We start from the raw sequence: 72,089 nt of genomic DNA on the forward strand, positions 1-72,089 counted from the left end.
GCTTCCATCCCCTTGTTTACTGAGTCAGTCATTTAATCGCCTTCGTTTCCTTTATGTGTCCAGAAATTATGTTCAGGAAGATTTGCTACGTTTTCTTCTCAGGGACTGAAATGCGACTGACCAGCCTGTAGCTTCCCATGTCTTTCTTTACCAAATGGGAGTGATGTTTGCCAAAACAGCCTCCTGCTGCGCCTGCTTGACTTACTGCACATCAGCAAGGACTGTTGTCTGTGTTTTGAGTTTGCCCTGAGAGGTCAGCTGTTCTGTTTTGTCTTGGTAGGAGACACCAGAGATACTAATTTTACTGTAGTCCTATTAAAATCAACAAGACTGTTCACATACTTAAAGTTGGACAGGGTATTACATATGTGTTCAGTTGAGGTGCTGAAGGACTCTCATTTCTAACTGGCAACGAATCAGGCATTAGCTAAAAGATATCATATTAAAATGTCTAATTTTGTACCTCATTTTTAGGAGTCAGAAAGTAAATCAGAAAACCAAACAAATGTTTGCCAGGTTTTGAGGAAAATTGATCTTTGGAGCCAGGCTTAGTTCCTGAGGCCTGTCCCTAGTTAAAAGACCAATTGGTAGTACTTAATTTCTGAAATATATAGCAGTGGGAAAATTAGTTTTAAGCTCTTTCAGACAATCCACTAGGCTTTCCCTAAGTGGATTATTTGTATCAGTGGGAACCAGGCCTTCTTGAAATCATACAGCCAATATTTCACCTCGAGAAATTTCAGAGGGAATAGTGCAAGGTTTTATCCCATCTAATTCCAAATTTAATGCATTCTTCTGCTAATTGCTGATGATGCTTCCTGAAGTTCCGAAATGCTTCAAGAGCAAATATTTATAGCTATGTGAAGCTCCTGAATGTTCATAAAAGGATTGGCAATACTCCTTATCAAATAAGAGTAAACGTATTTAATTTTATAAAATCTCATTCTTTTAAGACTTCAGAGGATGAAAGGAAAATGCAAATGAGGAACCCCCTAACTGATAAGAGAAATGTGTATACTATCAAGGATGAACACTTTGTATATTTTACATACAGTTTATTTAAAGTGTATACAGTCACTGGTCTTCTCTCTGAGTGCTGTGGAATTAAAGTGCCATCAGAAATTTTTGTTTGCGGCTGGTTTGCTTTTTCATTCTGCTTCCTATATTGATCACAGATTTCACACTTGAGTACCTTTTATCTTCAAAGGAAACATTCCCTGAACCTTATGTAAGGCATCACTGTTTTGGAGCCTTGCCATTTGCAAAATTGTTTCCATCTTTCCTGGTTTCGATCAAACTTGTTTGGCAATGAGCATTTGGTTTATGTATTTATCCCAGTCATTTTGGCTCAGTAGGTCTTTCTCCTCTTCTTCTTGCCTTCTCTCTTCTCAACTGAAGAAGTTTCTGTTGCAAAGCCTTGTGTTGTGATAGTGATTGTGTGCTCGACAAGAGCTCTTTCACAATCTTATTTCCTCCTAATCCTGTTGTGTGAGAAGTGACCTTTTGAGACTTAACTGCAAAATGAGATAGCTTAAAAGTGTATTTTTGAACACACGAGCTGAAGATGCAGAGTTATATACATTCTATATCAGGTCAAATCTGCCAGACATGTTGGCTTTCATCCAAACCTGAAACTATTTGAAGTTTACCTGATTATCTGGCATGCTGTCATGGGGAACCATAGATTATTTAAGCCATATTGAAATCATTGTGCCATTTTGTGATTGTCTCCAAGTTTAAAGCAGGAAAACAATTTTATACTTAGGCACAGTGTGTGTCTTTAAGTACAGTTCTTAATAAGTCTTGCAAAAAGTCACTTCTGCTTGAAAACTTTTACTTACTTCTCTCAGAAACATTGCTTGACTAGTTAGGCTACAAAAACCTTGCTCCCAAATCTGTACTCTCAGATTTTATTGCCGTATTTTATTTAATTTCACTTTAGATATCTGTGACACAATGGGAATAGTCTTGGCAGGTAGCTGATTCCTTGTAAAGAAAAATACTTTTCCTGGAATAAAATTTTAACTAAACAAAATTATACTTTAAATTTCTGGCTGACTTTGTCTTATGTATAATTCATGCTCCTGATGGAATATTTTGTGGGTCTCTAATATCTGATTACCAGTGCAGCTTTTGTCTGCATACCTACTCCTTTCAAAGAAATCTGGATGATTGGGAATCATTTTCCTGCATCACATTCCAGAGGATGCAGGTGGCTTTTGTCATCACCTCCCCTGGATTTTTGGTAAAAATGAATCAGATATTTTCCAGAAATGCAGATTTCCTCCCCCCCGAAAATTACAATTCAACAATTACAACTCAGACATTTGATTTGGTAGAGGCTGTGTTCATCAACCATGTTTTTGATATTCCCAAGACAGTGTTTATCAGACAGATGTTCAGAGCTCATGGTCTCTGAAGCCCCTGCCCCCAAAGCTCAGCACTGTCTTTCTTGGAGGGAGCTGAGCCGGGAATGTTCCTGCTGGGACGCTGCCACACTGAAGACCTGGCCAAGCTTGGAGTCCTCCAGCTGAGGTAATGAGCCACAGAACAGCATGAAGTCTCTGCCAGTCTTCTTGAGAACTAGATCCTTGTTATTATACCAAGCTGTGAATAAATGACATATTCTCATTTGAAGGAAACATCTCTTTGTTCTACCTTCTCGCTTTTTATTCCCCTGACCCCCGCCCCAAACTCCTCCCATTTTCTTAAGAAAAAAAAAAAGGTTTTAATATTAATACAAACATGGTAGATATCAATATTTTCTACATTTTTGCCAAATGAGAGGCTCGTAATTCTTATTCACGAATGCTTATAAACAATTTTCCAAAGTGTGAAGTTGACTTTCATTTCTTTGCTGGTCTTCAGAGGTCTACAGAGCAGCTGCAAGAAAATCCATTCCAATTTAGAAAGAGTGCTTTAGTGTGTTTGAAAAAGATATTTCCTGAATACTTCTGGTTTGCTAGTGAAGGGATTTGCAAGAAGCTTTCAACGGAGCATCTGTAAAGCATGACCAGGGCAGCTTTGGGGGCTGATATTTGCTGGTAGTCTAAGGTCAGTGCTGAGGGCCAGCCCTATAACAGCACCGGAGCAAAGGTGATGGACTCATCTGGAAGCCTGCATGAACGGCAGACTACATAAAAATCCCAAAGGCCATTCAGTGGTACAAACTTCGTGTCTTACCTTTTTTTCAGGAAATTGCATGGTGGTAAGCCAAGCAGGAGGCAGCTCCAGCAGCAGGTGGAGCTCAACCTCATTCTTTATGTACCCATCCCAAAACAGGTGGATGTCAACATCAGCAAGTCATTGCAGGCAAACGCCGAAGTGATTAGAAGCTTGGTTTTTGACCCACAAACATGCATGTAAATACAGATGACGCCTTTGCAAATCAGGAAGATGTTTGTGAGGCCCTGCTGAAGAAATCATCTGTAGAAGAATGTTTAAAGGAAATGATGTTAGAAATACGGTCAAAAGAAGAAATAGAAGTAATGAAATTGGTGAGAGGTAATGAACAGAAGTGAGGGAAATACTCACCAAACATTTGATTTAGAGATATATACACCTCAGTACAGTTGCCAGTGCAGTAGCCTGGTAAATGAGAAGCTGCAAAGAACTTTCCCTACAACACTCATGAGAGAGATTGAGGAATACATACCTCTATGGCAGTGAGGGAAGCTTGTCCTACTTCTCCCTCTGCAATTGTTTGTTTACATTTCTCTTCTTCAGAGGATTTGTACATTTTCCTTCCCATAAAGTAGTGCCACTTAGAGTGCAGATGGTTCTCTGCCATCCAAACCCACCAGCAGATCAACTAGTTGTCTATTATTCCTTTATTACTCCTCAAAGTAGCTGCTGTCAAGCACACACAAGCCATCCCAGCCATCTGTCTGCTGTTCAGAAATAGCTTCCAGAGGTACTTCCCAATCCTCCTAATTTCTTTTCTGGAAACTTCATTATCAGTAGTTAAAATACCTTTCAATGCAAAAGTGTTGGTTGGTTGGTTGGGTTTTTTGATGCTTGTTTGTTGTGGGGTTTTTTGTTGTTGTTGTTTTATTGTTGTTGGTTTTGTTGGTTTTTTTTTTGTTTGTTTTTAATTTCAATCCTCATTCTCCCTTCAAACTTGTTTTTTGTCTTTATTTTCTTTCCACTCACACTACTAAGTATTTTTTACAACAAATAAGAACCCGTTATAACACAGACTCTTTACAGATCATACTCCATGACAATATTATTTTATTCATGCCTGCGTATAAAGAAAACAGGCAACTGAACACATAAAGAAGACATTTTTAGTTTTAACAAGGCAGATCCCATATTGAGAGGAGTGAATCAGTGCAGCTGTACAGAAGTTAGTGGAGATGCACTGCCCATGCACTTGCGAATGAAGTCTGTTCCCTCAGACAGTGGGCCTTACAGATTGATCTGTTTGATTGCCTTTCTTAAAGAGCTAATTGATATTACCGTACAGAAGCCACAATTTAATCAGGAATACAGTAATTGCTGCAAGAAATATTCCAGTTCATGTATTTAAAACATAAACTTAAGAACTATTGTACTTACAGGTTATACATTTCAAGGTTATATATTTTTTATTCAACTTGAAGTGTGTTTTTTTTTTAAATACACTCCTTCTTTTTATTCTACTGAATTCATGGCTTTATGTTTCTTTCTTCTTGTTCTCCTTCCCTTTTCCTTGAAGTATTTTTGGTTTTATATTGAGGCATATTCAGCTAGACAATGCAATGAAGGCTGATATTGTTGCCCTTCCATTCCTCGGTGTCTTTAAAGGATAAAATGGTTTTGACATAAAAGCAAGTCAGGAACACTACTTTTGATTTAAAGGCCTGATTGCGAAAATGTGTTCACTAGCATAACTTAAAAGTTTAGTATAGATGGAGAACTCCTGCTTACCATGTATTTAAGTGCCCAAAGTGAGCTGTCAGGATCCATCTTTCACCCATGTTTTCTGAGTCCTCCAGATTAAGACCTTTGTCTCTGCTTCCTAATTGGGAATTCCCTTGCTAACATATAAGGTATTCCCTGATCTAACTTCAGAGCAGATAGCTCTTAAAATAGCTTACATTATTATGCAGAGGGAGTAATTTACTACAGTCACTTACTGTAGTGTGTAAGTGTCAAGGGAGAGGGGAAACAGCTTTTGTTTAATTTTGCATTGATATCCATGGTGGCTGCACAAAGGAAACACAGCCCACTGTAGACTCCCCAGCCAGACTGAACTGCGGCCCTGTTGGGCATAACAATTCTCTATAAAGGAACTTCCCAGCAGGCTCAGCCATCTGATTAAAAGGTTACTGCTGCTCTCTGTGTTATAACATAAATTGGGGAATTCCCCCTTGGTCAGAGTGCCAGGAGCCTTTGCAAATTGTGTGTGACAACTGGCCCACAGGAATCGTTCAACTCCAATAATCGGAAATAACAACTTCTGTACAACTTTGGAGTGCTTCCTAGCTGAACTTTTGGGGCTGGAAAAGTACAGAATGGGTAGCTGTGCTTTGCATATGCTGCAATATAGTTTGTTTGTGCCAAAGAGATACAGAACCTTTTCTCTTTTTTTGCAAATCGAGAGGGACAGGAGGAGCTTTGGTTTTCACTTGTAATGAGCAATGCTAACTAGACACACAGGCAGAATTTCAATGTGCTGAAACAATGCAACATAGACCCAAATCTATTCATGGCTTCAGCAGTTGTGATGAGACCTGGGGACTGAAACCAACTGCCTTAATATCACCACATGTAAGATGAACTTGCTTGAAATTGTTCTTTCAATAACATAGTAGAATTAAAGTAATTAAATATTCATTTCCTTGTTGCTGGAATGCTTCATGGATTAGTGCATATGGGAGTTTGGGGAGAAGGTCTTCTTTTTCAAAGAAAAATGTAAGAAAAAGAGAAGAATAAAAGAGGATTGGATATCAGCTGGTCTGTGACTAATTCCTAGTGTAGCGTTGTCCAACCAATGTTATCCAATGTCACAAATGTCATCCTTACTGGTAGTTTCAAGGCAAAAAAAAGGGTTGGCATGGGGAATGAACTGTGTTGTTGTCATTATAAAAAGGAAAGTGAAGGAAATTTCTCAAAGAAGGGAAAGAAGAGATAAGAAGTTGAATTATAGAGACTTAAAAGGACCTGCTGATAGGTAGTTCTACAAGGTGTTGAAGGAGGAAGAGAGAGGATGAAGAGCAAAATAAGCAATAATAAAGATATCAGTTAAATCTTATGTTTTAGAAAATGCTACATGTTTCTTATTGGTAAACCCTTTACAGATTGCCAGAGAAAACAGCCATTTTTTCCTGATCATGGATCACAGATTATTATGGGTACAGCCTGTCATAAAATCCGTGATTTTTCTGTTGTGCTAACATAAGGGATACGGTGACCAACAAATATTAAAAGGAAAACAAGTCATACTGTCAACATCAAAATCAGATGAGGGTTTGGTATGGGCAAAAGTCCATCTTCCTGGTCCTTCCTCAGGCTATCAGTAGAGTAGTCCCGTAAGAAGCCATCATTACAGGAGGAGTGGTAACCCCTGCAAAATGTAGCACTGCCACTCTGTGTTTGCTCTGGAGTGCAAACGTGTTGCAGTGAGAGGTGTGATTGCCTTTAACCAGGGGGTGTCATCACGATACCCATTAGTACCCCTGTATCTTTGGGGTGCACTCTAGAATCATGATGCTGTCTGAACACTAAAGGTGAGTATTCATACATGGCTGACTTGCCCAAACTTCTCTGCTGTTCATAGGTAAAGTACACTGAAATTAGCATTGGTGGGCTCCTGCAGAGCAGAAGTGCCACCTGACTGTCCCAAAGACGTATTTTGAGATTATACTTACTCTCTGGGATTTTCGGTTCAGCATTTCTCTCAGGCACTATTTTTTTTAAAAAAAAAAAAAACAAAAACAACATAGCAATCAATAGTTTATGAAGATCTCTTCTCAGCAATCAACACCACACTCGAATTTTTTGTACTTGCTGTCTCAGTTGAAATGACATTGCCCAGAACCTGGCCTCGATACTTCCCTGTGTTGATGCCCAAATTATTTATGTTCACTCTCCTCCTGAAGTGATAACCCTTGAAGTTGCTGCTGTTATTCCCACTCAGTGTCTTGGCATGATCTGTTTTGTTCTTGTTTTAAGGCAGGTAGATTTCACTGTGCCCAACTAGCAGCAGTTACTATACATGTGTGTGGTTATTTAAGGTACTGTCTCTGGCGAGACACTTTGCATCTGAGTCCTGTCATTATTTTTCGCCTACCAGCTCATCGCAATATTTTGGCAGGTTTGTGAGCTCAAAAGGGTTAACAGAGAAGTCAGCGGTGATGCTGTAATCCTCCAGGACTGCCAGCACGCTGCACTGTTGTTGTGTCAGATCAGGGGGGTTTGGAGGAAGCTGTGCAGCTCCAGCAGCTGCCTCAGTCCCGTCTGTCATTTTAGGTCTCTGCTCCTAACAACATGGCTGACGTAGCAGGTAAAACGAATGACTCCCATACCGGGTACAAAACGATATTCTGTCACTCCCTACTGCACCCAGAAAACGTACGGCCTCTGAGAAAGAGCTGTCACCTCCTCAGAAAACTAACGCAGCGTGTCAGGAACGTGTGTCCTTGTTGCGGAGGAAGGCAAAAATGTGTGTTTGACAAACAGCCGTTGTTCTGACTTTAATGGTGAAAACAATGCAGGTAAACCCAACTGTCCTCTGCCCTACTTCTCCTCTGCTGTAAGCAATTAATTCTCCAGCAAAATAACCAGAGGGAGCACTTTTTCCACAACATTGCTGTTTTCTAAAATCTGCATTGGCTTCGTCCTTACATTGACATTGCAACCATCTGGTATGAACGGTTTGAGATGAAGTGGGGCAAATCCACCCTCTAGCTTCTAAAGAAGTACTCTTAGTGAACCATGCAAGTTTTCCCTTTTATTTTTAAGAAGACTATATGTTTTAAGTAGGGGAGAGCAGAAGCAATTTGGAAATGTCAGTGCTGGACTTAACTACAGCTCCATTTGCAGTCATGTAGTGTAAATTCAGGTATTTTTACAGTTTCTCTCTCACATTTCTCTAATGTCTGACATATGTAGCCACATAAAACTCTTGCAAGGACCAAAACCCAAAGAAAACACAGCACAATGCACACACAAAAAACACCATTAAATCACCTGATTGCTGTTATCTTCTAGGTCAGAGGTGTCAAACTTATTTTCACTGGGGGCTACATGTAGGAGTAGTTACATTTATACAGTCCTAAAATTACATTTGGCCCTTTGAAGGCAACCACGATGCTGAAGTGGACCCCAGTGAAAATGAGTTTGACACCCCTGTTCTAGGTAGAGAACCAAGGCACAGAAAGAGTGAATACAAAGTCACCAAAACATCTGTGGCTAGAGTGCTAGATTATCACCCTAAACTCTTAATTACTCTTTCCTGCCTGTCTCTCCCAAGGTGATGCAGCCATTGTAGGAAAAGCTGTATTTTCCTGGTAACACAGGTGGATTTTTTCCTTTGTAAATCTGTGTTGCACAGAATATACTAAGCTTCAGGATAATTACCAAGCAAAGCACGCAGCAGGCCAAGGGCAAAGCTGAGACAGTGACCTGTGCGTGCTGGGATTCATCATATGCACGTCATGAGTCAGGGCATTTTTGCTAGTGCCTCAGAGCAAGAGCTCTGGTGCAAAGTGTCACCCTGGCATTCCTTCCCAGGAAGGCTTGGTAAAGCCACATCTTCCGCTCTTACTGGTAGAAAGAAACAAAAATGAGAAAGATGGCACTACTAGACAAGACTGGAAAGCCAGCTTTCAGCCTATTAGAGGGACTGATAATGGATGTTCAGGGAAACATAATAAACAAGGTATGTTCTTCCTGTAGTATACCTTTCCGTATTCTAACAATAGGTGGTGAGGGATGTTTAGATTTGTGGCTTACATCCAGACCATCACATTTAACGGGACTCAGTAGACCTTTCTATGAATTGGTCTCATCTTTTTAATCAGATTTTCCTTTTGACCTCCACAACATCCTGTGTCAATGAGTCCCACTGCTTCATTCTGCAGTCCATGGAAAAACACTTCCCTTCATGATTTTTTTAGTCCCAAGGTTTGATAGTTTCCACTGGGGCCCTCTTGCTTCCGTCTTTTTTAAGAAACAATGAATAGTTGTTCTGCTTGCCGCTCTAGATATTTTAGTTATCTGATAATCTCCCTGGCTTGTGTTTTCTGCAGACTGAAGGGCCTTAGTCTCTTGCTGAGCCAAACCTTTCATTGCTTTGATCATCCTTTCTGCCCTCCTCTTCTCCTCTTCTAGTTCTGCTATAATATTTATGGGTTAGAATGACCAGAAGTACATTCACTATTCAGGCTATGAGAGCAGCATGGATTCATATAGTGGTATGAAACTGCTTTCTGTTATATTCTTTACTCCCTTCCTGGTAATTCTCAGCTTTCTGTTTTTTCTTGTGATTAATGCTAGGGATTCACATTACATTTTCTGAGAAATATTCACAGAGGAAAGAAGGCGGCGGCTTCCCATGATCTGTACCACCTGAAGACAAATCAAACTGATTTTAACATGGGAAGAAAACATCACTATGTTTTTCATGGCTTTAGCCCTTTCACTGGTGGCTGAAGAAAGCTTACCCTTCCCTCACCCCAAGGTTTGGAGTGACATCTTGGAGAGAGGGATATTGAAGATCAAGAAAGTCTACACTACACTACACTTGATCTTAGCCAAAAGGCCGAGAAGCGACTACCACTCTCTGGTAAGACTGCCTCTATTAAGAAAGAAAGAAGGGTGATAGTAATAGGAAATTCCCTTCTGAAAGGAACAGAGGGCCCAATATGCAGAGTTGACCCTCATCTTAGAGAAGTTTGTAGTCTACCTGGAGCCCGGATCAAGGATATTGCTAGAGAGCTCCCAAGACTGGTGCACCCGACAGACTACTACCCGCTGCTGGTCTTCCAGACAGATGGGGAGGAAGCTGCTTCCCGTAGTCTGAGGGCAATGAAGAACGATTTCAAGGTCTTGGGAAGGATGGTGAAAGACTCAGGGGCTCAAGTGATCTCTTCTTCACTCCTTCCATCTTCAAGTGACGGTGTGGGATGGAATAGGAAAATTCATTCTCTAAATGGTTGGCTCCAAGAGTGGTGCTACAGGCAGGGCTTTGGATTTTTTGATAATGGTTGGTTCTATAAGACACCAGTCCGGACAGTGTCACGTGGGAAAGGTTTATCTCAGAGGGGCAAAAGAATGCTGGGGCAGGAATTAGCTGGGCTCATTTGGAGAGCTTTAAACTAGGCTCGAAGGGGGATGGGGTTGTAGCTGGGCTTGTCCCAGTGGGGCAGCATTCTAGAACTGATGAGGACCAGGTGGCCTCCTGTGCTCCTAGGGAGAAATGGGAGTGCTCTGCTCGCTCCTTGAAATGCCTGTACACCAATGCGCGCAGCATGGGGAATAAGCAGGAGGAGTTAGAATCCTATGTTCGGCTGGGAGATTATGACCTGGTGGCAATTACAGAAACATGGTGGGACAGTTCACATGACTGGAATGTGGTCATGGATGGCTATGCCCTTTTCAGAAAAGACAGGCCAGCCAGGCGTGGTGGTGGAGTTGCTCTCTATGTGAGAGAGCAACTACAATGTACTAAATTCTGCCCAGGAGTGGATGATGAGCGAGTTGAGAGTGTATGGGTCAGGATCAAGGGGCAGGCTGGCAGGGGTGACACTGTTGTGGGTGTCTGTTACAGGCCACCAGATCAGGCTGAGGAAGTTGATGAGGCCTTCTATGGGCAGCTGAGAGTGGCCTCACAGTCACAGGCCCTGGTTGTTGTGGGTGATTTTAACTTCCCTGATGTTTGCTGGAAGGACCATTCAGCCAGCCAGCCACAGTCCAGGAGGTTCCTCCAGTGCATTGATGATAACTTCCTCATGCAGATGGTGGAGGAGCCGACTAGGAGAGGTGCACTGCTGGATCTCATCCTCACTAACAAGGAGGGTCTGGTCGAAGCAGTAAAGGTTGAGGGCTGCCTGGGTTGCAGTGACCACGAGATGGTGGAGTTCAGCATCTTGTGTGGCAGGAACAGAATAGCAAGTAGAATTGCAACCCTGGACTTTAGCAGGGCTAACTTTGGCCTTTTCAAGCAATTGCTGGGGGAAATTCCATGGGCAAGACTGCTTGAAGGAAAAGGAGCCCAAGAGAGCTGGATTGCATTCAGAGATTGCTTCTTCCGCGCTCAGGATCAGAGCATCCCCACACGTAGGAAGTCAAGGAAGGGAGCTAGGAGGCCTTTGTGGTTGAATAGGAATCTATTGGGTATGCTCAAGCAGAAGAGGAGAGTTTACAGGTCATGGAAGCAGGGGCTGGCCACTTGGGAAGAATATAAGGCTGCTGTTAGAGGATGTAGGAAGAAAGCTAGGATAGCCAAGGCCTCCTTAGAATTACAGCTGGCGAGAGGGGTCAAGGACAGCAAAAAGAACTTTTTCAAATACATAGCGGATAAAACTAATACCAGAGGCAATGTAGGCCCACTGAGGAATGGGGTGGGTGCCCTGGTGGCGGAAGATACAGAGAAGGCAGAATTACTGAATGCCTTCTTTGTCTCTGTCTACTCTGCCGGAGGCTGTCCTGGGGAGCCCTGTACCCCTGAGACCCCAGATGAAGCCAGGTCAATGGAGGAGCTTGCTTTAGTTGATGAGGACTGGGTTAAGGAGCAATTAAATAGACTGGACATCCATAAATCCATGGGTCCAGATGGGATGCATCCGCGGGTGCTGAGGGAGCTGGCTGAGGTCATTGCTGGACCGCTCTCCATCATCTTTGCCAAGTCTTGGGAAACGGGAGAGGTGCCCGAGGATTGGAGGAAAGCAAATGTCACTCCAATCTTCAAAAAGGGCAAGAAGGAGGACCCGGGTAACTATAGACCGGTCAGCCTCACCTCTGTCCCTGGGAAAGTAATGGAACAACTTATCCTTGGTGCTATCTCAAGGCATATCAAGGATAAGAAGGTTATTAGGGGCAGTCAGCATGGCTTTACCAAGGGTAGGTCATGCTTGACCAACCTCATAGCCTTTTATGAGAATGTTACAAGGTGGATGGATGATGGCAGAGCCGTGGATGTGGTCTACCTTGACTTCAGTAAAGCCTTTGACACAGTCTCCCACAGCATCCTAGTTGCTAAGTTGCAGAGGTGTGGTCTAGACAATAGAGTAGTGAGGTGGGTTACAAACTGGCTTAAGGAGAGAAGCCAGAGAGTGGTAGTCAATGGTGCGGAGTCTAGTTGGAGACCAGTATCTAGTGGAGTACCTCAGGGGTCAGTACTGGGGCCAGTATTATTCAATATATTCATTAATGACTTAGACGAGGGAATAGAGTGTACTATCAGCAAGTTTGCTGATGACACTAAGCTGGGAGGAGTGGCTAACACGCCAGAAGGCTGTGCTGCCATCCAGCGAGACCTAGACAGGCTGGAGAGTTGGGCGGGGAATAACCTAATGAAATTTAACAAGGAAAAGTGTAGAGTCCTGCATCTGGGCAGGAACAACCCCAGGTTCCAGTATCGGTTGGGAAATTACATATTAGAGAGCAGTGTAGGGGAAAGGGACCTGGGGATCCTGGTGGACAACAGGATGACCATGAGCCAGCACTGTGCCCTTGTGGCCAGGAAGGCCAATGGCATCCTGGGATGTATTAGAAGGGGGGTGGTTAGTAGATCAAGAGAGGTCCTCCTTCCCCTCTACTCTGCCCTGGTGAGACCCCATCTGGAATATTGTGTCCAGTTCTGGGCCCCTCAGTTCAAGAAGGACAAGGAACTGCTGGAGAGGGTCCAGCGTAGGGCAACAAAGATGATTAAGGGAGTGGAGCACCTCCCTTATGAGGAAAGGCTGAGGGAGCTGGGTCTCTTTAGTTTGGAGAAGAGGAGACTGAGGGGTGACCTTATTAATGTTTATAAATATATAAAGGGTGAGTGCCATGAGGATGGAGCCAGGCTCTTCTCGTTGGCAAACAATGATAGGACAAGGGGCAATGGGATCAAGCTGGAACACAAGAGGTTCCACTTAAATTTGAGAAAAAACTTCTTCTCAGTAAGGGTGACAGAGCACTGGAACAGGCTGCCCAGGGGGGTTGTGGAGTCTCCTTCTCTGGAGACATTCAAGACCCACCTGGACATGTTCCTGTGCAACCTCACTTAGGCGTTCCTGCTCCAGCAGGGGGATTGGACTAGATGATCTTTTGAGGTCCCTTCCAATCCAGAACATACTGTGATACTGTGATACTGTGAAACCGGCATCTACCTCAACCGCTGCTGCACCTCCACCAGCCTCAAGAGCGCTGACAGTGAGAAACCCAAAACCCACAGATTTTATATATATATATATATATATGTATGTATACACATGTATCTATGTATTTTTTTTTACAACAATTAACTTGTCATTGAGAGGCTCTTCCTGATGAGTAACTGCTGCTTCTTCACGATTTCCTTTCATCAACAAGAGGTAAATGGTTACCTAGTTCCAGCAGCCCGACCCTGTCCTCTGCAGTCCCCTGACTCTCTACCCAAAGATGTCTGCAAACAGTGGAGAAATTTTCTGTTGAAAAATAATTTATTTGTTAATTTAACTCCAAAAATGGCTACTGTAAAATATCATACTATCTCCAATGGATTTTTTTTCCACAGAAAAAGGGCAATATGTTTAAGAATAGAACCATAAAACTCAGAACAAACATCTTTGCACATGTTTTTGAAAAGAAAAAAAAAAGGGAGATTTCTCCGATTAGAAAAGTCTCTCTCATTTTCTCCTAAGTCAGGCCAGATCTTTGATGCCATAGTTGCAATTATTCTCATGCAATAAATTCCTATGATGTACAAGGCAATGCTAATTCAAGTTGGTCAAGTGAATACTTTTTCAAGACTATTTCATTAACACACCTCCAGGAACTACATTCCCTCCCACTGAGGATGTTTAAGAGAAGGAGTAAGAATCAGCACAATAGTAATTAAATACTTTTATTTATTTTTTTTTTATTACACAGTATTTCCTTCCCCACAGATTAATAAAAAAAATCATAAGACATTAAATGTAGAGCTATCAAAATACAGTGCTATTGAATCTGTTGCTCCTTTTGGAAGACAATCTGCTTTATTATTATTCAGAAACATCACTGCTGCCTACAGAGTCATGAACCATTTTTCCCCAACCTAAATATCCATAAGGGATCCAAGGCACACAACATTTTTAACCCAGTACTCAGTACATAAGTATGCCACATCAAAAGGTACAGGAATTATTAGTTGAAGAGAAAATTTATTAACAATAAAGGCAGATTAAGCTGTTGCCAGAAGGTGTATTATTCTACTGGTGAAGATCAGAGTTTTGATTTCTTCTGAAAGAAGTTGACAATAGCATTTATGCATTCATCAGACAACCACCTCTCCTTCAGGACTTCACACTCTTTACTGCTGACTGCATGGAGCTTCTCCTTTTCTATACTTCGGATGAGCTGCTTTGACAGTGTCAAAGACTGGAGGAGAAAAGCAAGGAACATTAGGAAGTTATGCTTTCTGGATTTTCACATGTCAGAAAGTATCACAATAAACACATGGGAATTCAAACAGTTGTATTAAGATTGTACTTTTTAGCTTTTAGTCAATCTTTTAGCTGGATGTAATTATTGCTAATAAATTGGAGGAGGTTCATGGGAAGCAAAACAGCAGCCTACACCAAGTGCTCATAATCAGAGTAGATGGGCATAAGAAGCAAAACCTGTTCAACTGCCTGGAGTGCCAAATAGAACTTACATTATCAGCAGCTGACACAGGTGTCTCCTCTTGCCCAACGTAACATAATCCCATTGTGACTCAAGTAGTTTTGCAAAACCTAAACTATTGAGCAGGATGACCCAATTCAGCAAAGAGTGAAGCCGTGCAGCGTCATCTTGAGCATCCAGAGTGCACACAGTACAATTAATATTGCAGATCCAGTCATAAGGCTCTTAAACCTGAACTATTGCCAAAATAAAAACCTAAGGGAAAGCATCCAAAGCATGCACACAGAGACTCCAAGTGGATTAATTAGTTTTTAAGGCTTTTCAGACACAGAATCTCAGTGCACAGTGCACTGTCTTAGATTCAGCCAGGGTTGAAGAGAGGTAACTGTCTCACAGTAGCAGAGGGACAAGGACAGATCTGTACTTGAAGGAAAGTATATGGAACCATGTTATTTCGATTAAGGAATAAGTGAAACCAAGAAACAAGATAGGTTGGACAGGAGGATTGGGAATGCTACAGGCTTACAAGGAGGAGAAAAATTTTGAATACTGACATTTTTCGGGAGTCTTGCGTAAGCTTCTAATCTCGCCCAAACTTCCTTCTGAAAAGTCCTGTCGGGGAAGACTTCGGTGACAAGTCCCTGGACACAGGCGTCTGCTGCAGTCAGCTTTTTATTGAAAAGCAAAACCTCATTTGCCTATATAAAGAAAAGTAGAAGGTGTGATTCAACAAGATGCAAGACTTGAGTAACCTGATAGGAAAAGTACAAGCTTCCAACTCACATTTATTTTACTCTTTTGCTCATTAATGTCTGCCCTCAGAAAGAAGCACAGAATCCCAGAACAGATGAGGCTGTAAGGGACCTCCAGACAATGCCTAGTTCAAAACCCCTGCTCAACAGGGTCAGCTGGACCAGGCTGCCCAGGACTGTGTCCTGTTGCGTTTTGAGTCTCTCCAGGGCGAAGACGCTTGTCCAAGGATGAAGACTTCACGGCATCACTGCACAACTTTTTCCTGTGCTTCACCACCTTCACTATAATTTTTTATTTTTACATTCCAAAGGAATTTCTGGTGTTTCAATTTGTACTCCTTTCCTCTTGTCCTGTCACCCAGCACCACTGACAAGAATCTGTCTCCATCTTCTTTACACCCTCCAGTCATGTTTTATAAACATTGGTAATACTCCCCAAGCCTCCTCTGCTCCAGTAAAAGCAGCACCATGCTGTCTCAGACTCTTCTTCTATGTAATATGCTCAAGTGCCTTAATCATCTTTGTGGCTCCTTGCTCCTTCTCTAGCATGTCCATGTGTCTCTTGTAGCTGGAGCACAGACTCAAACACAGAACCCACTGGTCTCATCAGTGTCAAGCAGGGGGGAAAGAATCACCTCCCTCAACCTGCAAGCCATGCTTCATCTAATACCACCCAAGGACGCTGTGGGTGGTCTTTCCTGTAAGGGTGCATTGCTGGCTCACAGGCAGTTTGCTGTGCACCAGGACACCCAGGTCTTTCTCTGCAAAGCTGCTTTCCAGCCAGTAAGCCCCCAGCATATACCGGTCTGTGGGATTACTTTTTCTCAAGTGCAGGACTTTGCCTTTTCCTTTGCTGAAGTCTACAAGATTCTCCAATTCTCCAGCCTGCCCAGGTCCCTTTGAATGGCAACCCATCTGGTATATCAACCATTCCTCTCAGTTTTGTATCATCTGCTGAGGGTACTCAGTCCCATCATCCGGGCCATGATGAAGAGGTTAAACAAGTATTAGACCGAGCATCAATCCCCGGGCTACAACACTAGTGACTGACCTCCAGCCCCTCTTGTTCTCCATGAGTCTACATGTCCTTTTGAGCAGAGCTCCAAGGTTGTCACCTGGAATTACCTCATCATAAATGTGTTTGTTAACTTCCTCCGGTGACTTCCAGATTTCTAGAATGTGCACTGGTAGGCTATATCTCACTGAACAGACTACCCCCTCATACTGCGATGTTTATGAAGCATTTGCTCTACTCCTTACAGTTTTAAAACCTGCTCACAAAAATACAATATAATAATGCAGACAATATTATAACAAGCATATGAAACTCTCTAGATTTTTTTCTGTGGGATAATCAAAAGAAGCAGAAGGGAAGTTATGCCATCCTGAGAAAAGAAAATTTAGGTTCTGCTGTGTCTTTTTCTTTTTTTAATTACTATTATTTAGGCTCCTTACTTCTGGAGTAGACAGAGAAAAGAAGAGTATGGGCAGAAGACCAATATATATTAGAACAAAACAGATAATACAAGAAGTCTGGCTGTAAATACATAAATGAATTGCCTCATGTTCACAACTGGAGGAATGGTTGACTACAGGTTTCCCACAGGGTTGGCAGAAGTCCTGCAACACTTGCTCCCTTGCCTGATAAAGGCAGCCTACCAACCCATCTCTTACAAGTGCTCTTTTGCTTTTTTTTAAAAACTCTTCTTTACATCATTCCCTCTCATCTCTGGAAGAAAGATACAACCTTTCACCACATAGAAATTGTCTTAAGAATGTGGAGGAAGCCATGAGAAAGAAAAACCTTCACCAGCATCACAGTATGGCTTTAGAAGTGGTCACTACTCTCTTAAAGTGCCTGTGCTAACACTGCCATTACATTTCTTGATCTTTGGTTCTAAAGACGCAAACAGGAGCTTGCTTTGAGGACTCTTGATGGGACTCCACTTGCTCTTACCAACACACACAGGTCAAATGATCTCACATACAGTACAGACATTCTTACCTTGGATAAGCCCATGATTTTTGGAAACAGATAAGAGGAACATCCTTCTGGGGTCTGTCCAAGTTGAGTAAATGGACAGTGAAATGTAGCCTAGGGAAAAAAAAAAAGAACACGAACAAAACAAATCAAACTTCACAACAGCGCACAGGATTAAAGTACTAGGATTTAGTTTTCATTTTAAAGCTTCTACTGTGACAGAGTTCACCAGAAATACAACTGAACTGTTAACATAATAGGCTTTAAACATCATCCAGTGACACCACTTCATTCTCTCAATGCACCCAAGAGCCAACTTTGTCTGTATAATTCAATTCCCTTATCATAACAACCCCATTGATGAAGTTCCCTTATTTTAATACAGCGCTCAGAGAAACTATTTTGTATGTGCATTCAGAGAGGACGTTCATACATATCTGCCCTAATAGTTATGAAACACATAGCCCAGATAACTTAAGAGGCAAAGAGCATTTTGCTTTCTCAAGGCACACTAAGTTTATTCTGCTCCTGAAAAATTCAAGCAGCTGAATCTCCTTCCCACAAATTTTATGCAAATTTAAAAAGAACTTGTGGCAGAAATGCACCATGAGATCACACAAAACAATACCCTAATTGTAAGGATAGAATTGAACTACAGAATTTTATGTTTTAATATCTCACATCAACTTTAAGCAAGGAAGACAAAATGCTTGCCTTTATTTCCGTTTAAAAATATGAACTAATACACAAAATTGCTAATGCAGCTTTCCCTTTAATAGAAGGTGATCCTCTCTCACTGTACTACAGATGGCCATAGAGTAAGAAACATCAATGAACTTCCTAGCAGGAAAGTGACATTTATATCATTTAAGAAAAGATTAGACAACATCTGCCAGGGTACAGGTTAATATTGGCAATGATTAAGTAAGGGGAGATTAACTATACCGAGGTACAAACTAGTGCCCCATGAACTGGCGCAAAACCCAATGCAGAAGGCAATGTCAAGTGACTGCCCAAAATGCTGACCTGTTGTCAGACTGGCCTGTGCAGCGTCCTGCCAACACGGCTGATAATGATCTGCTCTGGGAATACCTGGCTGAGAATAAAACCAGATCCCGGACACAGCAAAGCTGGCCACTCCTGCAGTAGGAACTCAAGGCTTAAGGCACTCCAACCAAACTACTGGAAAATGTGAAATTAAGTAGTCATTTGGATGAGAATGAGTTTACTGCATGGGAATTCACAAAGGGAATAACAGAGAACAATCACTTCTGACAAGGCTTCAATAAATGTGAAGTTAACAAGAAAGTTCTCATGAAGACTAATCCAAGTGAAAAGACAAGTTAGACCCTACAGAAATCCTCAAAGAACTGCTACCAAGGGCACAAGTTAAAGCTGTCCTAGTACAGGTAGGAAGGTACTAACAGATTGTCTCAGCTAAATAATGAGCTTGTCACTGACTTTAAATACAAGTACACAGTGAAAACTACATCAGACAACTAAGTATAAAACTAATGTAAGCACACAGAGATTAGAAAAAATAGAAATAGAAGGCAAAAATAAGATGCATTTACCAATGATCATGTTTACAACTAGTAAAAGGAAGTTGAAGTATGAATCTCAAACCATTCCAGAAAGCAGGATAATATTAACAGACCAAAACGTAATGTTTGTTTGGATTAAACTTCAACTAAATCTATATTAACTTATGGCTGTAAGGAGATACTATGCTGAGGCAGAAGAGATTAGAATTCCAAATAATCTTAATAAAATAGAGAGGTATGAGTAAGAAGACTATTTAATATGGACAAGTTAAAGTTTGGCAGGAATAACCTTGTATACAGTATACAACACATGACAGAAACAACTGTTTAACTGCCAACTCCACAGTAAGGGATCCAGGTGCTATAGCAGATCACAATATGTAAATCAAAAAACACTGTGTGACGTCAAAACCGAAATACAGCCTGCTTAATGTGGAGAAGTTCTGCTCTACTTTGCTTCAGTAAGACATGAGCTGGAGTCATGTGTCTAGTTTGTACCACCATGCTCAAAGAGACACCGAACAACTGGAAGGAGTCCAAAGGAACACGACTGCAGTCCACACCAGGCAAAACTGAATGAATCCCAGCTCTTTAGCTCAAAAAACCAAAGGATTGAGAGACTGGATGTAAACCTAAGATATATTTAACAGTTTAAGTACACTGATGGCTGCTGTAAGGGAGGATGAAAACAGTTGGTTCTTTCAATTCAGGAACAAGAAACAAGAGGTTCACCCTATAGCAGAAATGATCAGATGGCAGGGGAGGAAGAGGGAGAATCCAACATTTTTTCTGATAAAAGATCTTGGAACTGAAAAAGGCTGAATAAATCATGCACATTATGCAAGCGTATGTCAGGAGTAACATGGTCCTAGCTAATCCTGTAACGAGGCAAGCAGAAGGATTTGGTCCCTTGCAGCTAAATTTTCCTAAGTCTCCCTGTTGGATTGGATTTGTCACTGTGACTCTGAGGAAAGTCTGACACGGTGCTGCAGCAGGAATCAAAGTACCACCCGTCGCAGACACTTCTGCAAGCAAAAGTTTGCCTAATATTAAGACCTTGAGTTAAATTCTGTATCTGTTTAACAACCTTTTACAAATGAACAGCACAAAACACAAAAAATAAGCCATATAATGGAATTCGGCGCTATGCCTTAATATTGCTTCTGGTCATGTGTTTGGCAAGTTGCCTTAAAAGGAATCTTAAGTTGAATAAACCAAAGCCTTCCCAAAGTTATCTTGGAATACAGATTAGATAAAAATGCTAGTCACTACACTTTCACTCCATAATAAAGTTTTGCTCCCCCTTTTACACCTGAAAGGGGCCTTAGAACCATCATTTCACATCAGCTAGTCTTTACCCACTGATACAGTAAAGAGTTTCTCAACTGGAGTCAGTAACTTGATAACCATAATTACAGCAGGAAATTCCATGCACATTAACCACTGGCTGATGCACCCCCGTGCTGGTAATTGAGATAAGTGTTCCTTGACGTGATATAAAAAGGTTTTCCACTTGTGCGTTCTTTCCTGTCAGATTACCCCAAGCCAAATAATATTTGCCACAGAAAGGCTTGAAGACCACCTTGGGATCAGCTATGTAACATACTTACCCTGTCAGAAGCATAGACAATGTCACACAATCCAAGGAGCGTTACGCAGATTCCAACAGCTGGGCCATTCACCACTGCAATCAGTGGTTTAGGAAAGTCAATAAAATGACTCACAAACTCTCTAGAGAAAAGGAAACCAGAATATAAGCGACACATCCTAGTCATCTTCAGCAAATACAAACAACTTTCAAAACACATGATTAGATATTGCATAAGAAAACCCATAAGCTAGATTCTATGTAGCATATATTTTAGTCCCTTTCCCAAACAAATTCTGTTAAAGAAAATAAGAATTATCTGGAATACCTGTATTTCCTTAGCAATGACAGCACAGCTTCCCTGGTTCCTCCAACCAGGTTAGGAAAGTGCTGTCCTCTTCAGCTACAGTTACTGTATATGGCTCATTAGCAAGAACAGTCACTCTGTCTGCCTGTGTACCCATCCCAACTCCACCCATGGGATGATATCCATTCCCTTCACAGATTCTGTTCTGCGGCAAAGCCCCAGCAGGGACCAACATCATTATGCGACCACAACACAAAATTCCCTTGTGCCATTCTGCCTGGATTTGAGAAACAGTGTTTTGTTTCACGTGCCAGATACCTCTCCATCCAAGAAGTGCAAAATACATTCTCACAATATAATATTTTCCAGATGTGAACAGTGTTGTAAAAACTCCACTTTGTGGCACGTCTGTGCATCAGCTGCAATGAAGCACTGTCCCTGTGTAATAGCAACAGCACAGCAAATAGTCTCCTCACATGAGTAAGATGAAACAAGTTCCTTACATCTCGTCTCTATTCAAAGAAGTCTGCTAGTGAAGGTATTCTGGCATGTCCTGCAAGTGCAGACACTGTTGGATATCAAAAAACCCACACATTTTTCACTGCAGCTTACCAGCTATACAGTCAGAAACTTTTTTTTTTTTCCATTATATCTGCATGTACTTTGAGGACTAACAAATAAACCCAAGTCTTTAGCATCACTGTACATAAAAAGATTTATAATATTCACCTCACTTCCTCATTTATTTCACACAATCAAGACTACTTCTCCCACATGATCTTTGAGTTTATGCACATGGTGAACCCTTGGACACAGTCACCTCCATGGACATATTGTAGCATAACTGGGTCCGTGCTGTCATGTTTTCTAACAATGCCTGCAAATTTTATTTTACCCATTACAGGAACTTATGCATATATGAAAGCAAGATGCTCTACTTGAATAATACTGCTCCATCTTCTGCCATCTTCTCCATTTCAGTAGGTTTGACACCAGCAAAATTACCCAGATCATTTCCACTACTATAGTAGTCTCCGTTTCCTGCAGAGAACACATATGAATAAATGCACCAATGGTTCCTGAGTAGGGAAGAGGAGCTTCCATTTATTACATTTACAAAATAATTTCATTTTAAGTGTCCAACAGCATTAAGTAATTAGAGGGACTGTCTCAAAGTATACACATTACCTTAAAGGACACATATGGTTTAAAAATAAGTTTTGACTGACAATTCACTGAAAAACAACGGGTAAAAGGCCAAAGATTATTCAACTTGAAAGATCTGAGGGAAAAAAGATTATTCTTTCTGTAATAGTGCCAGATAGGAAAATATTTATTATATTTCTTTCCCTGCATACTTGCTCAGGTTTTTTTTTTTTTCTGTCAATTCACAATCATCCACAAAGCAAGATGTAAGAATTTATTTTTTTTTAGCAGGAACATGCAAATTTACATTTATGCATCTCCCTTCATCCCTCTTCAAGCTGATGAAGGCATCAAAAGTACACAGAATATCCCATTTAACATGTGGTAGAAGTTTTGTGGTTTTTATGACCAATTAAGGAAAAGGCTTTGCATTCTAAGGATAAGGCCGACAGCACTGCATTGGAATCACTGTACTGAAAGGTGTATCCTTTAACAAGAAGCAGATAACCTGTTAGTAAATGTGTAAGTCAGTTTGAGGCACTATCAAAAAAGCGAAGAGAAGCCAGAGTGCATGATCTCACAGAATCACAGAATGTCAGGGATTGGAAGGGACCTCAAAAGATCATCTAGTCCAATCCCCCTGCCGGAGCAGGAACACCCAGGTGAGGTTACACAGGAAGGTGTCCAAGCAGGTTCTGAATGTCTCCACGGAAGGACACTCCACAACTTCCCTGGGCAGCCTGTTCCAGTGCTCTGTCACCCTCCCTGTGAAGAAGTTCCTTTTCAAATTTAAGTGGAACCCCTTGTGTTCCAGCTTGCACCCACTGTCCCTTGTTCTATCATTGGTTCTCACTGAGAAGAGCCTGGCTCCATCCTTGTGACACTCACTCTTTATATATTTGTAAACATTAATGAGGTCACCCCTCAGTCTCCTCCAAGCTAAAGAGACCCAGCTTCCTAAGCCTTTCCTCAGTTTAACTGTCTAAGTCATCCTGTGTTCCATGAGGACACTGACAGAATGCCACCTTTCACTGGTGAGCACATCTGTTACTTTACCCTGCAGTGCTCCTCCTAACTACATAAAATGGAACAGAATGGTTTGTGCAGGGGTATTCGCTATTTGCTTTTAGCTTTACATGTGTTAGACATTTCAGTTGTGTGAACTACCCTTCTCATTTTGTAAGGGTTGTTGTGGCCAGTCATTGCTACTGAGAGGAAATTCAGCACCCTAGGAATACAAGGTGTTGGTAAAGGAGACAGTAGAGAAGAATATATGTGCAATTACCTCAGAAGTAATAAGTAAATGGGCTTAAGCCCAAATTCACTTTGTGTCCACACAACTTAGCTGCTAGCCAAAGCTTAAGCTTTATCTAATTTCCTAAAAGCACGTCCATCTGCAACAAGGCCCGGCCAGGCAGGCAGCACCTGCTGTCAGAAGCTCTGTCCCTCCTGCCCGCCCTTGCCGCTCTATCCTTCAGTCAGCAGAGATGGACCAAGGAGTCCTCTCGAGAATCCCAATTACATGTCCCCAGAGCTGCCAGGCTTCACAGGCAGTATGAGTTTGGGCTGCCCTTTCACACTGTTGCTACAGGCATCCAGCTGTGCACATCTGGTGAGTGGGATGTACACAGCTGGGCCAGGTTGCAGCTTGTTTGGCCAATCCTTTCCTACAATGGCCACAGGAAAAAAAAAAAGTCAATAGAAAGCATTGGGTTTTTTTCTGCTGATCATAAATAAATATGCAGTGTAAACTTCCTATAGGCCATACCAATGTAAGATTTGAGGGGCTTGTTTTTAGCATGTTCCAATGTATCACAGATGTAGAGAAAATTGACTGAACCCACACCAACTCCACCAACAGTAGTGCAGATGCTGTGGAGCAGATATCAGCTACTCAAAAGTAACAAAGCCCTTAGGAGTATTCCATGTCTATCTTCTCATCTCAGAAAGATGTTCTGATTTAACAGCAAGCTTGGTAGAGAATTTGAAGCACCATCTTGAAAGAATTTTGCCAAAACACTTCAGAAAATTTTTAGTCTGTATTGTCTGTACTAGAGGAAATAATTTCCTCACTTACACAATTCTATCTTAGTCTAGATACAGGTAGATACTTCATGTCAGTACTGTACTTTGGCATAATACAAAACAAATCTAAGAGAAGCAATATGAAGTGTGTTACCAGTAATAACTGCAATGGTAGAATCATCTTTTCCAGCTTCTTCAAGGGCTTTAATAATTTCTCTGTACATCTGTGTAATAGGAAAATCAACAAAGTACAAATGAGATGCTGCAAAATATCAGAAAAAGAGGATGCACACTGACAACAAGGAACGTGAAAGACAGATTAACTATGGTCCTTTTAGGTGTGAAAAAAAATTGCATCCACAGAAAGTTAAGTATTACATGTGACATATTTCTGATCATAAAGACACATGCTTGCACTACTCAAGACTTCCAATGGAAACCTAAGGGACAAAATAATGTCCTTTGGAAAACATACATTAACTGGAAAACTCTAGTTTTAAAACCTGAGAAGCAGTTTAAGTGGACAATATAATATATTAAAGAATCAGCAGCAGTGGGGTGAAGTCCCTGTTCTGGTATCTTTGCATTTGTGAAACAGCGTGATCACATTTCCAACTGGATGGACTTCCTTATGAAGACAGCTGTGGGATCTGGGAGCCTATCTAGACATCTACACAACAGTGCTGAGTCAAAGTAGGCAGCACACGTGCTCTGTTATACATAAGGCTACAGTCAAATCTTGTATCCACAAAGCGGGCTGCTCTTCCTGTAGCTTGTCACTTTAATGCAGACCATAGTCCTACAAGAAGTTTGGAAAAAAAAAATACATGGAAAAGATGAAACTGTAAAACTTTATCTGAATGGTTTCACTTTGTACTGGATATTTATTCCTTAGGTTGTCATTGGAGTCAAGATACTAACCCCTCATAAAATTCAGACCACTACACTTCAGTCAGTTCTGCTAAACCTGTAATAATGATTCTTTAAAAACTTCAGTAGCTTACCCAGGAAGGAAAAAAATCATTAAACCTCTCAAGTTTATTTCTTTACCTTATGGTTGATGGCATTTTTCTTCTCAGGTCGGTTAAACATGATTTTTGTGATATTGTTTTTCGTGGTGACTATTATTGTTTCATAGCCACCAAGTCTGTTCTCATCTGGAGAAGCATCCTTGTGCTGGCCAGCAGATTCTGCAGAGACCAGACTTGAGACAAGTTCAGTATATTTCTCTCTGGCATCATCCTGTAATGAAAGAATAAAAAAAAGTACACAAGATTATGAAAGGCTGAAATGGAAATCAGTTAGTTATGCTACTCATAAAACTGGTACCTGAGGGGGGAAGAAAAAGGGCAGACTGTGCTTCAAGACAAAAGTCTTAATTAGAAAGCATTCTAACTATGAAGAGAAGAGGAACATGCTGTATTTAAACACTGCACATCATGCTTAAAGTCATCTGGAAAGCAGCAGCAATGGATCTGCACAGTGCATAGATGCTGAGATGACATTTGCTTTGTTGGAGAAGTGTCCCCATCCACATCTAAGACTACCAGAAAGACCTTTGTCATATACCCAGCATTTACACATTTCTACAGATTGTTTGTTTCTGCTTTCCAGCTGGACATTTCTCCAAAGAAATAAAACCTTTTATTTTAGAACACGTGTTGCTGAAAATAAGGGTGCTGAAATGGGTCTATGGCATTTTAAAATTGCTTGAAGGCACAAACGTGACACACGAAAGCCTAAAGAATCCTGCTGCCCTATTTCTACAGTGAGTAGTGATTTAAAAAAATTTTAAATCTTGGGTTGCTACAACCTATTTTCTTGAAAGAATAATATAATTCCAACAATTTTATAATTCATAATCTGTGGCACATGAAATTGCCTATTCCCTCTACATTATAACTTCAGGAGCAGATTCTTTTCTTTAAGTGTTTCTTGGCTATTCCTAAAAGCTGCAAAGCCATCTCAAAAACAAAAACACAACACCAACAAAACCAAAACAACCCACCAAAACCCTACAAAAAACCTCAAGCAAAATAACCCAACACAAACACCAAAACATGCTCCAAAACTCCAAAGCAGCACATGAATAGGTTATGTTCATTACCTTATGCAAGCATGTTTTCTTTTAAAAGAGAAAAAAAATGCAAAAACCTCTGTATTACATAATATCTTTGACTGACCTCAGAAACTACTCCTGAACAGCAGGCCTAATCCAGCAGTGACACAGACAGTTTGTAAAGCTTATGTTTTCTTTATTTAATAGTAGCTGAAGAAACTGTGTCAGCCTTATGCCATGTCAGACTTACTACAGTCTGTGTGAAAAAAGAATGCTTATGTATCTTTGCATCTATAGTCTTCCTGCTCATTTCACTTAAGTAAAGACTTCTCTAAAGGTTATGAAAGGTATTAAAGATGTCAAGACATACTAAGAAAAGAATGAAGAGAGGCTCTCAATACACCACGTTTTTCTAGTCCTTTAGTCAGTGGCATGAGACCAACTTCTTAAACTGAGAAAGTTATCAATGTGCTGGATTCACAAATTTGCTCTCTGTTGTAAGAACTGAGAAGCTCAACTCATCTTTCTTAAAGGGAAGAACACAATAGAACATTGTGTGAAAAACACTGTTTTTATTGAAAGTCAACACATATGTTAGATATACTGGTACAAGGCTGGTAGTAACAATGTAGAAATAGGCTTACACAGTAAAAAAGAACAACCCTCCAAACACTGAAGCAATGAAATGAGTGTAGAATACAGTGCAAAACATTTTGGTGTCTGAAGCAGAGTTGCTCAACTAGCATATATTAGGTTTAGACATCATTCACTTACAGATCAGGCATTTCAAGGTACAGTAATCTACAAAGTATTTAAGTGTAATTATAGGTATTGTCACCTGAGACAAATTGCCAAGAGAATTCCATGCATCCCACTTGGCTTTCTTGACAAAGTCCAGCATACCCGGTTTTGGAGAATTGCAGGGACCTTCAGTAGCCTAAAAAGAGAGTGAAATAAACTTACTTAAACCTTTGTTTAAAGTTCAGATGCCTTGCTAGAAACAAGGATGACTGTTAGGAATATTTATCTGATCAGGATACAGAATTCAAGTCTTGAGAAAGAAGGACTAGCTAGTGGTTGGGCAATATTCAGACAGTTCACATACAACGCCTTCTTTTCCAAACATCTGGTGCTGGGCTTTCAGAAGCACCTAACCAATGGGAGACACTAGTTTCCAAAACATCTGTGCATGTTAAGTTCCGCTATCTCAAAAATTGTGGAAGTTTTATACTTCAAAACGACCTGCAAGCTGTCTGAGCAAATAAACATAGTGCAGGATCTATTAAGCTGGATTTTACTTCCAAGCTGGTCCTGCTATGAGCAAGGGCGTTGGACCAGTTGAACCGCAAGAGTCTGAGCTATCCTGAAGATTTCTATGATCAGTTTTCCTGAAGTACACTACTGGAGAGAAATAGTTCAAGTGGGAGAATAAATAATAAATTTAGGAGCTCATTATTATCAATTAGTAAAACCACCTGGAACAGGTAGCTGTATAAGTTTTTATTTAAAGGAGCAATTGATTGCCTTCTTCAATATAACAAGCCACAGCCTGTACTGACTCAGCAGCCAATCCTTATCCACAAATACTTCCCCAAATACCAGTACAAACCCCCACGACAGACTTGCAGCTTTTTCTACAAAGGTGTCCTTCCATGCTGTAGTAGAGAATAATCACTCAAAGTGTGGAGGGGGAGTTCCTTGAATTAAAAAGACTACAGTGACCATGCAAAAAAAACCAAACAACAAACTAAATCAAAACCAAACCAAATCAACAAACAAAAAACCACACAAAACACACACAACAAACAACACTATCCCCCCGCAAAACCCCAAAATACACACACACACACACAAAAAAGAAACAAAAAAAACAACAGAAAAAATCATACAGAAATCAACCTTCAAATGTCAACACCACTATATAATTGGCTCGGCTGACTGGCTACAGGTACAGATACAACAAATTTAAGAGGAAGCATGTGGCATACTCGTTTTCTCCTAGGCATAAGCCATTTTCCAGACTTTCATCAATATATGCTATACTATATGTAAATTGGCTCTGTTTCTTAGAATAAAGTTTTCTATTCAAAATATGATTTAAGATGAAACAGGTTTGGCTTCCTTCAGAATTCAGGTAGGGTTTGAAGGGATGGCAATTCAAGAATGGAATTTGAGCATTTGAAATCAAGAGCTTGTTAAGGCATGATGCATTTTAAGTAAATATTTTACAGGTCATTCCCCTCAGATCATAAATGCCCCTTATGAAACAAAATAAGTCAAGCCTACCTGTTTAAACAAAGCGTAGAGCTTCAACTTAGTTTCATTCCCAGGATCCTTTTTCAAAAGCTTCAGTTGCTCTTGAGCCTTTTCAAAGTCTTTCTGGCTGACTTGCATGGTGGCTGCAGTCATGTGCAGGTGAATTGCTGGAATGCAAACAGCTTGTGCTCGCCTGTTAAGAAGTGGAGAAAGAAAGTCCCATTGCTTGGTTTTTGTGTAAGACTAGAGGAGAAACAAATATGCTGCTTTCTAAAGACATTGAATATTTGTACCTGCGCTGATCAAAGTAACAATAACAAACAACAGGATGCCAAAAATTACAAGAAAGTTGCTTTAGAAGTTTACTTTAGCTGCAATGTAATTAACCTTTGGAGAATAAGACATAAAGTCCTAGACTTAATGCTGCCAGAGGACAAAGAAACTATGCAGTAATATACCAGATCATCATATATAGACCACTAAATGGCAGCAATGGTAAAATAATGTTTTGCTCTTTCTGGAATAAATCAGAGCTCTACAGGTCCTGTCCATGACAAACAAGTGAGAAACACACAATATTTTTATTAATGGTTTAAATCTCTGTATGTGACTGTAGCAGCTTTGTATGTCTACGAATTAAAATGAGTATGCAGCCTGTTTTTTGTGATCTTTCTGTGGGACTATGGTGGGTCCTTGGATTCCCTGATGGAGGGCATGGGAACAGAAATTAGCCTTGAAGATATCGAGGTTCACCCATGAGAAAGATGGGAGCAAAGGAGTATCCCGAGATGTTAAGGATGTATCCGTGAGAGAGAAGGGAGTAAAGGAGTAACATTGATGAAAGCAAAAATAGCCAATAAGATGTTACTGCTGTAACTTGTAACCAATGAAAAGACACATGAAGAGACACATGAATTGGTAAAACTCTATAAAAATGCACTTGTGGCACTAAATGGCATCTGCTACTTTCATCCTGGAAGAACTTAGTCGTTTGTCCGTCTCAACCACGATATCTTTCCAAGTTTATTGTGCTTCTATCTAGAAACACTTCAATCTGAAAGCCGTGTTCTCCAAGCAGGGCAACATAAGTGAAGGCCAATTTCAAAATGTACTTTGGAAATGGACTGGCTGTAAAACAGCCTGCAGATACTTGAAAAAAAAAGGTGACCAAAATATTCTGGAAGGAGAAGTCCCCAGAAAAATAGGTAATTCCATTAAAAAAACAAACAAACAAACCAACCAAACACAAACTCCACTCCAAAGAACCAAATCCAACCCTATCATGCTTTGTAAAAGCAGATTTACTTCAACAGTTTGGAAGCAAAAGCCAAGAAGCGTAATAGTTGTTTCAATAGGGCAAAAGCATGTTGTCTCAGCTTTCTTTGGTTAAATTGCAATATACATTAAATATTTACTACTTTTAAAATGTTAGCAGTTTATGTATCAGTGTTTCTTCTCTATTTTAGTAAAAGAACAACAAAAGCCCCCAACTTTCCCCATTCTAACTTAGACACAGCTGTCATGTTAGAACATCATATATGATAGATTTCATAATCAGTCACACTTGAAAAATTAATGTTTGTCTTAAATGCTGTCTGATAGAATGTCTAACCGTTAATTTAACTTGTTAACATTTCAGTTACAGAACCATCATTTAAAAAGCATGCCTAACATGAAAATTCTGCCTTTCTATAAACACCTAATGAGAATTTTAGGGAAACTCTACTGCCTACTTTGGAAACATCCTCATTGCTCTTATTTCTTAAATAAGATCTATTTTCTGTTGCAAGCCTAAAAGTTGCAGGCAAGAAGTGTGAAGAATGTCAACTGTATCAAATTAATTTTATTACTCTTTCATTTCATGCAGATAAAAGGTGTTAGCTGTTTTGTAAAAATGTTTGTAAGTTCTGCTGGGTTTATGTCCTATTACAGCCCTTCTATATTAATAAAATCTAAGCTCCTGGTATTTTGGGGCTACTGAGTTTGAATGACAGAAAGCAAAATAACATTTTCTGTTACATAAGAATTTTTTTCCAAAAGAAAGAATTCCAGAATCTGCTTCAAAATCTTACACTAGTAGATAGAAATCTATCCAAACAATACAAAATAGAATAGGCTACCAAAAAAGGCTGCGGGAATAGAAAATTTTCTTTCTAAAACTGATCAGCTGTCAGCCTTTGCTACCATAGCAGTACATCCAGACACACGTGGGTTAATCATCTGCCAGTTTAACTAACATACTGTGTCAGAGTTTAACAAGTTTATCCCTTAAACCAACTGAGAGGCTATTCACCCAATTTATAAACTTCACCTCCAGCAACAGTAAAAGTCCTTTGACAGGAAAAAGTGTACCTAAATAGATATGGATACAACTTCTTTAGTACTACATTCTTTTAATTAGTCTGTCCTTGAGGCACAGAACATGATGCACCCTTTCATATCCTACTCCCAAACAGGTTTTTAAAGTCACATTTACAGGAAGAAGAAAATGAGAGTTCAGGAAGACTAGTGGTTTCTTTTGGTTTGGAGGTTTTTTTCCCTCCAATTTTGCTAACCAGCTTTGGGGCTACTTGAATGCTGCTGTTCCCAAGATGATCTGTGTATCTGGTACATTTTCTTTTTTTTTTTTGCCAGTCTAAGCAGTGACTATACTGAAGTGGACTCAATGTTTAAAAACGGAAATTTGGGGTTACAACATGTTTGACAATCTGTACTTCACTCCAGCTTGCTATGGTCAATATTTTGAAAGAGATTCTTAAAGCCTCTTTATATATAATTTGATATGGATCATAAATTAACAGGAAGTGAAGATGGGCAGTGGAGGAGAGAGGAATGGCATAGCAGCCAGTCTGACGGGATGTCTGCACCTATATTCAGGGTTAAGGGGTTTTGGCATTTAGCAGGTCATAAGTTGTCTTCCTCATTAAGGATGCAAAGTTGACAAGTTAGAAGAGGATGAGAAAACAATTATGTGAATTTAAAAAAAAACAAAACAAGACACAAAAAAAACAAACCACACAACTCTCTGGGGAAAAGCAGAATGATCTTTCAGTATGACCAGAGTCAGAGCTACTTTCCTTGCTGTTTGATTGTATCCAGTTTTACTTCTTAGATCCAAAAAATGTTTGGGTAAAATACATTATTGATCCACTTCAAATACTCCATCTTTCATTCTTTTCCTCCCTCCCTACTGCTTTGTAATAGGAGATTGTACAACTTCGTCGTTTATTGACATCTAGGGTTTATAAGAAAAGGCCTCATTTCTTTAGTTCTTCCTTACTGCTTGTAGCTCAGCTCTCTGCGGGATATCTATGATTCACTCCTTTCTCTCTGCCTTCTGATCTCAGAGGACATTTACTATACATTACTGATGATTACTAGTTCCGAACTAGCTGACTGCTACTATTTCTCTATTAAAATAACAAAGGATGAAAACTCAAAGGAAAAATGAAGGTATTTCACAATTTATTCACCTTCAGCAGGACCTCATTCTTCAGAGATACAAGACTAGAAGGAGCAGAGCTCCTTGACCCCAAGTAGATCACATAAAGAGTGAGGAGATGTCTCACCACCTGTCAGCACAGCAATAGCACTGCCACCCCTGGGACCACAAAGTGACACGACCCCAAAGACCGAGGAGCAGGAGAGGCTGCTGCAGCCCACTATGGGGAGGACTTACTCCCTCCATCTGCTGCTCCCTTGTTGTGACACTGAATCCTTCTTAACTCCTTCACTGAGAAAATCCATGCCTCATCTTAGCGGCCTCACTGAAACCACACAGGGCAGGCTGAGAGCCTGGAACCTGACCTACAAACTACTGGTGTTAACCCTGCACTTTTTTCAGTCCAAGCAGAAAAATAAGCCTAAGAAAAGCAATCAAACCCCCTCTGCGTTCCCCCTTCTCATCTACTCACTGTAACAAAGCTAAATTATTTCCTTCACAAAGCTTATTCCCTTTATTGCCCTGCACCTGGCAGGCAATTAGCTGCCACTCTCCCACTGCTACAAATTACCTTTGTTGTACTGGCACCCCTGGAAGACTCTCATGCGCCCAGCAACCTCTCCCAGCTGGGTAAAAAATACAGTTCCCATCAGAGAGAGAAGCAAGAGGAGTCATAGCTTGACAGACCAGCCACAAAGTCCACAACAAATGCCTGTGCACTCCTGCAAAATCATTCACTGGGTACTTCACAAGCTGTATGCACTCTGAAAAAAAAGAAATAAAACCTGGTCATCACCACCTGAAACATCCAGGCTGATGATTCCCTTGCCTTGGACATCTCTCTGTTCCTATTCAGTCATTCTAGGTATAATATCTTGCAAGCCCATCCTATGCATTCTACCTGTTCACATAAATGCCTCTTTCCTTGATAAACACTCAAACATAAGGCCTTTATTAATAATTATTAATAATTACAATTACAACAAAACAAGTTTCTCACTGTTTAGCAAAGATTGCAAAGCCTGTTAAAGATGGGGCCCCTTATTACAGCATCATTGTCACTTGCATCAGGACTTTTATAGAGTTAAAAATGCCAACTTTTTGTAAAAGGCTGGCTGCTCACTTTCTAACTTTTAAAGCAACTTAGCAGTTTCCTCAGTAAGACAAACAGAAGCCCTCTTTGCACATGAAACATCAGACATGCTCAGCAAAAGAAAGGGATGGATATACCTGAACTCCATCTTCCATTTACTTAACAAAGGTTTTCTTTTAAACACTAGTAGGTCCTGGGGAAATAAAGCACAGACAAAAGCAGTCAAAAATCCTATTAGGATTAAAAGCAGCGGGTGGTGCTAGAAACACATGCGTTTAAAACTCCTGATAGAACTGAAAATGTTCATTTCATATTATTGTAACTAGCCTTAGAGAGACAAGGAAGAAAAAAATAATATGAAATTTTATCAGACAGAAATCAGCAGTACATTAAACTGCCACCTAGATGAATCCTGGAATGTACACTTAATAGAAGATGTGGATATCTTTTGTGCATTATGTGTAATACTTCATATAACGCATATGACATCTCTTCTTTGCCATGATTGCTATCTCAAGGTGCTGTGATCTTTTATGCTGCTCTTTCCACACATTCCTCATGCAGAACAGTGAGCAGCACAGTAACCAGCCCTTGCCACTTCACATAGACCTGGGTATTACAGCATCATAAAGTGGCAATATTTCTGCTCATGTTTTTTCCACCTGAAGAGAAAATGAAATAAACCCCTGTTTTGCTGCTGCTACTGTAGAAAGGGTTGTATAGTTGTGTTGTTTTTTTTTAGTTAGGACACAAAGCAATCAGTTCCCACAAACTTCTAGCCACCAAGTGTTTGGTTATAATCTGAAACAAGCTTCTGATTATGTGCATCTCCAGAGTCCTTGCAAAGAGGAGACAGCACACGATGCCCAGCCCATCACAGTGTCTGAGGCACCAGCCAGTCTCAACTGTTCTACAAGGTTCAGGAGGTCAAAACTTATCCCAAGTGCTTCGCCTGGTCTGCTCCAGCACAGGCAACTACTGCTTTGGGAGGCTGCTCCAAAATCAAGTAGGGAAGCCACCAAATGAGACCTCCTCACTACCCTGTCCTCCTACTGTTGGGACTCACACAGCAAGAGTGGAGGAACCACGAGCCCTCCCCGGTGGGGTGCCCGGGGTAGTCCTTGCTGCTGGCACCCAGCCATGGAGTATTCCTGCTCTGAGCACAGTCTCAGGCTTCGGTCCCCTCTTTCAGTAGCGCTTCTCCTATTTTGATCCTCCCTCAAAATTAGCCTGATTTTCCTCCATGCAGGAGAAAGAAAGGGATCTAGAGGAGCAATAGCAACCTTTGGTCATTAGTTGAGCTACATCAAGGGACACAGGAGCAGAGCAGGTGGAAAAAGGTTGCCACTCTTGGCAACTGCAGCAACTGTTAGGAAATAAGGCATGTGAGGAGAACAGAAACCAGTATTTAAACTGTAACTGATGAGAAAATAAGTGGGCCATCTGGAAAAAGAAATTCAACCAGAGACACTGACTTCTCTTATATCAGATACATTATACATTATATCAGATTCTCTAAAAAGGTGACCAAAAAAAGGAAAAAGAAAGGTTGATAACCAAATAATGACAATGAGCAAAGCATTAGCAGTACCCCTATTTCATAACTTTCTTGGTAACTAGGAAAATAATGCTAGTGTGTTCCATATTCACCTGAAGTATTTATTGCATGCAATGAATTAAAAGTTTTACTTCACTTTATTTAGCTGACTGCTACTGTCTATGCTGTTAATATAAACATTATTAGAAATTTTAATCTGCAGGTTGCCCAAATCACCATTCATCACGCCACTGGTTACACACTATGGAACCCACACAGATATTTACCCACACAACAATGAAACATTTAGGATTCATACTTTTTCACATAGTCCAAGCACTTACACAACAATATAAGAGCTTTCCCTGTACAGCTGAAGGTGGAGAGGGCTTATGTCAAATTTCTGCCATACATTCAGTCCTGCAGTTTTTCTCTCCATACAAGCTATCTTGGCCTGAGCTGGGAAGAGGTACCTGACAGCACTAAAACAAACTGAGCAGCCTGTGGCATGTCTGGAGTGATTGCTCCTTTTCTGTTTGGAGAAAATCAGAGCAGTATGTGCGGGGTGGATGGTTAATTAATACAGAAATTCTGGGCAGAGGTTCTTTTGCCTGTAGAAGCAAAGCAATCCTCTCTTTCTTTATGCCATCTTGTTACAGGCTTCTCCCAAAGAACTTCAGATCATTTGACTATACTCACTATTTTTTGTCATATACTCTTTTCAGGTTGTTTTTTTCACCCCCTGCAGAATTACTTTGTTTTTTATGAGTGTCTATCAAATGAATATGATGTCTGTTACAATATCTTGTCAGACTTACAGGTGGGAAGCCATTTCAGACATATTTTCTTACAAACAGAAGTTGTGAAGTAGGCAGTGACAGTGTCATACTAAAGAAACCTCAGCTTGACAGTTCTTACACTACTAAAGTCAAATTACTTCAGCTGCTAATTTCTAGTCCTGTCGTTTCATGTTTCTTCTCATGTAGTGGGAAATGTGGAGTAACCATATTTGCCACATGAACACCTTTCCTTTGCAACTTCGGTAATCTTGAAAAAGCCTGTATCTGCTTCCACAACCATCCCATATGAAAACTTCCACTCCCCTCATTTGTATGCACCTCTTGCAAGATCCTCTGCCATTAATTAAAACAACTCAGACCATGGGCAGATGAAATTCAGCCTTCATTCACATGACGGAGAAGCAGAGACTGCCTCTAACAATTTTTGTCTGTTCATATTTCACTGACTGATACATTTTCTAATATCTAGTGACTACAAAAGAAGGAAACATGGTTAAATAATTGAGTTGCGCCTTTGAGTTAACCCAAACCCACACACTTTTCATGACAGCAACTCTTGCACCTTACAATCAACAAGTCAACTACTTTGGGGTAACTATTGCAGGCAAAGCAGTATGTACTTTAAGTTTACAGGCTCCTGTGTTGCTATCACCTGTGAACATGCACCACAGCAGTAGGTCAGTAGTAATCCAAGTCAGTAGGTCAGGTTAGCAGTAAGTTAATACGAGCTTAGCAGCTACAGTAGTCTTATTTCTTCGTGCAGCAAGGACTAATGCACGGGTCTGTTTGGGAAAACAACGCGACTGTTCACTGGGTACCTGCTAAGACTTACTGTAACAAGTGCATCACCTCTCAGACCAAAGTCCAGTAGCCTAAGAAAGTCTTAGCAGCTACCAAGGTTATTCTCTAGTAATCAGTGCACTCAGTTCCCTTGGGGAAACACTAAGTTTTATTGATCATAGTGATAACATAGAAGTGTTGATAACTTGGTAGACAGAACTCCAGTTTTCCTAAAAAACATAAGAAAATAACTATCCCTCCGTGTTGCACCGGCAAAATCCCTGGCAGTACCCCATTATACTGTAGCTACTGTGGAATAACTAAAATATTTTGCTTTCAGGTCATAGGAACGTTCTGGTATTTTCAATATATCTAGCTAGCAGAAAATCTCAGTGCAAATACTCTATAACCAATTCACTTACTGCTGCTTTAATAAACAGAAAAAAATGAAAGTCAAATTATTTCCTCCTTTACATTAGAACATTTCAATAGTTGTTCTAAACACAAGTTTGGTGTACAAATCCTTATCAGCTTTTACTATTTTACACTCCTACACTGTTTTGACATATGAAAACTAGAATATAATGATGTGTCTGTTGGCAAATTGAAGCACTGAATCACTGTTGTTTAGTGTAAGTGGCTCAGCTGTGCTGATTTTTTTTTTTTTTTTTCAATATTAAAGAATATCTAAGAATCAAAGATCTAGATTACCATTCACTGAGATCTGAAATGAGCTGCTCTTTGTGCTCTGTACAGGCACAGCTAATATTCTCTCCTTGCAGCTGCTGGGAGGGAAAACAGGATCATCCTGAAATCTCTTCAAGAGCTCTCTCTTTCCAGCAGGCTTAAGTTAACTGGACGTGGTAAATGACTAAAGAATGAGAGAATTTCCTGTACATGCTCAGTCCATGTAAGACATCCCTGCAAGCAGGAAGATTTACTGACAGATATCCTCTGAAACACATTCAAACATAAATGTTAGCAGAAAAATACAGAGCTGTGATACTCATACATATGACATTTGCTGAGAAACACTCAAAGTTAGGTTCTTTATACATCCTTATCCAAGGTGACTTTTATGAAATAGTTACGAACAAATACTCAAAATAATTTTGCTGCTAATGGAGAACGGAAAAAGCTGTTTTTTGTCTGGCTCCTGGGGACAAATCCTGCTGACTGTATGGAGAGTAAGAAAGTGGACACTTCGATGTTAAAGGCTTTTGGCCAATGTAGGTAGGTTTCTGACAAGGATACAACCAGCTGCTGGAGTCCCCATTCACATTAGAAAACACACAGACACTCCTGCTAGTTCAGCTGAAGCAGTGAACGAAGATGTGTGAGGTTCACTTTCTTTTCTGACTCCATGATACTTCAATATAATGACAATGGACACAAAGAATACTGAACAAGCTACACAACTATAATAGAGCAGAACTTGTCAATAGCTTATCCTGTCCAAATCCAGGATTATTTCACACAGGTTAGAATTAAACAAATTAGGACTAAACACGAAGCAGCACGCTGCTCCTGGTTTTGGCACTATTTCCAGCACCCACAACCAGACAAACATGTCCTGTAAAGACCTTGGCCAATTTACTTGTTAAAAATCTGAGGCAGACTTGAGCTTAGAGCTAAAGTTCTTGCATACATGCAAGACTTGCAAGTATATTTCTGTCACAGCAGAATTTATACCTGCTCTATGAATAACAGTGTTATTGAGAAGTTTTCTCAATTTCCAACTAATAACTTTCTCTTTAGATGTCCTCAGTAATGTACCTTGCTCTTAGTTTTATCAGAGAATGATTGATCTTGCAGATGTAACACTAAGTCTTGCATACAAAATAAAGCACCGAGAATGTTTGTCTCTTTTAGAAAAACTATACACTTCCAACAAACTTCAAGTCATGTCTTACTAAAACACTGTAAGAAGCTTAAATCATGACATTTAGAAGGCTGCACCTAAAGCGGCAGCTCACAAGACAGAGGTCAAAGGCCCGTGGTGGATTGTGACAGTTACTAGTGGGGCTGCAACACGTACAGAGTCATATTGGCTTCTGATGTCATTGTAGACATTGCAAAGAACTATTGGTCTGGTAAAGTGGCTGACAACCCAAATAACTTGGAAGTTCTTCCCTAGAATAAAAGTGTGTTTCATCTGGCATCTCACTGGCAATTAAGAAAAACAACACAAAACCAACGAGAAGGATTATTTTGTTTCAGGAACAGGCTTGCTATACTGAAGTGTTTGAAGCAGTAAGCATTTTACAAGCACATTTATCATGGTATAAAATGACAGCATATTTGAAATAATTATTTTACTCTGTTTAACGGTTGGCTTCTAAGGACCAAATTTTTCAAGAATCATTGTGCATTCTACAAATGATATACCTCTTATATGATATTTTCAGAATAAATATTAGCAGAGCACCTCACTACAAAAACAGTAGCCATTTTTTTGAGGGACAAAGAGTCAACAAAGAATCTATACAACTCAATCAACCTAATTCTTAAGAAATAATTTTTATTCCCTCTACTGAGCAATGGTGAGACCACACCTGGACTACTGTGTCCCATTCTGAGCTCCCCAGTACAACAGAGACAGGAGTATATTGGAAAGAGTCCAGTGAAGGACCAATAATACAATTAAAGAACTGGATCATCTCGCATATGAAGAGAGGCTGAGAGAGCTGGGACTGTTCAGCCCCCAGAAGAACAGGCTCGTGGGGATCTTATTGATGTATATAAATACCAAAAGGGAGGGTGTGAAGACAATGGAGCCAGGCTCTTCTCAGCAGTGCCCAGTGACAGGCCCAAAGGCCAATGTGCACAAACTGTAACACAGAGGTTTCCTCTGAACTCAAGGAAACACCTTCTTTCTGTGAGGGTGACTGAGCACTGGCACAGGTTGTGCAGGGAGGTGGTAGAGTCTCTGACCTTGGAGATACTCAAAAGCTGTCCAGACATGGTCCTGGGCAACCACCAAAGGTGGCTCTGCTTGAGCAAGGGGGGTGGACCAGATGACCTCCAGAGGCCCCTTCCCACCTCAACCAGTCTGTGATCGCGTGAAAAACAAACACATTTAACCTGCTAGCTATATTGAAGGAGTACACAAGCAGCCCACTAACTTTAACAGCTCATCTCTAGACTAGACTTCGAAGCTACAGTTCTCCTCACCTTCATGTGAAAACCTTCAGAGTCTGTTTCAGCAGAGGAATTGCAATGATTTGTTCTAGGACACTCTGAAAATAGGAAGACTACATTTGAACTGTTACAGTTTAAATTCTCACCTGGTAGTATTACCCTGTTAGTCAATCTACATTCAAGGATGGAAGCAGTACTTAGATCCATATACACACCCAGTCTTTGTAGCCAAGAAGTCCAATCATAAAGATCAACCTGCAAGATCATGACAGAAAAAACAAACAAACAAACAAACCCAAACTACTGACTATGTAAATGAGTGAAGATATTTCACAGAGCAAAGTACACTCTGAACTCCTTCAAATCGCAACACTTACTAAAAGCAAAGTTCCCACTCTGACCTTGCTCAGACAAACCAGGCTGGGATGAAGGGCAGCTGTGCATGCCCTGTCACAGGGAAAGAGGTTCATCTGCAAACTGCCTACCCTAGCTACAGACAAAAGATGTGAAATACCAAGAATTACATCAGCACCTAAAAAGGACAACTCTTGTGTGGCTTCCTTTTCCAACCTGACCTTATTTCTGGCAGAGCAATAAGACAACTTGGGAGTGGGAAGGACAGGCAGGCAAAGAAAAGGAGAAAAAAAAAAGGGGGGGGGGGCATGGGTAATGAAAGAAGAAAGAAGAAAGAAGAAAAAGAAAACCTTTGCCTCTGGGGAGTCAGATGCCAATAGGAGATGATACTTTTGTGAGCAGGTTAAAAGGACTCTATGATATTGAAATAGAAAGAATTATTTGGTTTTGGGAGTGGAGCTTTTAAATTTGTTTGGTTTTAAACACGGCTTTGCATTTCCACTGTCAAAAAGCTACTCTGAACTATGTAGCCAGATACCACTTGAGGGCAAAGTTCTGTTTACTTGTTTCTAAACCAACACAATGAGAATTTCCATTTAATCTTTGATTAAAATAGACTTCATTCACTGACTGGAGCACAGAAGTTTCCACATGAAATACTCCATGTTATAAGAAAAAGGTAGCTTTCATACACACAGCAAACATCACACAAGTTCTCTCTGGATTTCAAAACAAATGAAATCTGTCTACCTAATGAATTCACTGCTATGTAGTGCTGTTATCATTTCTGTAGGTATTTAGGTCAACATTACAAATCAGTAGCTTATGAACAAAACAATGAAGTTATTAGCTCACCAATAATGCTTATGGTCTTCTTTCCGTGGCTGGCTGACCTGCGTTACTCATATGAAAAGCAGTAGCTGATAAAATACTATGCTGACACTGTAACAGTGATTTTTTTTTTTTTTCTTTAATATCATTGCTTTCAGTGAGAAAAGAATATCATCAGGGAAATTTTAAATCTAGGATGTTGGCAAATTATCAAGTTGCTACACATTAATCACTGCCAGACCTCCCCAAAGCCAAACAAATAGTACCACCTATTCAGTGACATAAAGCCCAACTTTTGATGGAAGAAAGAAACCTCAACCAGAATCCATTCCAAGAGAGCTTTTGCTTCCTGTTTTCTGGTGGAGCATCTAGCACTAAATTATTTGGCAATGGTTTCTGTTTGCTTGTGAAAAAGGATGGTTTAACAAGGCCTTTAAAATCTTAGCTCACTGTTTTTGCTGGAGTTTACTGATTGCAGTCTAAATTTTATTATAATGAACTTCAAGGGGACCTGAAAAATGTTCACTGTAATCAGTGGGCTCATCACAATAGAAAGGCTCAATCACTTGCTATGTCAGAATCATGAAGAAACAACCAATCTGAACTGAATATCAATACATAATAGTTTCAGTTAGCTTATTTCACACTGATTAAAATTTAAATTATTCTTTTAAAATAGAACAGCCAGGAAATAGTAAAAAAAAAAAGAAAAAAAATAAGTCACAAATATTCTTATGCTGAATACAATAATAAAATGGAAAAAAAAGAACAGATGGACATAACTAGTTCAATCTTCCATATGTGCTCACTCTAACAAAGACAACTACCAGTGAATCCTCTGGGGTGTACTTTGGCATTACTATAAATGGAGGTTACTTGTAAACAAGGCTCATTACAGTGATTTAAGTCTGCATGTCAAGCCCAGGGTAGAATGTAATATTTTGCACTATGAATTTTGAATTCCTGACATTCAAGTGTTTTTAATTTCTTTGTATGTTCCAAAAATTTTGCTAGAAATAAACAGACCAATTTCCATCCTAACAAGGACTACTATGCAAGAATGACATATAGCTTGCTTGTCCTCTTCACTAGATCGCAGTTGCAGACTAAGCATGATTTGCACAGGTGGAGAAGTAGAAGGGAAGAAAGAAATAAGCAGCTTCTTAGAATGGTACTATTAAAAGACAGTATCTCCTACCCTAGCAAAAGCTCAAAATTAATTCCTAGCATTACATTAAGTAAAAAACAAATAAGGAGACTAAACCAAAACACCACAAACCCAAACATTTGAAAATGTATCTATATTCAGCTCAACAAACTCATAACTAACTTCTGATGGGGAGAGAAATCTTAAAAAGCAAGGGCAAAGATAAACTGTGCTTCCTCACGTCAAGTGGGAGGTACCGGAGAGCGCACTTTGGAGAGAAGGCTGTTCAAGCCTTGGCAAAATCCAACAACAAAAAGTGTAGCTAAATACCACCTTATTTGCATTCACATTATCAGATTCATTTGCACTCAGCAGCCAATCTGCTACAGAACCACCTAGTGATCCAGCAGATAAAGCTAACAGAGTCCATTGACTTAAATGAACAGCTGCTTCAAAGCAAATTAACGACAACAGAAAGCGGTGATCCAAGTCAATCTGTCTTCAAGATTTCCAGACACCTTGGCTTGATATTAGCTGTGAACTGTCTAATCCAGCTCAATTACATACAGTTAGTGAGCTTGCTGCTCCAGATTTTGTTTGGTTGATTTTAACTGCTGTGTGTATTTCTGTTCAAAACAGTGTAATAGGGTGCTTAAATAAGGACGTAAGTTTATTAAGATGCTTCTTGGGAAAACTGTTTAACCATTTTACCACTACATTTTGTCTTGTAAGTCATATTGGTAAAATAGCATGTGCAAACAAGATGTAATAACTCATGCAATTAACATTAGTATTCACAGAAGAAGACTTCCTTGAAGAGATTTAATTCTTCATTTTCCATTGACTAGCTAGGCTCAGTATTCAAAAGACAGAGGGTGAGTTCACACTAATGGCTATGTTTCAGAATCCCAACCCTTAATGAAAAACAAAAATCCAAGATTCATCAGTAGTATAAAGATCCTTTCTGAAAGACTCTGAAAGTCACCTTACAGTCACAATGTTAGGGGAAGCTGATTTTACCAGTATCTTGCAAAAAGTTACTGCAAAAGTCAAAATGGGCAAGGTTTCAAGAAAGGAAAGGTGATTTTTAATATTTTCTAATATAGATGAAGAGAAAATTGTTACTACTTTAAAGGTAACATACATATGACAAGCTCTCTAAACCTTTTGTTGACTTGCACCAAGTCAGAAAAAAATAAGCTTGGGAAAAAGCAGCACTTAAGTGCTCTGCTTGCCTTTGTGGTTGTCAGGGAAGGATCTGTGGCCCACAGTCAAGGCTGAGCAAGAAAACTTGGCTCACAGGCATCAACTAGAACTAGAGGCCTGACCTACCAAAGGGAATTTTGAAAAGATAAGCACAGTTAGCTCAAGCAGGTGGAGCAGAGCAGAGTACCTGAGACTTACAGAATACAGCATAAGCCAAGGAGAGCTGATATACAGAAATCTGTCAGTGAAACAAACAAACAAACCAACTAACCACTGGCTGTCTAATAGGGAACTGCAAACAGCTGAACAAGGCAAGCCAGGACAGCCTGAGACACAGCACTGAGAGTCACGACTCAAGAGACTCAGAAACCAAAACACAAGAGCCCATGTAAGACAGCAACGGCATACTACACAGGGCCTCACTGGTGTAGGATCACAGAATCACAGAATGTTAGGGACTGGAAAGGACCTCAAAAGATCATCTAGTCCAATCTCCCTGCCAGAGCAGGAACACCCAAATGAGGTTACGCAGGAATGTGTCCAGGCAGGTTTTGAATGTCTCCAGAGTAGGAGACTCCACAACCCCCCTAGGCAGCCTGTTCCAGTGTTCTGATACCCTTTCTGATACCCTGAGTTACTTCTCAAATTTAAGTGGAACCTCCTGTGTTCCAGTTTGAACCCATTACCCCTTGTCCTATCATTGGTTGTCACTGAGAAGAGCCTGGCTCCATCCTCATGACACTCACCCTTTACATATTTATAAACATTAATGAGGTCACCCCTCAGTCTCCTCTTCTCCAAACTAAAGAGACCCAGCTCCCTCAGCCTTTCCTCATAAGGGAGGTGCTCCACTCTCTTAATCATCTTTGTTGCCCTGCGCTGGACTCTCTCCAGCAGTTCCCTGTTCTTCTTGAACAGAGGGGCCCACAACTGGACACAATATTCTGGATGTGGTCTCACCAGGGCAGAGTAGAGGGGAAGAAGAACCTCTCTCAACCTACTAACCATCTCCCTTCTAATACACCCCAGGTACCATTGGCCTTCTTGGCCACAAGGGAACAGTGCTGGCTCATGGTCATCCTGCTGTCCACCAGGACCCCCAGGTCCCTTTCCCCTATGCTGCTCTCTAATAGGTCATTCCCCAACTTATACTGGAACCTGGGGTTGTTCCTGCCCAGATGCAAGACTCTACACTTTCCTTCTTTATATTTAATTAAATTTTTCCCTGCCCAACTCTCCAGCCTGTCCAGGTCTCGCTGGATGGCAGCACAGCCTTCTGGCGTGTCAGCCACTCCTCCCAGCTTGGCGTCATCAGCAGACTTGCTGATAGTGCACTCTATTCCCTCGTCCAAATCATTGATGAATGTACTGAATAATACTGGCCCGCGTACTGACCCCTGAGGCACTCCACTAGATACAGGGCTCCAACTAGACCCCGCCCCATTGACCACGACTCTCTGGCTTCTTTCCTTCAGCCAGTTCACAGTCCACCTCACTACTCAGTCATCCAGACCACACTCCCTCAGTTTAGCAGTAAGGATGCTGTGAGAGACTGTCAAATGCTTTACTGAAGTCAAGGTAGACCACATCCACCGCCCTGCCATCATCTATCCACCTCGTTATATCTTCATAAACTTTTTGAAGACTAGAGTGACATTTGCTTTCCTCCACTCCTCAGGCCCACGGCCCCAAACTGGAACTAGCTTCCAACCCTCGTCTTCTTTTCTGTCCCCTACCTCTGCCCAACAGCAACAGCGCAGGGGCTGTCTCAGGTCTTCTCCCTCTGCCTGACAGGGCAAGGGGTTCATCACCTTTAGGGGGGTATGCGTTTTGTGTTGTGGCTAAAACACAACCCTGTATGTGGACTTCTATTGCCAGCATCAGAGGTTTCGGTACGGACCCACAGAAGACTCAGGAGTATTAGCAAATAGTTCTTAAGAATATAGTCTGATATACTACTTGAGAGCAACAATAGGAAAATCCAGTCCTCCTCTGTGGAAAAGGGGATTGGACTGGGGGTGACAGTGGACAGTAGGAAAAAGAAGCAACTGCTGCAATACAGAAATAGGGCCTGGCAGCAGGAAAGTGGGTGAGAAGAGGCAATAATGTCCCTTTTGCTCAGTTGACATGAGAACATCAGAACAAAGCTAGTTAGATTTTTATGTTTGTATCCAACCACAGCTATCTGAATAGGATTCACAGAAAGGTCAAGACATCAAGACATTTCCCACTACAGGGATCCAGGAACACTCCTTCTGAGGCCAATTAACTCCTTGTGGTCAAACCTGGAAAAAGAAACAGGACAGAAGAAGGCTCATCATCAAACCTACTGGTCATCTCCCAGATGATAATAGCCTCAAAGAGGTTTTCCGCAAGGCAAGGCTTACGTGCACTCTGGGTGTGCTGACATCTGCAGTCATTCCCAAATGCAGGTAAATTTATTGCATATCTGTAGCAGTGGAAGGCTGTGTTTACATCCTCCTCATATATTAAAACCAAGCAAACAAAAAACCCATGATGCAGTCAACAGACTGTTAACAGCAATAAAGAAGTACTTTCAGGGAATGACCTGGAATACTGAGCCTCTTCTCACTAGGAGAGGCCCCAGAACACAGCTGCTGGACGAAGCCAGAAATAATCTCTCAGCTGCAAGAGATCAGTTCTTCCTCCACCCTCAACAGAGGAGTTTCTTCATAATGTGCACAGATCCAGGACAAAGTCAAACGCTTTGGGCCTCCTCCCAGGAGCTTACATCTGACTAGCTTTGTGGGAGGAAATGCAGAAAAGAGCTATAAGGTCTGCAGTCAGAGACAGCGAAAGGAGCAGATGCAAGGATTATGATGTCCTGCTTTGCTGTAAATGTATCAAAGGGCCTTTGACATAACAACCAAAGAATGCAACTGTACTGCCAAGTAAAGGCTAAGCAATTCAGGGAGCTGGTTCAATAAATTCCCAGACAGAAACAGAAAAAGGCTGCAGAGACTGAATAAGGACTGTTGCATATTTTGCTGGGATTTAATAGCACCTGAGCTCCTGTTGTGTGTGTGTGGGCTGTAAACATGCAGATGTCTTGTCACAGGATGATGCGGGAAAGCTAAGAAGAGATTTGGGACACAGCTCGAGAGCCAGGATGGAAGTGAACTCAACCCCTTAAGACTGCTGCTGCCTCCCAAGCTGAAGAGTAGATACTGTAGCAAAGACAGATTTACTGTAACCAGGAAGTATCCCAGGCACAGACAAAGACCAACAAGGCCACATAAACAAGCCAACACCATAAGAGAAAACGAACCATTTTTTCAATCCACTTTATTTAAATACCAGCATTTAATAGCACTCCTCTGAAAAAGTCTCTTCAGAGCTGCTGAGAATCAAAGGAGTAGCTTACAGAAAAACTGGTCTTTGATAAAGATCTGAGCTCCTTTAAAGTTGCTGATATAACTACCAACTACAAAGTCAAAGTGTGACTAGGTTACTACCTTAGTTTGGACCAGGAGAATGCTCTTGGAGCAAGTCTCAAAGTTGTTTCCAACTCCGTTTCACTTGTTCGTGCTGCAGAGTTGTCTTGGCACATCTGATACAGATCCCTTCTAGATACCATAAAACTGGGAGCTGTCTCCCAGCTGCTGACAGGCACCCAGTCATGTGCCTGTCACTGGGATCATATTACAACCAGCCTGAAGGAAAGCCCCAAAACAGGGATAGTGTGGACACAGGTTTCCCAGCAGCAAACCTTTTGCTCCCAGTGGTCTCACCTGCTTTAAATGCAAATACATCCCCATAGCAGTGAAGCTCCCAATCTCAAACAGCTGAATGGAAAGACTGTTGAATGGGTACAGCCTCAGTAAGACTCTTCTGAATGTGCATTTATGTCAGCATCCCTTCTCGTCAAACAAATTCAAACTTGGAAAAATTACATACTGCAATGGGGCAGGACAAAAAGTGGATACATGGGAAGACAGCCTGTAGAACTAAGACTAGCCTCTAGAACCATGTCTGAAAGGATTATGAATGCCCTTCTTGGAAAAACAAATCAAACCAAAACCAAACAACCGAACAAACACAAAATGCAAAACACCAAAGTAAGAGGAATTCTTGTATTTTGCCCTTATATTTGTATAAGCCTTCACCTCCCAGTGCTCCAAAGATATGCCCCTTTTTTTAAATTTAGACTGCAAAAAAAGCCTCCAAAATGTATTGGCATAGCAAGGCTGCCAGCACCTTTGACATAATTCTGCTAGCATACAGTTGATATAGAAAATAAAGCCCACCTGTCTGGTGGTGTACTACTGGAAAAACTGCACCATTTATCTGTATTATATCTGGATAATATACTAGAAACATTAACTCATTATTCATATTAATCTATTACCTTATTTCACATACCGAATCTTGCCATTTCAAATTCATCTGACTGCACTAGCCTAACGATGTCCAGCAGGCCAGTCTTCTACATGTTTTCCAACTTAGAATTGCTTTCCCTTCCTCTTGTTGTAACAACTTAGCTACATTAAATTAATATTTATCTGTAGAAAGTCTGCCTGAAGAGTTATTTTTTGAAATAAGGGCAGAAGTCATGCTGATCACACAACTTGCATTCTCTCTGTTTCTCCCTGTATCTGAAGATTTTCATGTACATGCTTCAAATAATTTCTCACAAAGCCTTGGAAGAAAAACATTATACCTTAATGCCTAAATGAGTACAGTTTTCTGGTCAAAAATGCATTCATGCCTAATGGAGATACTTGGGTAAAAGTATTTCACTTATGAAAGCGTACATTATAACAGTCAGAATTGTGTGCTGTTAACCATCAGAGCACCACAGGTCTTTAATCTATTGGTATGGTGATGCCTGTTTCACTATTCTACTTAGGATCTTGCTTACTGAGTATACGTAACAAACCAAATGCTTACTTTTACTTGAGTATTAATTAAGATATTTTTGATAGGAAGAGCAAATTCTACAAATTGACACACTTCGTGATTATCATTCACACACAAACAATTTTTCAGCAGAATTTCCAACTTAACCATTTTGTCAATGTCAATCCTACAGTTCTAAGTCCACTCACAAGCCAAGTCATCCTTTCTGCTTCCCACAGCCCAGCTAACACCAGAGCTGCACACCTGTCCCAGTGTCACTAGTGCAAGTGACACGTTACCTGGAAACAGCTCAAGATCAATATGTAATGAAGACAGACCACGGGAGATATTGCATCACTATTTCCAAAGTCAGAGTAGTCTCAGCAAGAAGCCCTAATTAGCTGAACACATGGTTAAGCTTGTTTTCGTGGGACTGATTGGGAGGGGGGAAAGAACAAGAACATAGGGAGGTTGTGGAGTGTCCTTCTGTGGAGACATTCAAAACCCGCCTGGACACCTTCCTGTGTAGCCTCATCTGGGTGTTCCTGCTCCGGCAGGGGGATTGGAGTAGATGATCTTGTGAGGTCCCTTCCAATCCCTGACGTTCTGTGATTCTGTGATATAGAATCACATATTTTTCTCCATATTTCAGTACAGTTTCAGGCCCCTTACACCCACCCTAACTACTTTTTTGGTGGTTAAACACTTGCCTCAGGAGACAGAAATACAAGGGTACAGGCCCTGTTTCAGGAAGGCAACAAACGCAGGTATCCCACTCCCACAAGTGTGTTCAAACACAAAATGCGGGCGGTACGGCTGGAAGGGTCCCTGTCTCAAGCAGAAAGTGATTTCCCTCAACTTAGGATGAAACCAGTGTCTCGTCCCACGCATTAACCGCCTACATACAGGCTGTATAGAGATATCAAACCCGGTTCATCGAGTGGCACGGGTGGGAGGGCGCCTGGTCTCCACGCCGGGCCCCGGCAGGGGGGAGACGGGGCTGCCCAGGCCTGAGGCAGCGGCCGCGCCTCCCGCCGCGCCTCCCGCCGCCCCACGGCGCTTACAGCCCCGGCCCCGCCGCTGCCGGCCCTCAGCCTTCCCCTGGCCTTTATGAGAGGGCCCACTGGGCAGCCCCGCAGCAGCAGGGCCGGGGAGGGAGCCAGGCCGCCCGCTACCGGCCACTCACCGGGGAGCGCGGCGAGGAGACAGCGGCTCTCGGACCAGGGTCTCAGCGGGGCGGGACGGCACTAGAGCCCCCAGCCACACGGGCGGTGCGCGGGCGGTGCGCGGGCGGTCGGGGCTCACCTCACTTGGCAGAACGGCTGCCAGCACAACCTCCGAACGAAGGTCAGGGCGCAAGCCGCCATGACACCGGGAACCACGGCGGGGAGGAGGAGGAAGTGGCGGCGGCAAACCCCGCCCCGCCGGAGCCACGGCGCCCTCAGCTGAGGGGATGGCGACCGCCTCCCGTGGTGGAGGCCGGGCTGCGCGCCATGGCCTCGCCCGCAGCCGCTGAGGTGACGGCGGCCGGGCCGGGGCGGGCTTGGCGGGGGCCGTGAGGCGGCAGGTTGGGGCTCCGCTGGCGGGAGGGACCGGGCGGGGAGTCTCCTCTCTACGAGCGACCAGGTGCAGGTGTGACAGCAGTCGGGGGCCATAACCTGGGAAATGCACTTCGGGGTCAGAAATGAAACAGGTTGTTGTGGAAGCTACTGGAGTGTCCAGAAGAGTGACACGAAGCTGGTGAAGGGTTTGAAGGGGAAGCCGTATGAGGGGTGGCTAAAGTCACTGGGTTTGTTCAGCCTGGAGAAGAGGAGACTGAGGGGAGACCTCATGGGGCTACAGCTTCCTCACAAGGGGAGGAGGAGGGGCAGGCGCTGATTTCTTCTCTCTGGTGACCAACGACAGAACCCGAGGGAATGTCAGGAAGATGTGCCAGGGGAGGTTTAGGTTGGACATGAGGAAAAGGTTCATCCCCAGAGGGTGGTGGAGCACTGGAACAGGCTCCCCAGGGAGGCGTCAGGGCCCCAAGCCTGACAGTGTTCTAGAAGAGACTGGACAACGCCCTCAGACACGTGGTGTGAACTGTGGGGTTGTCCTGTGCAGGGACAGGAGTTGGACTCCATGATCCTTGTGGGTCCCTTCCAACTCAGGACATTCTATGATTCTAAGCCTGACGGGCAGCTGGCACTGTCAGAGAGGAGACTGTGGAAAATGATCAGATGTGAAGCCAGTGAGCAAAAGTAATGGACTCAGCTCAGCCCCTCAAAAGTGCCTTGTAACACACATCACGTTATTGATGGGGGCCATTACTTGTATTATCTTTCTATTTTTGCCTGCTAGGTAGCTCTTAAATATGTTCATGTCATTGTTTATCCACACAAATCACCTGGTGGGCTACTGAATAGCCTTGGGTCTGTACCTCAATAGGACTGGTGCCGTGCAAAAGTGAAATAAATCCTAGTGTCTGTCCCATCTATTGCTGTTTATTGCTAAGCTTTTGCACTTTGAGCTTTCGCTTCTCAGGGTATGTTTAATTTTTCCTTGCTGATGTTATCTGCTTTGGGAAAGATGTTTCTGTGTTCAGTCAGGTGCTGGGAAGATCTTCATGACTGGGATACTCAGCTCTGTCAGTCTCCTTTCAAAAAGCACCCAATAAAATCACCTTTTCGTCCTGATTTGATTTCTTGTTTGTTTGTTTTTCCTTTCCCCAGAAGTAAATGCATTTAGGATTATGAGTTCTCCCTCAAGGATAAATGTTTCAAAGCTGTTAATGAGCTGTGGGGTTCTCCTTCCTTAAATTCTTGGTTACTGTTTTCCAAAAGTGTACATAACTGTTTGAGACCAGCAATTAGGATGGCACGTTTTTTTTCTCATCTTGCCATGGTTGTGATGTGTGACTCTGGTCAAATCACATGTAGCTGACTTTTTCTAACACAGCCTTGAATTTCAAGCACGAGTGTTCTTCTTTGAACTTGATACATCTTGAATTTTGCTTATGATTACAGATCCAAAAGCCTACCATTTCTCAATTTCAGACACAACCTTTACTGGTTTGCATCTCTATCTGACCTACTTAAAATAGGTATTTATTTGCGTTTTAGCCTCTCAGTGGCAATTTCTTTCTCTGCTACACAGAGTTGTGAGATGAAATTCATGTTTATAAAAGACTTTGAAAGCACCCTTCTAAAGGTGTTATATTAAATGGTATTGTTGTTCTATACTCTTACTTGGCCTTGATCAAGCAAAACTCATGGCTTTAAAGTATGTACCTTGTTAGACAGAGACAGTATTTTGAATGCATAAAGCCAAACTATGGGCTAATTTTTTCCTCTGAGCTACAGGAATGAGGCTTTCTGTGAATAAAAAAGAAAAGAATTCTGCTCTAAAATGCTGGCATTTGTTTTGTCAAATAATAGTTTATTTTACTGAAAGCTTATGCACACAATAGTTTTAGTCTTGTAGTCTGAAAAGGCCAGAAAAATAATTGCAGGAATGTAATGAGCATCAGTTGAAAGTTTACTGTAGTACTATTGTTAGCACTAATGTGATGAATCTAGAGAGGACTCCCCAGAGAACTCATTTGGTAAGTTGCTTCAGATTTATTGTTGGACAAACAAGTCCCTAATGACAATGTCCTCTCTAGCATTTTATTGTTAATGGTAAGACAAAAGGTTTTTCCTGGCTGCATTTTTATCCTTCTGTAAAATTCTTATATTCTTTCTTTTATTTCAAAATAATACAGTTTCACATTTTGTACTACTGTCTAGAAGCGACATGAGAAGTATTTGGGGAGGGGGGAGTGCACTTCTCCTGAATTCTCTTTGCCTTGAAATTATTACCCTCTTGAAAACACAAAAGCCTTTTATATATTTGCTTAGCTGAAGGTAACAGTAACAAAAGTGGCCCATTAGACCCAGCTCACCCATTTCAGTTCCAAGGCAAAATAGTCGCTTGCATTATGTTTTCTGTTGCCTCTGCGCAGGTGAACACAGAGCACAGCAGCTGTGCTTTATTTGCGAGCTTCCTTCTCACCCCATACTACCTGCAGAAAACTTTGCTGTTAAATATATGAGATTAAATATCTTAGATCTTATTTTTCTTAACTTCTTTCTATTGCATGTAAATCAGTTGAAATAGACCTGTCTTTTTAATAAAGTCATACTGGAACTTCTGAGAATGAATAAACTTTTTCCAGTTGTACCTGAAGACAGAAAAGAGGCATCTCTGGATTCAGTCAAAGATGGATTGTATGCTATAGGAATTAAATAGGGACACCAGCAGTATGCAGTGCTCACCAAAGGAAGATATAGAGAAATAGCAAGCACAGTGAATTCTTTTTCTCTTCACCTTTCTAAGATACATGTCACAATCCATGTATTGTGTCTACAAGAGCGCAATTTGATGTGTGTGTCTGTCTCTAGAAACCTATACCTCCAGATGTCCTTCTTCCTTTTTTTCTTCTCTCTTTATTCTTCTCTTGTCCTCCTTTCAATTACTTAGCTACTTAGCATTCATCTGACTGCTCAGGTAAGCTGAAATATTAAACAAGCATTTTGTGAGTAGTGTGTCACAAAAACATCTTTCTGTTCTATTGGTGTTGTTATCTTTTCCTTATGTATGTGACATTACCTATTTTCTTAACATGCTTTTAACCATTTCTTCCTTGCAATGTATTCTCACTCATGGAAGTGGGATCTTAGGGGAACAAAGTCACATACCTCACAAGATGGGATTTGCATGTGGCTTAATATTACACACTTTTGTTCTGGCCTTTTCTATGTGTGCATTTTACCATATACATCCTGTCATAATAATTATAAGCTATGTATATGCTAGAGAAAATATTATGCCCTTATTATGAAATACAAAATCAAGCAATGAATTTTCAGACCACTGGATCCTGATGTTTTGTTTGCAGAGTGAGTGGTTTGACTGTTGTAATCTATATCTATGTGCTGTGTGCTTCAGCATAATTGCAGGTTCTTTGACATGCTGATAAAAGTCTGAACAAAAAGTGTTTCGTGTAACTTCACAGTGGAAGGGAGGAATGGTGTTGACATCATGGGAGCTGATTCTGATACATCAAGGTGATCACTGTATTATCTGCATCTCCAGTTCCTTCAAGATTGCAAAATATTCTACAATCTGACCAGCATAATTTTTTTTTTTTTTGCTATAATGATAGTTCTTGTGTCTTTGCAATAATTTCTGCAGTCTTTAATGTTGAGTGTTTGCCAGTTTGTCCCATAGATTTTCTGAAATATGCATTCTTTAATGTCACTGTACTCAGTATTAAAGAGTTGAATATTTGTCATCCCTTACTGTGACAAGGCAGCTGTTTTCTCTTTGATATAAATTGTTTATCCAGGAAACAGATGTGTCAGGTACTTTATTATTCAGATTTTGATTTCCATGGCAGATGATTTTGCATTATCACCACAGGGAACTTTAATACATATGTAACAGAAAGTTATCTTGGTGATTTGTTCACCTTCCTCTTGAAAATCAATCCAATAAATCCTGTGGGACTTACTTGTGTGACAATATTGGCATGCTTTTTGCATGGATGATGACAAACAATTCCATACATGTGGGAGAGGGGCTTTCATAGCTTTGCTGCTACAGTGTAGGAAACTATAATGTTAACAAGGGGCATTAATCACTGGTGTCTTTGTAAGCCTGGTTTTGGAAACTCCTGTTTATGTGGGTCATGTTCTTACCTCAGAATGAAAGATATGCTCAGTTCCTGACATCCAAGAAGAAATTAGACTTGGACCCATTTACTTGAACAGAGATTTTTATCAACAGAGAAATATAAACATGAGCTCTAATCAGCAACTAACTAATTGTACAGCACTTTACTCCACTTTTCTTGGCTGGATTGCTGGTTCATTCTCAGACAATCAGTAATTCTGGAAGAACTGCCTTTTTGCAGCATTGTCCTTAGTTCAGATCTAAAATACCAAGTTCTTAGTCCTCAGGTCTCATTAATGTTCTCCACTGACCAAGTGGTACATGCCTTGAGCTGTATCTTCTCACAATCTGTTCCATCCAAAAATATCCTTGCTGCTTCAAACCATTGCAGTTCCTTTACCGTGAATGCAATTAAGTTACCTCATCTAGCCGTAGGTTACCATCCTCTAGTAAAAAACATGATCTCCTCTATCCTGAATTACAAATCTTTCCAAAACTCTCAGCATTCAGTTGGACAACACATATAATTTTTATTAAGATCACAGAAGATGGACTGCAAGTTCAGGCCTACATCACTGAAATAGTCACACAAATGAGGATTTGAAGGGCCAAGCCTCATGTCTGGAAAGTGCTGTAATTACTTTGGCACTTTGCCGCTATAGAAGAACTTGCCTCAAGTGTGCCATAAAGTTATCTGTCACATTGTATTTTTACTGCTCAGACCCTTCCCTGTGTGCTTTACTGTCTCTCCATATTTTCTCCCAGTATTTTACTGTCCACTCTTTTTGATCCCTTTACAATAGAGCTATAGGAGAGGTCAGTGTTGTGCAGGGTCTAGTATGATTGTCCTTAGGTAGAACATGGGCAGATTCCTGTTTACTTCTGTCATTCATCATTTGCTTCCAGTAGCTGGAAACAGGAGAAGGCTATATACTCTGCAGGCATGATAACTTTTGTGCTTATGACTAGCACTAAGCTGCTCTTACAAGTAACTCTTGCATATTTAAATAAACTATTTGGTAATCTTGTTTTGAGGCTTCCCTCTGTCATCTAGTGTGTTTGTGTTCAGAAATTGCTACACTTTCCTCAGCAGGTTGCTCAATGTTTTCACTGAACATTTAAACTGCATAGGAATATTATTCTTAAGACATTCAACAGAATAGAAACAAAAGTGCAATTACAAATAATATTTTTTGAGGAAATAACACACAAAACAACCTCAGAGATTTTGTAAAAGTTTGCCTGGTAAACAGCAAATCTATATACTTAGCTTTTGAAAGACCCATGTTTTAAAATACGTTGTATATTTACAACCCTTACTAACAATCTATGGAATACTTACATTCTCATCCTGCTGTTCTGAAATGTAACTGCTATTTGTGAAAGGTTACATGTCATATCCTCTTTGCCAGGACTGGCCAGATAGCCACTTAAAAATAATCTGTGAAATTAAGTAAATGAGAAAGTACTGTTTGAAGGTATCTGAAGTGGTTTGTTGAGTTGCATCGTTTTTTCACACTAAGAGCACCTGGGAAAGAAACATTATTGACAGGAGTTCAATCAGGAGATGTGGTTACAGGAGTCTTGTTTCACATATGAATCAAAGAACAACAGAATTGATGTTAATTAAAGGAATTGGAATCTTCCTGAACTGGAATCCTTTTCAGTTTCCTGAACCATTAAATGATGCAGATGTTGTCTATGGGCTCATCAGACTCTTTTGCCAAAGAACTGGCACTCCTGCTTTTTGTATTTTCACTTAAAAAAATAATTTAAAAAAAAAAAAAGGTTTGGACCATCATTTCACAGTTTAAACTTTAAGCCAGCGTAAGCAAACACTGCTACTGAGAGGAGTAGTCTTTCTATTTTCCTTGGTCCCTTCTGTTTCACTTCCATGCCTTTTTTCCTGCTGACACAGCTGTTTTCATAGCCAAGCATTGAACCAGTTCAGGGAATTAATCTGAGTTACAATTAACCAGGCAAAACCAAGTCAGTAAACGAATAAAGGTTAATTGTTACCCAGATCAACCCCTGCTCCTTTTCATCAGACAACTGAATGCACTCTCATGGGGGTGCCAAGGAAGGAGGTGTGAGGGAGCCTGCCAGGCAGGTGGATTGCTTCTTTCAGCAGCAGGGCTCTGTTACATCAGCTTATGACATTAAAGCAGCAACATTACGGCCTCTGAGGGATTTGTTTCACTTTCTGTCTTGTTGTCTTGGGCTGTTTGTATGGCTAAAATGTTTTATTCTCATATCACAGAAATTATCTCTGTATGTAGGTATAAATGGGGCTGTTAGCTTGATTCTCTAGGAAGTGAGTTATAAAGCGATAGTAATGTGCATCTATTAGCCTGTTAAAATCAAAGTTGACAGAGGGGAGGGGAAGATGTTAAATCCCTGCACCTTTTTTTTTGGCTGATAGAAGGAGGTGAAACTATTAATGGTCTCAGTAAGAAAAAGACTGCATCGTGAACTTCACCTTCTGCCAAAAAAATGTTGAAGTAAACACTTTTTTTCATGTGTGGGATTCTCTGGGCCATGATGTATTGTAAGATATTATTGTAAAATAAGTAGTCTGTCTGCTTGTTTGTGCTCACCCTTGCATAGCCCGTTGTGCTGTGCCAACACTAGTATTGGTGTGGACAGTGAATCAGATCAGAGAACTAATCAAGTTAAGAAATAACCCACTCAAGAAAACCCATCAGCTGACCCATTTCCCATTTCGAATTACTCTCACCACAAAAACAGTGGAGTTGATGCAGCTCAGGGCATAGTCACTATTCAAGATGGCACGATTGCCAAAACATTTGTATTTGGACTTTATCCCTATGTCTAGTCAGACTTAGTTCCTATACTAGCTTAGTATATCTCACTTTCCATATGGTGGCCACAGTCTAACTGTGACTGGCTTTATTAACATGAACATTAGCAGAAAAGGTACCAACTATCTAATGACTCCCACCAAGCTGCTGAATTCAGGGTAGCATAAACTTAGAGCAGTTAAAGCAGAGTTGGGTTTACCAGTGTTGAACTGCACCTCCTACAACTCCAGCACTTTGGCAACCCCAATTTGGCCATTAAACTATTTGGTAATAATCCAGTGAGCATCTGAATTTAGGATGTACGTGCTGTCTTTTGGCTGCTCAGTGTGTAATTTGTTTTGCAGACTGTCTATTGTGCAGGACTGGTTTACTTCTCAAGGGCAGAGCTTTTTTCAGGATGGTCTCAATTAGACTGCTAAGTGATTCAACATGGGTTTTTGTCTGCATGTTCCCAAAATACTTCAGCACGTACTTAACATATCCTTTTGCTAAGAGAGGACTTCTGATCTGATTTCCTTCATCTAGGGCAATTCTGTAAATTCCAGTAAAGGCAAAATTCACCTCAAAACTTCCCTAGTGGAACTAGGAAGTTTGCCACTGTCCCCTTTTGTCTGCCCAAATCCAATGGACTCATCTAGACCTGTTACAATGCTTTCCTGTAGTTTCTCACCTTTCCCTACATAAGGCTTGGATAATACATTCCAGCAGTTAGTTTACACTGGAAAACCCCAAATTCTTAAGTAAACTATGAAATAATGTCACTTCAGTAAACAGGTTTCATACTATGCTCTGATGATTATTCGTTGATATCTACATTGCACCTCCACAACCCTTAATCTCTTTCTGGTTTTGTCTAGACCAGGATATCACCAGGATATTCACCTTCCTTGAGATCATGTTTGTCAGAATGGTTAGAGCTCATCTACTGCCGTTCAGCTTACTGGAATCCAGCCAATTTGGTGTTTATTAATTAGCAATAGTCTTGAATGGTAGTGAATTTCTGGTTAAGGTTTGTGGGTTTTTTTAATGTTTTTAATGAGGACTGGCATTCCAGCTGGCATTTTCAGATGACAGCATTCATACTTTTTTTGAGTTCTTAGGATGCAGGTGATTTTTAATTACTCCTTGATTTATTCAGGTGCATGCTTCAGTCGTCCCTTATGGTGAATATAAATGCATGGTTTAGTTTGTGTTTATCACCGAACAGCTTTGAATTTCTCAAGGGGACTATGCGGAGCATTCGGATCTTCTGGAGGGTTGTTAAGCCCAAATTTTGTTTCTTCATTGTTTAACACTTGTCTTGTGGTAGCACGAGGCACAGGCTTGCTTCCCACAGTGAAAGGTTTTGTACAGACACAAGACCAGAAGACATTCCACGTCAAAAGGATTAAGGTTTACAGTGTCTTGTAACACTGTAAATCAAGAGACAACATACAGATATGACCACGACAAGACATAGGAGTGAGAACACTGGTCAAAGGAGAGGGCAATGGTCTCAGCATGTCAGGTACTTCATATTTGTCAGGTACAAACCAGAGTATTAAAATACATATATTTTATAGTTTTTGTAGCCTCAATTTGTTTTACATTGAGAACTGGATCCATTCTGAGGCATACTGTTGATGAAACTAGGAAAGACTGGTAAAACAATGGTTCTGAGGAAGTGGTGGTAGATATGCATGAACTGTCATAAATTTTTAACCAGATGGAAAAACCCAACAAAATAAATTCAAAGCCCCAATCTTCTAAAACATTTTCAGTGGAAAAGCTTCTATAAATGCAGTCACAATAGCATGTAAGTCTGTGTACCTGCTGATAGATTCAGCATTCAAGTGACATATAACTTGCTTTCATTTTATATAATAAACCTATACCTCAAAAGGATTGCAGAGCCTCCTACTGTTGCAGAACTTTCAATTTCCCATGTACTTGTACAGCAGAAAATGACCTCAGAAGGATGACCTTAAAATTCATCTGCTGTTTAGGGGGCAGCCTTAAGCTCACCGGCATGAAATGCTGAGTGCAGGGGAATGGTTTCAGCCTCATTGCTCTCTAGAGCTGGCCCAGGGTTGTGGACAGAATCACCCTCCAGTGACGGATGGTGTCCATAGGATTTCCTCAGAGGTATGTACCTATCTTAATTTCACAAGGCACCTTTATAGACCTTATTCTTATTTTAACATAGGGATGAAAGAAATTGTGGGAAAGGGGTGAAGCAGGAAATGCAGGTGTTGCCAATCTCTTTGCACATTACCTACAGATGGCAACACCCATCCAGGCCTTGAGAGGCTTAGGCTCAAGCCTATAGCTCTTACAAAAGAGCTTAATATTTACTTCAGTATTGCTTTACTGGCATTCTGCAGTTTCTACAACACTGAAATCATGTACAGGCTGTTCTCTTACATTGATTTTAATGGCAATAAAATTAACATAGGGCAGGTGGGAAAGACATTCGGGCAACTTTTTATCTTAAGAGAGCTGCCCATGTGTTTTGCGCTGTCCTCTCAGCTTTGACTCCCACCAGTTCCCTGTTGCAGCGGGTACCTGGTTTCTGCAGGATGCCTGTGGCTGCGGCCCCAGCTCCTGCTGGCTGATTACTGCTGCACCTGTGACAAATTAAATTAGCCACAGCTGGGCTGGCTGGAGGCCATGGCAACAAGTTGTCAGGCGGTAATAGGCGGTGCAGACTTGGCCTGGGTTGCAAGCTCAAGGGAAGACAACTGTTACTTGTTTTTCTTCCAGGTAAGTATTTCTATATTCATTTAAAAAGACAAAAAATTGCTACTAGATCTTGGTTAAGCCTTTTTGGTTGGAAGACACCAGTCTTTCCTTTTGATTGTAATTGTGCTATATAGCTCATAATTTCCAATTGATTAATTTTCCTAAATCATCAGTTCTGTAAGGTATGGAACTGTAGCATGTTTTCTATTTTTGCTGATCTCAGTGGGACTGTTCAGCTGAACAAAATAAAATACATGTGTGCTGGCAGCATAGCAGCCTCGGTATACATTTAAGTGCTGTTTTATAATAATCTTCTCTCATTGTTTATATTAATATCTATATTGCCTATATATTTATGCAAAAGTACAGGAATCATCTTCTAGTACAGGGATAACTGATCTTCCCATGAATATAGTAATGTATCAGAATCTTCATATAACTAAATCTAGAAGACAGGTTATCAGCAAGCTAGGGAAAGAAGAAATTTTAGCAGGAAATCACAACTGAGTTGGAAGTAAATGGGGTGGGACATTTAGCTGGGATCCAATGTAATTTGGAGACCGGCTCCTGATAATTCACTTCCCCCACAGCTCAGGTCTGAGATGTGCTGGCAGACTCCAGGCCACCACAATCCTGTTGACAGGAGTGTGATGCAGGTCCATGTCAGCAGCTGCACTTAAGCTGCTTGCAAAGTTCAGGTGTCAGAGGCTGGTCACCTCTCTTTAAATGTGAGCTGGTGATGTTTTTTTGGTGTTGATGGTGTTCTTAGAAGCTACCCTAGTACATAAAAATTTTCCTTTGTAATCCTTCTTTGCATTGTCTTTCTCCTCTAAGGCAAGTTTAATTTTGAATATGGTCTTAGTATCTATTAATTATGTAAGATTGTTAGAAAACATTAAAGTAAAAGAGAACAAAATTTGTAAGGATACAGAGAAATGCATATTCTTTTGGCATTTTTTTTTCCAAAGAGTCATAGAATTGTTAATTTTGGAAGGGACTTCTGGAGATCATCTAGTACAAGTGACCTGGTCAAAACAGGGTAAATTTAGAGTAGGTTGCTCAGGACCATGTCTAATATCTCAAAGCATGGAGACTCCTTAACCTCTCAGGGAAACATGTATCAGTGTTTGACCACCATCATAGTAAAAAAGCTTTTTCTAATATTTAAATGAGATTTCCTTTATTTCAATTTGTGTCCATTGCCACTTGTCTTGTCACCTAGGAGCACTGGCTCCATCATCTTTACGTCTTCCATCAGGTATTTACCTGCCTTGATAAGATCCCCCTAAGGCTTTTCTTTCCCATAATCTTCCAGCCTGTCCTTCTGTGTCCATTGTCCTGATCTCTTATTAATCTTGGATGGTGGACATTCTCTGGTGTGTCTGTGTCTCTCTTCTACTGGAGAGTCCAGAATTGTGCACAAAACTCCAGGTGTGTCTCATCTGTATTGAACCCAGGGGAAGAATCATCTCCCTCAACCTACTGGCAGCACTTTTCTAAATCAGCCCAGGTTGCTGTTGGCTATCTTTGCCACAAGGGCACATACATAGCTCATGGACAACTTATTGTCCACAAGGACCCTCAAGTCCTTTTCTGCAAAGCCATTTAGTGTCCACACCATTTTGGTGCATTGTCCCAGGTGCAAAACCTTTTCAAACTTCATAAGATTCCTGTCTGCCTGTTGCCCCAGCCTGTCCAGGTCCTTCTGACTGGCAGGATAACTCTCTGGTGTATTGATCATTCCTCACAGTTTTGTATTATCTGCAAACTTGCTGAGGTTGCACTCAGTCCTGTCATCCAGGTTAAACAGTACTAGTCTTGGTATCACTCTTAGGGATACACCACTAGTGACTGGGCTCCAGGTGGGCTTCATGCAGCTGATCACAACTGTTTAAACCCAGCACTTCAGGCAGTTTTCAATCTATTTCACTGTCTCCTTAGTCAGTTTGTGTATGAGGATATTAGAGGAGGAAGTGTCAAAAGCCTTACTGTGGTCAAGATAAATAACGTGCACTGATCTTTCCTCATCCACTGACCTGCTAACTCCTGATGGAGATTGTCACAGTAGGAATGATGTGTGCCAATGGCAAAGATGTACAGAAGGATGTCATGATATTGAGTGACTGGGTGATAAAAAAAGCAGATCAGTTCAGTCCAGATAAGTGTTAAATGATATGCATGTGAGGAAGAAAATAGTTATTTTGAATAGAGATGCTAAATTGTTTATTTCTACTCAGGGTCAAAATTTGAGTTATAATAGATAGTTCCATGGTAACATTGGATTTGTGCTGAACAGCAGTTAAAACAACTGACCCTATGCATCTTTGTTCCACATCTGTGTGACTTGGATCAAAAATTCTCTACATCATATGTACTTTGTGAGGTTGAGTATACGTGCTAACTAGATGCTTTGATACTAGGGCTACATTACTCTGAACTGATGAGCTATTTTTTGTGACTAATCAGACTGCTTGCTTTCTTTTGTTGTAAAACTATCTATTTTTTGAATTGGGTTGATAAGTGGCTCGTATAAAGGTATATATTAGTCGTTAGAATGATACTAGTACTTTCTTAGGGGAAGTCACTCCTCCCCCTTTTAAAGAATCCTGTAACTTGAGAGTCAGTTCAAGTAAAAACTTACCATACTTGGTCAAAGTGTTAAAATCTTCATACTTAAAATCTAGTCTCCCTTCGCTTTCTCTTACGTAATTTCTCTATTTTCTTCCTGTAGGTTTTCCTTCCTTCCCGAGATGCATGAGTTGAATTTGGCATAGCTGGGAGTAGAAGGAAGCAGCATCTTCCAGTCTCTGGTTCGTGGACTTCTTCATGGCTTACTTGGTAGCAGAAGATGGCCAGCAAATGACTGGGAGAGCAGCTTTAAAAGTGGCAAAATGTTACGTGAAATTACCTCTTGAGATCCTGTCAAGTCTTAATGTCACCTGTTTTGTTCCAATAAGTAAGACTATTTTTCAAACAGCTAGGTAAATTTTGCTGAAAAACATGATGCCACCTTCCTGCACATAAGTGTGAAATCTATGCATCCCGCTCATGCTGTAAACACTGTGAGCCATCAGTGTTGCCTCATTCTTCAAGGGGAAAGCCATGCCTGACAAAGAACTTAGTGGTGTTGTAATAAGTAAGTAGAATTTTGCTACATCTTCTTGGAAGTGTGTGGCCGAGGGAGTGGATAATGGTGTTCTTCCTCCGATATACAATGGATGCTCTTTTATCGTCCAGCTCTAAAACATGCATTTACTCGTGTGTGGAGAATGCTTTCCAGCTATTTTTCTTAGCATTGGACTGTTATGTATTTAGAAGGTACAGAGCCATAGTATGCTTCTCAGAAGATTGCAACAGATTTATCTTTGGAGACCCTAAATATATCTGTTGTAGATTTTGGGTTTGTTCTGACAACAGACAAAGAAAATGGAGTGTTGCTTTATTGGAAGACTGTATGGTGTATGCAGTTAAATTCATGAGAGCAGCTTTTTTAGGTATAGTTCCAATTCATATGAGGGCCTAGAGACCCTCAGCATAAGTGATGAAAGCTACTAGTAAAACATTTCAGTACTCCAAATTATCCATTTCATTTTATCACTGAAAGCAAAATTGGAAAGTTCCTACAGTTAAAATGAAACTTCATTAATGACTGAATGTCCTGAGATGATGCATTTAAACAACATGCTAAATTTGGAAATAGGGGTTTCTTTTGCAAAGTAAATTTTGATGGAATTGGACCAAGCTCACTTCTGATTCCTAGCAAATAGGTGTCCAGATCATACCAGTCACTAGCACTGGTTGCCATGCTGGTAGACAGCAGCATTGCAGTAGAGAAGCAAAAGGATGAACAGACTTGAAGAATTAACTGATTTCTACTGCTCATGCACTGTGAGAAACAGCACGAGAAGGAAAGGTTGGTACTTTATCAGCAAATGACTGAAGTGTCAGGTTCAGGAGAGAGAAAGCTAGATGCTGAAACAGGAAATAGAATGAAAAGAAGAAAGATATAATGGTATTATTTAATTTATATACTCATCTCCTGTTAATTGGTGAAAAAATGTGATAATTTGATCATTCTTATCTGCTTCCTGAATGTGTCATTAATCTAGTTAGGAAAAAAGTTAAAAAATTTCAAAGTATGCTTGGCTTGTAAAATATTTGTTATGACCATCACTTTGAATACTATGTTTGCAGTATGCTATTGTTGGTTTACATCTCTAGGACTAAATACTAAATCTGCTGTAAAATGGAGAAGGAAATAACATAAAATTCCATAGGTTTCAGCCAAAATTATTGACTAATTCATCCTCTGGGATTAAAAAATGATGTATACACTAAATTTTGGGGAGACATTAAAATGTAATAAATGCTAATCCAGTTTCCCTGCTTCTCTGGACACATCGTAGCCAGTTTAGTATAGGGCTCAGCTTGTGGTACACTTTTTCTCTTGAAAAAACTTCATGTACAGAAGAGACCTTTGCATGCACAAACACATGTGACTGTGCATGAATCCCAGTGCTAACACTTGGTTCCATTCATCCTACATTTGGGAGAAGTCAAGCTACAAATAATAGCTAATTCTTTTTATCAGGAACCTCAAAAGTGTTTTTAAAATAATAGAAGTTGTGCTGGATAATTTTAGGAGACAAGTGACTAATGTAGCCTTTGATTTTCAGCCATGCTAAGTATCTGATTAGAAATGTTGTTGTAAGTAGTGGGCTGAAATACTTGTTTCGAGTGGTGGCTGTGTCTAGAGCAAATGTTTGCCACATGTATGTTCAAAGATGAATTTTCCGGGAGTTTTCTACCTTGTTATGAGGCACCTTGCAGCTCCTCCTGGTGGTAAAGCATTGCAAAATGAGGACAAGAAAGATGTAAAGACAGTATCCTTTGTATTTAAAATAATAAAATAAATACATAAAATACAGTATTAAATACAGTATTAAAATACAGTATTAAAAACAAAACAAAAACAAAACAAAAAAAAAACCAGCACCAAAACACACCAACACTAATCAAATGATTCATAATCTGTCAAATTGTTAAAGTGAGTGTGGAGAAATCAGAGCACTGTCTATGCTTGCTTTCCTGTAGAACAGCTTTCACATTGCAAGCTGAAAAGAACAGAAAATGCAGGGCTGACTGCAACCCCAATCAGTAAACGAAGTAAGATCAGAAACGTTAGCTATTGGTAACATCTGAAGCATAAATTCTGATGATGCTTTCTGAAAATATATCTCTATGTGCAGGGTTTAGTAGCCTTTGCTAACCTGGAACATTGCAATATTGATGTATATTTTTAATGACATTACCCACTCACCTACTGGCAAACACACATTGTAATGCTTAAGCTGTGCTTCTTTAGTAATTGAAGATTCTTAACACAATCTAGGAAATATAATGCATATCCATTGTTTTAGAAATACAGTATCTTCTTGCAGGAAGGCTGCTAGATGTACTGTAAGTCAATTAGAAGGAATCAGGTGGAAACTTGAGAAAACCTACTAATTCTCCCCCCACCAATCCACTTCAAAATGATCTTTAGTAGCCTTTACTTCACTGTTCAACTTTTGAACAGTGTAATTTTATAGCTAATAAAGCTCTACGTTCTAGGTCGTTTGCTGCAAGCCATCCAGTTAGTTGTCTGGAACTGATACCAATACTGCAGGGGTCTCCCAAATCCAGCTTTACTTTTGCATAGAACACAAGCTCGTGCAGGTAGCTTGTGCACAGCAGGAGCTGTCTGGAGTGAAATTGCAGCTTTCTGGAGCAGAAGAATTACCAATGCCTTTTGCTTATTTCAGTTTCTGCACTTTTAGTGACATAGAAATGACATGTGAATTCCTGCAAATACTGAAATAGCGTTGGGAAAACTCCAGACTTGCTCAAGCAATGAGAAGTCTGCCGATAAATTCACCTGTTCACAAAAACTACAGTGTTTTCATTTTTTCCCTAGCAGTGCTGATGCAAATTGTGAACAGGAATCCTGCAAAGTCGAGTGGCTGGTTTACACGTATTGATTCTGAGGGAGCATATGCTCTTATTAAACTTTGGTTTGCTTTACCCCCTGCTCCCTTCTTTTCTGGTGTGTTGTGTAGGATTTCACTGCTCTGCTCCCCTGGTTGAAGTATAGGGGCATTTGTGTCTTAAGAAATGACTGATTTTTTTTGTACCTGTTGAGAACAAAATAACAGCAGTCCCTCCCTTCTCCACAGAGGAGCTGATGCAGGAGTTAGACTTCCTCACAGTGATCTTTGGCTAGTATAAAGCAGAGGAGCTGATACTATTACAGATATCTTTGTCATGCTTATGCTTATAATATAATTCTAACTGTCCTTTTGGTCAAGCATTTGATAAAATGCAGTTTATTGATGAAGCTATGCAAAAAAGTATTAGTCTATCATATTGTGATCTGCAGCTCTGTTCTTAAGCACTTTTGTCTCTGTTGTACCTGTCAGCACATTTTATTGCTATGCCCCAGCATGTATGGATTACCACATCAATTTTTGCACCATTTTCCTTTGCCAATGACCAGGCACTTTCCACAAACTCTGCAAATTACTATTAGCAGTGTTTGTTCTTTGGCTCAGACTTATGCCAGCAATAATACCAATCTGGCCTGGGGCTGGTTTTAGCACGACTTGCATTCTTTGCTTCTGCTTTTCCTGAAGTTGCTTCATTCTGTTCTTTTAATCATGATCTATAGAAAATGAGCCGCTACACAGGGAGGAGGGCAGTCCTCAGAGCAAAAATAAGACATCAGGGCAACATTTAACATGGGCCAAAACCCCCTGTCTTGTTTGACTATGACATTATTTCTTCAGAGCTCTGTACCCTTTTCTTTCAGATGAGATCCAAAACCATGTAAAATTCTAGAAGAATTGCACTTTTTTTTTCTTTTTCAAGGCAGATCTGGAAGCTATATCATCTTTGCTCCTAAGAAACATACAGCAGGACTAGTTTCACAGGCTGACAGCCACCTGTTCACTGCTTTCTGGGTCCATCCAGTTGCTCTTGAGCATTTTAAGCAAGATCGCAACATCCTCTTGGTCTCTCTGAATCTGAGGCCTCTGGCATTTGCAAGAGTTCAAATTAATTATTCAATTGTATTGTGATCATCCAAATGTCTGTATACAAGTGCTCTGGCGGTCAGCAATTCTGTGATACCTAGTCCTCTTATAAAACTAAATGTTTTTAAAACCCCTGAAGTCTTAGAAGTATTATTTACCACCTGGATTAAGGGAGGACTTTCAAAAGGGCTTTGAAATAACAATGAATAAAAATCTTCTATTTCAATGTGTGTAAGAAACCAGATGGCTAGCTGACAAAGATATTGTGTATACATTGAAGACAAACAGATATCATGGGTAGTTCAGCTTGTCTGGCTCCCTCTGCCTTGAATCTCTGACTCTTAGTAATTATACTTGTAGCATCCAGTTCCTTTTATTAGTACCATCTCGTGGGTATGCAAAAAATGCTTCAGTAAATGTATCATTTGTGAAAACGAATAAGTCTGAAAGACTAAATTTTTCTTGGTAGATGTCATCATAAGCACTGCTGATTGGTTGAAGCGCCCACTTCAAGTAGACAGTATCAGTGAAGTAATTAATCCTTTGTGATTCCTGTGTGCCTTGAAGCATTTGTTTGTTGTTTGACAAAAGAAACATTCTGCCTCTGTATCGTTGTTGCATATTAAATGTTTGTCACTTCCTAGAAATTTATTCCTAGCTGGAATTATAGCTGCCTTGCTCTTTTGACACCATTATATTTGAACACTTTTTCACTGAGGAGTGCAGCACTTTATTGAATCTGTTTTATTTAGGTCTAATTCAGGTGTGCAGGTAACACGTGGATTTGCAATATGATTGAAGCTCTGAGGAGCTCTTAGGAGAGTATCCCACAAATTAATGCTTTAGAGTAACACTAGGTGGACACCTGGATCTTCTGAAGTTGTGTGAATTTTATGTTGCATGTTCTCATTTAGAATGGCATGCACTAGATCCTCCTTCATTGCTACTTCCATACCTTCAGCATGTATCCTTCAAACATGCATTCAGTATTATTGTAAACAGCATCAATTACTTGCTAGTATTATGGAAATAATTGCAGTACCAGTAGGTGCAGGAACAGCACTGACTTAGCTGCACTCAGTGTTGATTTCAGTGACCAACTCAGAAAATCTGCTCATATGGGAAAGCCATTTTGTATACAATAAAACTCTGATGATTCCTGTAGATAGACCTGGCACCACTGGTGATTCATTGGATTTTTATTGCTCTAAGGGACTTGATAGTGGCTGAGAAAAGGCAGCAGTCTTCTGCCTCCTGCAGTGTCCTAGTATGGCCAGTACTGATGGAGTGAGGTAGAAAACGGTCGCTTCATTAGTCTCTTTCCCCTTGTGAATCCTCAGTTGAAATATGTGGAGTATTGCAAGGTAGTAGAGGTGTGAGGTACTCTATTCTCAATGTCAAACAAATAAAGAAAAGTTATCCTTGTAAGAAGATGCACAAGTATCCTTTGCTGTTCACAGGATCACTTAAAAATGAACTCAAATTATCTAGCTGTTTCTTTTTGACATGAAGTAAAAGAAAGTGGTGTCTTAAAGTGGTTACTATGAGCATCTCAGAAAAACTAGCAGACTTGGTCTTGAGAACAAATTATTAAATGATGGAAGATGCAAACTCTTAGACGCAGACCTTAAATGTTTTGCATGTCCAGGCTGAGAGAGATTTACAGCTGTGCTTGCGACATAATGCTAGTTCCTTAACTCTTTGATAGAATTGCATGGTGTAAGGTAGATGTGATGAATTTGCTTCAGGAGTTTATTACAGACACATTCAATGCAGTTTGCAGGCCTAAATAGCTGAAATTTTAACAGATTGATGTGGCATAATAAACCTAGGTTTCAGAGCATGAAAAATTCTCTCAAGAAAACCACGTTAAAAGTACAAAATATTATGCAAGCTGTGCTTCAAGAAAGGTCAATTTTTAGTTTTGTGGTTGCTTAGAAGTGTTGGGAATTTATTCACATAGCTGAAAAGAGAGATTAATTCATTCAAATCTTGCTCAGAAAATGCAGTCACTGCTGGAACAAAAAGATACTCCACCCAGAAGGAACACCACAATGGAATGGTTCTGACATATAGATACAAATGAGAATATAGAGTCATTCATTGATTTTTTTCTGAAATCACATGCTATTTTGATTATCGTAGGATAATTTTGGTTCGAAAAGACCTTTAAGATCATTGAATCCCACTGTTCACCTAACACTCTCAAGTCCACCTCTAAACCATGTCCCTAAGAACCTCATCTACATGTCTTTTAAACATCTCCAGGAATGGTGATTCAACCACTTCCCTGAGCAGCCTGTTCCAATGCCTGACAACCCTTTCTGTGAAGATATTTCTCCTAATATCCAATCTAAACCTTCACTGGCACCACCTGAGGCCACTTCCTCTCATCACTTGCTACCTGGGAGAAGAGACCAACCCCCTCCATGCTACAACCTCCTGTCAGGTAGCTGTAGACAGTGATCAGGTCTCCCCTCAGCTTCCTTTTCTCCAGCCTAAACAGCCCCAGTTCCCTCAGCTGCTCCTCATCAGACTTGTGCTCCAGACCCCTCACCAGCCTCGTCGCCCTCCTCTGAATTCTCCAGCACCTCAATGTTTTTCTTGTCATGAGGGGCCCAAAACTGAACTCAGGATTCAAGGTGGGGCGTCACCAGCACTGAGTACAGGGGGACAACCACTTCTCTAGTGCTGCTGGCCACAGTATTGCTGATACAAGCCAGGATGCTGTTGGCCTTTTTGGCCACCGGGGCACACTGCTGGCTCATATTCAGCCAGCTGTCAATCAACACCCTCAGGTCCTTTTCCAGCCACTCTTCCCTGAGCCTGTAGCGCTGCCTGGGGTCGTTGTGACTCAAGTGCAGGACCCAGCACTTGGTCTTGTTAAACCTCATACAATTTGCCTCAGCCCAATGATCCAGCCGGTCCAGATCCCTCTGTATGGCCTTCCTACCCTCTAGCAGATCAACACTCCCACCCAATTTGATGTCATCTGCAAACTTACTGAGGGTGCACTTGATCCCCTCATCCAGGTCATTGATAAAGATATTACAGATATTATGCTTGAGTAGGCTATGAAGCTGTAGACTCTGCTCTTAAACACTGCAGCTGTTGGGATGAGAATGACTGTCAGCAGTGAACTGTCTGAAAAACATGGGACAGGTGTCAGGTAGTTGGGTCACCTCTCTGTTGACCTGAGTAGTGCCATCTCCAGAGACAAGAGGCATATATTTTGTTGCCTCTCCCCAGCAGGTAGTGGCATTTTAGGTAGCACTTGCTAAGCTTTAGAAAGAACTCAGCTTACTAACTAATTGTAGAAAAAACTGTGTGTAAAGGGAAAACAAAGCCTTTGGAGAGAGACTGCTTTTATTTTCTTCACCATCCATGAGATGTGCACCTACACTTGGGGAGAGTGTGTGATTTTTTTATGGGTGAAGTTTGTCGTACATGACTGTGTGTCACTGAAGGTGTGACAAAACACTGGTATGCTGGTGTTCCAAAGCTTTCAAAAATAAAAAGCAAGCTTTCTCTTGGCTTAAGTACATACTGTAAAAACTTAAGTACAAATATGCCAGTTCTTCATTGGCAGTTAATAAGAATGCTCTTCCTCTCTCATGAAGAATAATATCATGTTCTTTCCAATTTGTCTTTCTATTATTTTTTAACAAAGCCACTCACTGTAACAAAGATTGTTTTGCTCCCTCTGGCAATAGCAGCCTGTGAGTTGGTCATCTTTTTGTGCCTCTTTGTCTCTTCTGATTATATCTGTAAATTACATATTGGGTAGTATTTACATTACACATATTTGAAGAAGAGCATTTGGAACAATCTGCTCACTGCAGCTGAATCTGCTTTCTTTGGGAGGATGTGTATTGAACAGTTTCTGGAGTTAGGCTGAGCTGGATTAAAAGAAATCACCCTTATAGATATAAAAATAGAAAAAAAAAAGTGGATTGAACATGTGTCACTTAGTATTATGGTAAAGCTTAGGAACCTCATTCTTCATTGTGCTGGGTGCTGTCCAAAAAAACCCACCATAAAACAATTAACAAAAGGCTTTTGTGCTACAAAGAGCTTACAATTTAAGAGACAACAGGGTGGAGAAAGACACTGAAGCATAAAGCAATAAACAGCTGCCTCTGAATTCATAGGAGACTGGTACAGTTGTCATTGCTGGGCATATAAAAAGAAGTGGATAACAGCACAGCTACAAAATGCGCCAGTGCCCTATTCTATAAAGAATAAATGTATTTATGTGACATGTTGGGAATGATAACCGTATCTTGTAAAAGCTGGTCTAAGTTCCTCTAAATAATGAAGTAAATAGAATCATAGAATTGTTTTGGTTAGAAAAGACCTTTAAGATCTTCGAGTCCAACCATTAACCTAACACTGCCGAGTCCACCTCTAAACCATGCCTCTAAGTGCCACATCTACAAGTCTTTAAAATGCCTCGAGGGATGGTGAATCAACCACTTCCCTGGCAGCCTATTCCAATGCCTGACAACCCTTTCAGTGCAGCCTTTGCCATTTCTTACATTTCTTAGGAAGGAAAGAAAAACACATTTTCTGCTGCATAATGAACATTCCTCTGCAAGTGTTTTGCGTTTTGGGACTTCAGCCTTACAGGAGTGATCTCTATTACATGTGTTGTAGGACTGAATATCTCAGCCCTTTGAAGGCTATGATTTGAGGTGATGTGATTTGTTGATGAGATCAATGGCAGCCTTGCCCCTTGCAACCATGGAACAGCGATGCTCAGGATTCTGAGGGGAGTGAGGTAGGTGAAGAACAGGGAAGAGTTCCTGAAATTCACAAGAGCAGAATTTGGATTATTCAGGGAGCTGGTAGGTGGAATCCTCTAGGAGGCAACTCTAAAGGGCAAAGGAACTCAAGAGCTGATTCACTTAGAAAATACTGTCCTTAAGGAGTAAAGAGTTGTCCATACCAGTATTTGGAAAATTAGTATCTATAGAAAAAGACTGGCTTGACCAAATAGGAAACAAGTTACTGCGCTCTAATGCAAAAAGAACATATATAAGAGGCAGGAGAAGGAATACAGAATTTGCCCAGGCTGGCATGGGTGATGGTAGGAAAGCAAAAGTTCAGCTAGAGCTGAAACGGACAATAACCACAAAGGGCATGCTTACCACTACATTAGCAGTAAAAGAACAAATGAGGAAAATGTAGGTCCATGGTTAGATGTGCTGCATAAATTAGTGGCAGTAGGTACAAATAAGATGGAGGTACTCAACGTTTTCTTTGTCTCTGTGTTTAGTAGCATCTCCCAGGCCTTTGTGCCTGGAGATGGGCTCAAACAGGAGAGGAACTACTGGTAGAGGAAGAGGATCAAATCAGGGTGGTGAAACACTGGCACAGGTTGCTCAAGGAGGTGGTAGAAGCCCCATCCCTGGAAACATTCAAAGTCAGGTTGGACCTGAGCAACCTGATCTAGTTGAAGATGTCCCTGTTCTTTGCAGGGAGGCTGGACTAGATGACCTTTAAAGGTTGCTTCCAACCCAAAACATTCTACCATGTAATGGTATGAAATAGCTCACTCTGTCCTGTCCTGGCTAACAAGTCATCCTCCCTTGCCCCACTTCGGATAGATAGTTTTGTTTTATTTGTTTTTTCCCCTTAGTTGGCTTTTTGTCCGAGTTATGTCATTATTATATTCTGTGTTTCTTCTTAGTGTTTATACATGCAACGCTTTTATCACATTGGTAGCATGCTCTTCTGTGAATTGCCTTCTAGTATCAATATCACTTTTGTTGCTGAGTTACCAATTGTTGTGTTCATTTATTGAGCCTGGATAAATAAATAAATAATCTAATTTTTCCAGTGCTTAGAGATATAAAGACTAGTTCCATTGCCTTAACAGCAGTTAGAATCTTACCTTCTGAGGTTATTCCTCTCTACACCAGTTTTTCTGCTGATGCAATAGTACTGACGTTCACCTTGCTGTCTGCAAGCTTGTCTCATCTGTATAAACAGAAACATCTATTAAACCTGCAATTTCTGAAAATCCTCTTTGCAAAGAAGTGTCAACAAAACGTCTTGGTGTACGTAACATCCATATGACAAGCAGATGATTCCATGGCCAGTTCAACTTGGGGGGAGCTTCATGGGGATGGGTCTTAAGTGGGCTGACCACA

At 40.7% G+C, this 72,089-nt stretch overlaps 1 protein-coding gene across 3 annotated transcripts; it reads right to left on the reverse strand.

Moving 5' to 3' along the window:
• Positions 1 to 13,894: 13,894 nt before the first annotated feature.
• On the reverse strand, positions 13,895 to 48,994 carry LOC308037587 (enoyl-CoA delta isomerase 2-like; the record flags this gene model as incomplete). 3 transcript variants are annotated; one of them, XM_080339456.1, is made up of 12 exons in its annotated part: positions 13,895 to 14,532; positions 15,333 to 15,476; positions 17,536 to 17,625; positions 20,666 to 20,786; positions 21,889 to 21,991; positions 24,276 to 24,345; positions 25,172 to 25,363; positions 27,019 to 27,117; positions 28,467 to 28,629; positions 32,450 to 32,642; positions 33,109 to 33,164; positions 48,814 to 48,832. In XM_080339456.1, the coding sequence occupies 10 exons, from the start codon at positions 32,551 to 32,553 to the stop codon at positions 14,377 to 14,379; spliced, it is 1,242 nt and encodes a 413-aa protein (XP_080195582.1). In that variant the 3' UTR covers positions 13,895 to 14,376. The 3 variants fall into 3 exon arrangements, with proteins under 3 accessions (XP_080195582.1, XP_080195584.1, XP_080195583.1); XM_080339458.1 differs by lacking the exons at positions 32,450 to 32,642; positions 33,109 to 33,164; positions 48,814 to 48,832 and adding an exon at positions 48,933 to 48,994; XM_080339457.1 differs by lacking the exons at positions 33,109 to 33,164; positions 48,814 to 48,832 and having other exon boundaries at positions 32,450 to 32,660.
• Positions 48,995 to 72,089: the final 23,095 nt, after the last annotated feature.

This window comes from Nesoenas mayeri (genome assembly GCF_963082525.1).
Source record: "Nesoenas mayeri genome assembly, chromosome: 2".
In the NCBI taxonomy this organism is placed as follows: Eukaryota; Metazoa; Chordata; class Aves; order Columbiformes; family Columbidae; genus Nesoenas; species Nesoenas mayeri.